This window comes from Vanessa cardui, chromosome 6, assembly GCF_905220365.1.
Source record: "Vanessa cardui chromosome 6, ilVanCard2.1, whole genome shotgun sequence".
Classification (NCBI taxonomy): domain Eukaryota; kingdom Metazoa; phylum Arthropoda; class Insecta; order Lepidoptera; family Nymphalidae; genus Vanessa; species Vanessa cardui.
This window is the reverse complement of record NC_061128.1, coordinates 5000405-5072493: the sequence shown is the minus strand read 5'-3', so window position 1 is coordinate 5072493 and position 72089 is coordinate 5000405. Positions and strand designations below refer to the sequence as shown.

Here is a 72089-nt window from a genome sequence, read left to right as displayed (position 1 = left end):
CAAATTTATAGAACATCTTATCAATATTAGTTTAATTAAGGTTTCTTATGGTTTAAAATTCATAATAATCTTTTATTTGTATCTGCGTCACCATCTTTCACAACATTGGTGTAATTATTGCACGCAAAGTAATGCTGCTTGGTTAGAGAAATGGTTATTAGTTGATACCTACTCAAGCAGACTTGTATATTGCCCTAGGCTACTACAGTCAAAATATAATATTATAACAATTTACTTGGTAGTAAGGTTTGTTGCATACTTTGCAAATACCACACACAGGTCACAAATTCTACCACTAAACGTAAATACTCAATATGTACTTATGATTGTTATGATATGTTTCGGTTAAAAGGGTAAGAGAGCCTGTAGGAAAAATGTACGTTCCCAAGGTTGGTGAAACATTTTCGATAAGGGATTATTAGGGATATAGGATATAAATATTTTTACAGTATTGTCCTGTATACCGTGGTGACTATTTACCAACGTTGGCCCATTTAATAAGCTAAGTACCAATTTAAAATAAACATGTAAATATTAATAATACTTGCATAAACCAACGAAAATAGAGAACGGTTCTGAATTTAATTGACGTGGAAGAAACTATCCACGGATCATTAGTCACAAATATCGATCGATTATTTGTATTGTAAATTATAAAACAAGATTCAACAAAAAGTGTCGGTGGGTAGGGTAATCATTATAGGAAACAAATTTAACACGTTCAACCGTCAAGGTCCATTTTGTACAATGATTGTAGTTCGAAATCAAAATATATTTGGCTTAGGGCCCATTGGACACGTTTAAAAAACCCATGGATAATAAACTAACCTAACTTTATTATGGACATGGACCTTTAAACCTTTCATATTAAGGATTACCTTTTAGATTCTGGTTACTTTCATTGGTTCCCTGGGAACAGAGGCTATTGGACAGCGATTCATGGAGGGAAATGTTGCTAGCATTCATGTAAACATGCCACGCGGTTATGATTTGCAATAAATATTTTTAAATCTTATTTGTATATATTTAAGGACTTGATCTAAATGTTTTCTCTGTGAAATAATAATTTAAAAAATATACTAGTTTCTAGTAATTGCTTTATATTTACGTATCTCGTTCATGACAAACAACTTTCAAAAGAAAATATACTGTAAAATAAAACTTTAAACTATGATTGACCGAATACGATCCAAATATGTTTCCATCATATTAAATGATAATTATATTATATGCTTGTAAATTAACTTCAACTCCTAAGATTGATTTTGAAAATATGTTCTTCGAAAGTCGATATTTGCAAAGTTTGAATCATATGTGAATATTAACACTGTTTGATTGAAAGTGGGGCACGAAATTTTTTTAGACGAATTCACACGGTTAGTGGACCAAAACGCAACCTTGGCGTCGTGTTAATTGAAATCAGTTCATAAGCAAATAGAGAAATCGACTAAATATGCCTTAAATTATTGTTTATTCGATCATTGTAAACGTAACGTACATAATGCTGAATTTTTGTTACATATGATAACAATATGCTATTGTAAAAAAATATGCTGTAATCTGTTTGTATAGTGTTATTTACATTACATATTCATTACATATGTACTTATGAAAATTATGATAACAGCAATACCATTTATAGATATGGTTCGAGAGAAGAATAATTCCTTATGATAACTAAATATTGTATAACATTTTATAGGTATGTGTTGGTTTATTTTTTAATATACAAAAAGGAAGTTAGACACATACACGTCATGCTGACTGGTCAACACATACGAGTGGACAGTTATATCTTTCAATTGAGTTTTCAGATAATATGGGGAATACTACTAAGATTCGTGCCTCATAATAAATACGCTCTCTATATTTATAATATAAATTTAGTTCTAGTATAAACTTAAAAACATTTTCGTCGAGAATCGTCTCGCTAAACCATTATTGCGAAACAGTCAACTGCATGAGGTTTCACTAAAAGAAAAAAAATTTGCACCAAGCTTATTATAATGTGTTGTAGTTTTAATTACGTATTTGCCTATATTCATTATTATCTAATATTATCTTCTAGACCATTTATATATAGACATTTCAAATCCGACATGTACTTCCTTGCCGTTCAATCGATTTTTAATAACGGGATGCTTTTAAACAACAACTGCTACGATTTAAGTAATGATCTCGAAGTAGTTTAATACATATGTAAATACACTAACGATGGATGCCTATTTATAATATTTTAGATTATACATGGAAGAATTTTAAATAAAATATCCGAGATGGCCCAGTGGTTAGAACGAACATAATTAATTAAACCATATAATAAAAAATGTAAACATTTATATAATAATCTAATTATTTAATAATTACTCACTTAATCTGTCACGTGCATCTTAACCGATGATTGTGGGTTCAAACCTAAATTTGTGTTTATAATTCATCTCATGCTAGGCGGTCAAGGAAGACATCGTGAGGAAAGCATGTGTCTAATTTCATTAAAATCCTGCCACAAGTGTATTCCACCTGAATTGGAACAGCGTGGTTGAATATGTTCCAAACCTTCCCCTCAAAGGGAGAAGAGGCTTTAGCCCAGCTGTGGGAAATGTAAAGGCTGTTGTTGTTGTTAAATAATTTCACTTATAAAAACCATTGAGTACCCTTACCTTGATTGACTTGCAATGTCAATCTTAACCGATAAAATAATTAACAGGAATTCCTTATGAATATAAGCACTTAGGATGTTTCAATATTCATTTAACCTCTATGTATAATAAAAATTATATGGAAAATCGTTATTTCTATGGAAATTTCTAAGGAAATAACGATTTTCGATTTTTTTTTAAACGGTTCTATACTCATTGAAGCCCCTATATAATATAAGAGCATTAAATGAGAAATTGAAGAAATAGAAACATTGATTTTTTTAGGAAATCAAAATTGAAATTTAATCTTACTATAAACTGTTCCTTTCGTACCTAGTTGAATATTTACAAAATGTCTTTATACCGCCATCTATGTAATCGCATGTAAACTATTAACGATTGATGCCTGACAATGCACCTTTCTCGCTAAACTTACTTACAAGTATTTCCATGAAAGTTAGTTATCATTTTCAATGTAACCTCTAGATGGCGCGATTAATAGAGAAAATGAAAATCCAATTTTGGGTGACCAGTATAAATTTACTTTTAATTCAATAAATCGCAATTTGATGATTGTAGAATAATTTATAATTCTAAATACCTTCAGAATTTTATAAATAAGTTAAAAACATTTCTTTTTTTGAACAAGGTGAAGTTTTATTTGATTTTTATAATAAATTATATAGTCACCATACTGTTAAGCTGGGATGGCCCAGTGGTTAGAACGCGTGCTTCTTAACCGATGATTGCGGGTTCAAACCCAGGCAAGCACCACTATACATATGTGCTTAATTTGTGTTTATAATTCATCTCGTGCTCGGCGGTGAAGGAAAACATCGTGAGGAAACCTGCATGTGTCTAATTTCATCGAAATTCTGCCACATGTGCATTCCACCAACCCGCATTGGAACAGCGTGGTGGAATATGTTCCAAACCCTCTCCTTAATGGAAGAGGAGGCCTTATCTCAGCAGTGGGAAATGTACAGGCTGTCTTTTACTTACTTTTATACTGTTAAAGTAACAAGTTTTAATGTAGGATTATTTTTATGCCTAAGCATAGAACAAACGATACCTATGTATAACAGAAGTTAACCATAGGTGGTCAACTCTACCTATAGATATAGCCAGGAACATAAGTCGGTGTGAATGCTATGTATGCGCCACTAAACGTAGAATGTAAAACGCTATTCCATTTTCCCAATGTATGTGTAGATAGGAATTATAGCTATTTAATACTAGTAGTATACCCATAAATGAAATCGACGCAAATAAAGATAGAAGCATAATTAATTTCTGATGATATTGGAGTACTAATAACGAGAGTACTTAAGGTTCTTCAGATACTTTTAATCTTAATAAGGAATTAAAAAAGTATTTTGTAGAAATTAACATTCTCCTTCTTGATTGATTTCCTATAACTATAAATCCTTGATGCTCAGTTTAACTCTCCGCTCAACTCATTTGCAATTTCCATATAATTATTAATTAATAATCACACCTCATAAATCGTAGAATTATTCCTAGAATAAGAGACAAATGACATATTATTAAAACAGAACAACGTAATGAATAATTGTAGATTGATCTTAACGAAATTTATAAAACAAAAAAGCATGAAGCATTAATACTAAATGATGCAATCTTAAAAACACTTTGCTTCATATACATAACTTATTTATTGAGAACTTTATAGGAAGTTTCGTTTCAACAAGAATAGCCACTTGTTTTATACCAAATAAGAAAAAGTATGCTATTTGGCTTGCTTTCCAGATTAAATACAGGGTCAATATCCGAAACGAAAACAAAAACAACTTAATAAAATTAAAATATAATACCTTATGTTTACTAAAATAAGTTATACGTAGAGTATTAAACTTGAAAATAGAGTTGACCGCCTTATTGCTTTCAGTACATAATTGTAGGTCTTTGAAATGTTAACAAGAGTTAATGTTTACATGTACGAGTAGCAGTATAAGTGAAAAGTTTTTATTTAATTACGTTGAACTTTTATATCGTATTGACTTATTCTACTTCAGATAATTAAAATTAGAAATTGCAATCTCGTAAGTATTTTCTTTCCAGAAATTTTCAAAAAGACATTAAAACATAAAATCGTTTTGTTGCTTTAGTAAAATACATACGAATGTATATATGTATATATAACTTAGTGATCAATCTATACTAATTGAATGAAGCTATAAAAAAGGAGTTCAATTTTACATATACACATAACTTATTTATATACAAAAAACAAAATTAGTGTTACATTGGTTCATAACAAACTATATATTTTAAATAGCATAGAATGCTATATTTATTTGTGGCACAGTAAAACTCAAAAATAAATACCATATAATAAATGCTACAAAAATGTGACCAAAACTGTTATGTAAAAATAGGTATCACGTACTTAGGTTGGTAATAGGTATTTACATTATCTTATCCTTAAAATTACGCTTTTTAAATATTGTATGAACCAATTCATATATAAAATTCTTAATTTAAATCATGATAAATATTTCAAATTGACTTATTTTAATAATGTTTTAGAGTTATTATTATCTCTACTTAGGTCAGATTACATAAATTATCTTCATTAATAAAATAAAAACTCGAGAGCTTTTACGTTTTAAAATGTCAAACTAAAAAAGTACACAGCTGATTTCAAAAATGTATGTATATTAGACGGAAAATATTATTAATAAAAAAATATATGTATATATGCACCTTAAATCTTTTACGATCTTTGAGCTTCAAGCGTCAAATAATCTGGCAACCCCCGGGGCAGAATTTATAAAACGTTTAGTGAATTAAATTTAATTATTCATAAAAAAAAAATATATTTTTAAATGGCACGATCTTTTTCAGATTCTCAGTACTAAGTAAAGTTGTCGAATACGTCTATCCGAACGTCTTTTATAATTCATGTAATTTAAATTGTTCAACATTTAAGACAGTCGGAATGTTGACACAAAAATAACTTAATTAGGCGTGACCTTTTCATTGTATTGACAGAGAGCACAATTACTTATAATTTTACATCACTCAATGCTGTGTTGAGATAAAAATTATTTCAATTATTACAACTCTTTAAAAATAAACTAGCTATATGTATTAACTTCACACTCGTTTATATTTCGTGGAATTTCCGTACAAATTGAACAGCAATTTGCATAAGTTATAAGTTATTTTAAACACTTCTCAAATAAATATTTTATTACATATTTATTTTATGAAATATTAACTATTCCTTACGTCGACAATACGCCACCTTTCTTGTGATATAAAATAAATATTGGGAATAACTAAGATGTTTTTGCTTTGTGATTGTAGTTACACTGGCGCACTTAACCTTCAAACCGGAACCCAACAACAATAAGTACTGTTATCTGGCGGTGGAAAATGTGATGAGTGGCTGGTACCTACACAGATGGCGTTGCACGAAGCCCTAATACCAAGTAAAATTAAAGATTAAAAAGTTGTACTTCGACTTATTGTTTAAATTACGATTTAAAAAGTGCATATAAGAGAGCATAGATTGTTAAAAAAATTTTAATTGATGTACTCTACCTAAATTGCTCTAAAGTTGTTACGTCTGTATTAAAGTCAAAGTGCTGTCAAATTATTAGCTAATGACAAAACATTCAATAGCGGTTAAATTTAATGAATTACAATCATAGAAAGCTGTAAATGTTAAGTGGAAAGAATAACAAATATTAAACGAATGCTTGCTGATGTTACGATCGCAGCATTACAGCGTTTGTATAAATGTGATAGCATGTTGTTATTTAAAATAATTTTAATTGAATAATTTAAAGTTTACTCGTGTCACTTTTGTGTATTGCATTTTATTTTAAGTTAAGTATCATTTGTAATTATGATTACTATTATAATTGCGAAGCTAATAAAAGAAGAATTTTCTGTGCGACAATGTGGCTTGCGGAAAAATACTAAAGCCTACAATTTACCGACACGACAGTACATTAAGTGAGTGACAAGCATCTAGATGATAAAGTTGTTCGGTATACGACTAATAATAACTATATTTATGTATATGTCATATTTATATAATACATAATTATGAACCGTCCAGTTTTGATAGAAGATTTTCCTATTTTATTTTAATAGGAATATGAAATGTTTTTAACTTCGGGCTATTATAACATTGTTTTACGTGTCGTGCAAAATACTTACAAAAATTAGATTCGATTTACAAATTTATAAACTGTTTTTTATTGTATAAAATAAAGAAAATATTTAAAAATAAAACATAACCAGTAGCAATACCGAAGACATAAAATTGCCAACCCTAGTGTAATAAAATGGGTATGTTATAAGAACTAGTCGTTTACACAAGATACCCAAGTGGAGACTTAAGTAACGTCTGAGCTTAACTAGCAAGATGACATAAGTAAGGATCTGGCTCATCGCTTGTATATGGTGTTCTAGGCAAGGATAGCTTCGTGCGTACGATAATATTGCTAAATACTAATGCAACGCACCTATTTAGTGTTAGGAAATCAGTTTACCCTTTTGAATTTGCCAGACATACTGGAAAGTAATTTATTGTATTTTACGTATGTATCTAAATGGTGTATCGCTTTTTGTTTCGTAATTGATTTTGTTTATAAACATGTCAGTGTCAGATAAACTTGTTCGATATTTAAAATAAATATACATGTAATGTTAGACTATGCTATATTATATTAGTATGATTTTTCTTTTGTTTTTTTTTTTCGTAAAACTTGACTTGACGTCACATCACAATCAGATAATAGTTATAATGACTTTTTTTCGTTTGCGTAAATCAAGGAAAAACTACTAAACGTATCGGTATGGCACCATGAGCAATCGAGACGAAATCGTCCGTAGATGGTTACTTGATATTCACTTTTTTGGATTCCTCTGATCCTTCCCCTTTTTTCAGATTTCTTAACACACAACTATTTAGCAGATATAGCAGATATAGCAATCTGACGACTTCCATACAATATGTAACTTTTATACGTGAAAAGCATTTAAAAAAATTGTCTGTGCGCGATTTAACCAGAGTCAAATACGGTTTAAATTTACATGTCTGTTTTATAGAGTTTGCCATGTTTAGTATTATTGCTTCACTGTTTAAGGACATAGCGTGCAAGTATTTGCCCTATAGCCTTCCTCAATAAAGAGACTATCTAAAGCAAACATATTTTTTCTAATCGGCTTCATAGTTTGAGATTACCATACAAACTATTGAATAGTTCGTTCAATAGTTTGTATGCCGATACAAATACAGATATAATGTCATGTATTAATATATAGGTAATAAAAATAAAAATTACAAATTGACAATTTTCAAAGTATGTGTTTTCTGTCCCAATGTGATCCCATACATTAAAGTTTTAATATTACAAAATCAAATTATGCAAATTTATTGACGTTAATTTTCAATCACATAATATAGCATTAGTTTTCCTGTAAGCGTGATACACGTCAAGCGTTATAAATAATAAATTGTGAACACTTCGAAGCTCCGTATTTACGAGATGTAACTCCTTCCAAGACATATCTTAGCTGAAATAATTTATGAGAATTTTATCTAAATATCATCTTAAAGGTTTATAACTTAATATATTAATATTCATTATGGATATACTGACATCAGTTACATACACATTTTTCGTTATCTTACTTTAGCAGAACATCCACAAAATAACATATATGTAGTATCGTAATTATTCTCCGTTTAAAACAAATTAATATATTTATCGATTAAATGCGATACTAATATTGAATGCGATAAATAAGACCAACAACAAAACGTCATACTCAAAAAGAGTTATATCATAAATTAAAAGAAAATTAATTTTACAAAAAAAAAAATAGTCGAATTATTTTTTAATTAAAACTGGATGTATAATCATGAGCAGTATGATAGTCTGCGTTCATGATTATATTACTGGTTACATAATTATTCAACTAAAGACGAATTTAAATTTTAAATACGAAAGTTAACTGTTAAGCCGTGTCTAATTAAATGAATATCCAGCAGTTATTGTGTGAATAAGTCACGCAACAGATGGTGTAGTTTTCGTTCCGTTCCATCAGCAATCCTTTTATGTTTGTCGTCTAATTATGCAATTTATGCAACGGCCAGACCTTGTGCTCTTTCGTATTGTGCGTGTTAACGATGCCTCTTATCTGAAAACACGTTTATGGTGATATTATCATATCTTAATACTAGTAGCTACCTCGCTGTCTAGTTTGGGCGATATCAGATTGGAATTTTAATTTTTTTTGTTTGTTTCTTATGTCCAGCATGAACGGTTACGCATCAGAGTTGCCTTAATAATATTAAACAAAACATTCCTTGGTAAATCTTACACTGTTTTAATTTTTACACTCTTTTTTTAAGCGATCTGTTTTGTTTTGTGTGTTCGGAAAAATATTAATGATTTTATTAGAAAATATGTCGTAGCATCGGTACAAAAAAAAGGAACCAACGGATTTCTTTCGCCGGTTCTTCTCGGTGTTTCCTTTTCCAAACCGGTGGTAATGTTTAATTTGACTATCGATAAGTAGCTGTAATGTTTCTATATCGAATAAAGGAATTTGAGTTTCAGTTTGGTACTTTTTAGTTTTTCTTATTGATCTTCTTATACTACTCATTCGAAATGATAATTATTTCACATGTAGAAGTATTTATTAACTGGTGACAGAAATTACTTTGGAAAAAACAATTTTTTGATTTTTTTTTTAATTTGATTCAGCAGGACAGATCGAGATTTAAAAATTCTATCACCAAGTTTGAGTTTTAAAAATATATGTACGTTTGTAATCTATGATAGATCAAGAGGTTATAAAGATACGACCCAAAGGGGCGGTTCAGTAACGCTTAACGCGGGAAACACGGTCATTGACTAAAGAACTACTATAAAAAAATATGCCTTGATATTTTTACTAGCTATATCCCATTAATTATTGTTTACATAAAAACTTATCATAAAATATGCATCTACAGGGAAACTTGTAAATCAGATTCCAAAAGTTAAAGGTTTTTTATAAGCCCGGAACGGGCATTTGGGCTATCCAATCATCACCAAAGCGTCACCAACGTTTGGAACTAAGATGTTATGTCCCTTGAGCCTGTAGTTACGCCAGCTAATTCTTCAAGTGTAACACACACCATACAAAGTATTCTTCTTCTACTTTCTCAGAAGCGTTCATAAGGCCTCACCAAGTGCAATCTCTTTAAAAAGGGGAATAAAATTATTTATAATGCTCTCATAATAATATTACGAATATACCTACTTAATCGATTTAAAACATTATTTTTAAGCAAACATATACAAAAAACCTGTATCATTTGCTTTAATACTCTTAAAACAAGATGACATTTTGCAATTATTTTTAACAATCGGATCTCTTTAAGGACATTTTTTTACGTACGTTACGACAGGAATACATATAACCAAATTAATTGATATTGTTTACTCACGAAAAAAATATCTACAAATATAATCGTATCGTAAATAAAATCTCACTTAACTAATGTTATGTCGACCTTATTTCTTCAGTAAAAACACTTTAAAAAACATAGTGTTCGGCGTCTAAAAGCCAACCAGCCCAGTGGTTAGTACTCGTATATTTTAAACGATGATTTCGGGTTCAAATCCAGTGAATTTTCATGCGCTTAATTCGTGTTTATAATTCATCCCGTGCCCAGCTGTAATAAGCTCCGAATCTTCTCCTCAATATAATACAGGAAATTGTCTGGATTTGAACCATAGACCTTTGCTGAAGAGTCACGTGTTAAACAACTGGGTCATCTTGCCTCTCTGATTGCGTCAGTTGAATGAAAGGATTAGCGTCATCGCTTTGGGAAAGGTCAAGATCACTTACACTTTTAGCGAAAGTGAATTGAGAGCTTCGAGAGATTAAATTTACGACATCAACTAACTTCCGATTTCAATCGTTTTAAAATACGAATATATCATAGTTATCGTAACTTCATTGATACAATGTAGTTTTTATTACTATTTTTAATGTATTAGTTTAATACAATTACAAAAAAGAGCGTAAGTTACACAAGAAATATATGTTTATGATATTAGTGTGAAAACTTAAAAAAATAGATTAAATGTATTTAAAAACACTTTCTTTACAAACTACTTTTTTATTTATATTTTTTTAATATTTGATTAAAATTTAGTACCTTATTTATTTATTTTTATATAAAAAAATATTATATTTAGAATAAATTCTAAAGGAAATATCATATGTTTAAATCGTATGAATGTCATAGAATCATAACTTATTTCAGTTCACAGCATTTATTACATATAATATTTATTATGGATAATATTTAACATCATGGTTTAAAGTATAAACCAATAAAATATTCATAATGCTCAAATGAATAATCGATTGCTAAATTACTTTATTTCAAATATGTATTTCGAAGAATGTCGAAACATCTAAACCGCTGAAAGGTTTTCTTAACGTCTTATTTAAAAATCATCATAAAGCAATTATACAAATGGTTAACACAGACAGTTATAATTAGTATTACAGTTTGAAAGAAGTGAACAAGATGTGCCAGGTCACCTATATAGATAAACAATTAAGAGATGACTGTACGTGAGAACATCTGAGATAAGCGCGCAATGTTTTCTAAGCAATTGTTAAAGCGTTAATAAGAACGTATCGCGAGTCTAATAGCGACGAATTAAAAGTTTTAATGTTTAGGTCATGTGTAGTTTCTTTCTTATATTTTTTTAACCGTATGGTGTTGTCACATTGGGAACAAATACATCCTATTAACTTTACAATTAAACACTTATATCCTGGATACTTTACAAACCTAATATTTACGATTAAAAAAAAATTGACCTACGAAATTATTTTGTTCAATATCAAAAAATCAAAATAAACTTTATCCAAGTAGGCTTTTATAAGCACTTTTGAATCGTCATTTTACAATTAAGTGAAGCTACCACCGGTTCGGAAAGTAGATTCTACCGAGAAGAACCGGCAAGAAACTCGGTAGTTACTCTTTTTTAACATTTAAAAAATACAACATCATGTTAATTAAATACAATTATTTAAATTAATGTATCGTGCTTGGAAGTCATCAGGTATTAACTCCGCGCTTTTTTATCATCTATAAAATCTTGTATCGAATAATATGCTTTTTCTACCAATGTATTTTTTTTACAAACGGTTTGAACTTTTCGTGCTGTTGGCCCTACTAGCCTTTACAGCCTTTGTTTGTATTTACAATCAGAGAGAGATTTCCACGCAGACCTGTACCTATAGACCCCGGGGTTTTCTATAATTTCTTTCTATTGTGCTATATAAAACAATTCACGAATCGTGCCATCGCGATTCAGAAATGTCACCTGACTAATAAACGCCATGTGATATTTGTAAGTGACAATAAATACGTAAATTATGTATACACATTGTTATTATAATTATATAAGCACCTAATTGTAAGTAGTTTTTGTTTCTATAACATTTGAACTGTCCCGATTCTTTATTATTTATTTTATGTTAAATATAGTCCGTAAGAGATAGCAATCAGGTCGCAATAGGTGGGTTCAAGTTTATTTGTAATTAACTTTAATTTTTTGTATGCTTCTCATATTCTTTTTTATTAATTTCTTTTATCTTTATTTAATATACCAAGTAGACCATACCCCACTACAGGCATTTACAGCACTAATTCTTATAATTATAATTATTTTTATAAATGCAATCAATCAATCAATCGCCTTAGTCAGGTTATAGATTGCGCTTGATAAATGATTAAGATTCAAGTAAAGTCTAAAAGAAACTACGCAAATCATATCAACAGTTACTTAGTTTAATCGACGAAATAGCTTCGATTATCTTATCTATGCATTTATAATTCTTTAATGAAGTTGATAAAATTTTAATCATACCTTTGGAAATTAAAGCAATATGGCATATTTTCTTTTAATTATTATGAAAACTGGAAAGGAATCCTGGCAACGATATTGTTATAACTTTAGTAATAAATAAAATAAATTAAAAGTAAATTAACACCTATACCATAAATACTCCTTGCTTGGCAATGGCTATCTCTCCATACAGATAAAAATGCCTATTTAAATACATTATATTGATTTGCGCTCTAGTAAAGAAAGTTACACATATCAAAATGTTCTATTTCATATATTCTAACCAAGATTGAGAAATACATAATTATTAATAGATATTCTGATTTTAAATATATAATTTAACCTTTGAAATTCTAGAGGCGATGATATAGTCACGAGGATTTATTTAAATTATTAATAAATAAATAACTAAAAAAAATTGCGTACTATGTTTTGGCTTTTACGAAATTCCTACAACACGTTTTATTCGGATAAAAAGTAATGTATGTACGCCTGTTAACAGTTAAGGCGTTCAAGTGTTAAATTAGGACGGACAAACATTCTCACTTTCATATTTATAATATTGGCGATTGCCAACGATAGCATTAATAATCTTAACAGATTATGTTATTGTTTTAGATCCCGATGACAAACGGGGTATGTTTTTACTTTATATATTTAGGTAGGAACGACCAAAAACATTATTTAATTTTCATTTCCTTTTGATCGATTTCATTAACGTCGGTTTTCCTAAAGGGTAACTAACCATTTACGCAAGAAATATTATCGTGAAATACGTGCAATCTGCACTCAAAAATACTCTCTCTTTAATCTTAACTTTATTCCAATGCTATGAGGAATCAATTTAAAGGGCCAAGATATATTCGATATAATGTGTCAATATCGTCAATTTCCACTCCAGGGAATGTTTTGCCATTGATAATTTATTGACAGTAAAAAAACTAAGTATAGCCTAGCAATTAGTTATTGATTATTGTGTTGAGATCTGTAGTTTGAATCTGTGAACTCGGAGTCTACAGCTGTATAAGCTAGGCCGGATCGATAAAATAATAAACGTAACTATACGAAATGATCTAAATCTGTCTTTTCTTGAGATACTTTTTAAAACAAGACAATCTTCTATTTTTGTTTTCCAAATTGTGTAGATTATCTTTTATTAAAGTTATTGCTAGATCGTCGAAACTTTACACTGTTTTTAAATAATTACTTTTTCCCATTTGCCCTTTGATGTTTCCAACTATATAAATAAATCTCTCTTTCATATTTCTTTCTTTGCAGCCTACGAGTGACACATATATTATTCATCGCACACACATGTGCACCTACATATTAAATGTCAAATTATTCTCAATCTAAAAATAAAAAAAAAATCTTATCAATTTACACTATTTGTGTAACAGCATAATATATATTAAAATTGTGGGTTCAGTAATTCACATCACCATAAAACGTTGTATCAGACGTGTAGCTTCAAACTAGGGCGCGGTGTCTTTATTACTGACAGTTGACAGTTTACTTACAGCCTCTCAAGCACAGCACTCAGATGACCTCTTGCACCCATTATAATAACACTTTGATCATAAAATTGGAAATGTAGCAGAACATATCGTAGAAGAGTAAGTTACTACATAATTAATATTGTAATATTATGAAATAACTTGTTGGATTTTATTTCACATATTTAGAAAAAATATGTATAATCGTTCTTTCTCGTGTCCGGTTCTAATTTGCTTTTAATGCTAGCTGAATGGCAAGTGACATTTTCTAGTACATCGATGTTAAGGTCACGTAAAAACAATTTCTTAACTAACAATTTAATTTTAAATGGTCAGCTGTCGATTGTTTTGGATGAGTAGAAAGCTAACATCGATTTGTATTGCGTCACAAGTCGAACGCATTCCTACAAGAGATATATTTGTACTTTAGCTCGTCACGTCGATATTTGTATTTAAGTGATCTAGGGTAATATAAACATATGTATGTTGTGTTCATAATCAGCAATTGCAATTAACTTAGTGCATGTAATATCAATGCCCTGAGGTTTTGATCTTTTGTCTTTTCAATAGTCACAATATTATGACGTAGTTTCGTTATTATAAATTTTTATATCGATTTCTTTCTTCATCGTCACCATTTAATTGAGTCTTTCCGTATTCGAAATATTTAACTGAAAAAATATTAATTTACAATTATAATTAAATATTAAACAGTGAATATGACTGATTATTTAAAATAATTTAATACCAATTTAGCAGTTGTTATTGCTATTAGAATAATATATTCTGAACAAATTTAAACATTATAAATATTTATAAAATATGACTCTATAGCCTCTTAGATATATATCTGTATTAATATAGGAATTCGTGAAAATGAAATTCGATTTTTATGGTATCGATTTCTTTTTAATCTTCATACACTTGATATTAGATAGTACGAAGTGAAGTACGCATATTGCTAACAAAGATTATTAGTATCATCATCAGGTATTATTAATTTTAACACCACCGTATAATTAAATAGTGTACACATTAATAAACTTAATTGCATAGCTATGTCGCATTTAGTGTATCTTATTATTCTTACGATTTGTAAGTATGTCAATATATTTTGTAGATTAAATACAATTAATATAAAACCCCCCCTTTCTGCTCCTTTAATTTTGCAAAACCTAAAACAGTACATAAAGTGACTTTCTCCGTAATAATACAATCCATAAAAGAAAAACAATTGCTACTAGGAAATCCAATTTAACATTGACATTCTCAATTAAAAAGAATTAATATCGATACAAATTATATGTCTATGAAAGAAACGTGAATCCAAAAAGGTTAATAATTAAATAACAAATCTTCAACTATTACGGTTGTTGAGTACACCGTAATAAGTTGTATTGACTTATGTCAGTATGGATGTTAAGCATATTTGTTCAACAGGAATCTCGTTGATGTCTTTAGATAAATATAATCCTACAAGGTCGAGTAATGTACAACGGTTAGTATGTTATGATGAACGGTCAGACTCAAGTAGGTACTCGCATTCCAGGGCCTATTGTGATTCTATAGTACTTTTAAAATATGTGTCGAAAACGTGAACCTTCAATTCGAAAATTTCCTAGGCATTGATGCTTAAAATGTGGAAAGAAATTCGCAAGCAACGAGTACCTTTTCTAGTAGTGAGTCGAGATGGCCCAGTGGTTAGAACGCGTGCATCTTAAACGATGATTGCGGGTTCAAACCCAGGCAAGCACCGCTGATTCATGTGCTTAAATTGTCTTTATAATTCATATCGTGCTCAGCGGTGAAGAAAAACAAGGTGAGGAAACCTGCATGTGACAAATTTCATAGAAATTCTGCCACATGTGTATTCTACCAACCCGCATTGGAACAGCGTGGTGGAATATGTTCCAAACCTTCTCCTCGTAGGGAGAGGAGGCCTTTAGCCCAGCAGTGGGAATTTACAGGCTGTTGTTGTTGTTGTTGAGTATCTTTTCTATCTTTTGTTTTTGACGTATATTGTGGTATTTCTCTACATATTATGATGTTGAACAATTTTGCGCTAGAAAATTTTCCGTTAAGATATATTTATAGAATTTTGCTTAATTAATTTCGACCTTGAAATGTTATTCTTGCTGCGCCTAAGGAATAGAAGATCGATTACCATATTTAATTTTGATTATTGATTTAATTAGATATTAACGCATACATATGTAAATTAGCAGACCTGAAAGAAATTAGGCTTTTCGCACTAAAAATAGAGCAATTAAAATATATTTATAGAATAATTATTCTAATTAATTAATTTCGACCTTGGAAAGATAATCTTATAACGCCAAAGGAAGTTTTAATTATTTTTAATATTCCTGTATGAGTAGTCTACTTTGCCCTAGGATATAGAGAATTGTTTACAAAAAAATAATATCAATATGCATGCTAACACATTTATATAATGACACGTCAATTTGTCACGAAAATGCGTCTGGAATATTAATATGTGACGTAAACCAACAATGTGCGTGCGCAACTTCGATATATGCAAAAAGAACTATTCTGTAAAAACGAACTCTCATCATATATTTCAATTTCAAATCATCTTTTTTTATCATTGAAAATTATCATACAAAGTCGATTTGTAAATCTAGACGTCTCAAATATGTCCTTAATAATCCTGACGACTGCTTTCGACAACATTCTCGGGTTTGACAGACCTGCAGAGACAACACTTAGAATACCCATTGTAAGAGGTATAAAGTCTAAAATCTCGAGAGGCTTTCTTAGTATGTCTCAGTCCGGCCCTCTAGCTATTCATAATAATCAATAGAATTTATCGTCGAGTTTACCTTTATGCCTAACTGAATAGCATTGCATCGAACATGAATATCCAATTGATTATTTATTTTGCAATTTTGCAAAAAACCTTGTCATCTTTAGACGCGGCTATTGGGAACTTTTAAATCGTCCATTAATATATTTATAGTTTTTAACCATTAAGACAGTGGTCTTGGCAATCAAACTGGATTCTGATGCAAATGTCAGTATCATTAGATACAGCTATATTTATCTCAGATCAGATAAAATTGTCGATTGCTGCAATGAAGGTGTTTAGATACATCTGTAAGATGATATTCATTTTTAATGTCAACAAAGCAATTGGTAAGAGTGTTTTTATTTATTTTATAAACATTAAGATTTCATAAGCTGCAAAAGTATGAAATGTAAATACAAAGAAAAACACCTACAATTATATTTTCATATATAGTAAATTACATAACTATTAAATACTCAAAATCAATTATTTTTTTCTGCATAAAATCAATGTACACCAATTCTGTCTTATATGATTTTTATTATAATTATCTTATCTTTGTCTAATGTTTAGCATAATAATACATTGTCTGTTTTAAACAAATTAATTTAAGTAAGTATGTAACTTCGCAAGTAAACGTAATATATGTTTTTGTTGATATCTTAGACAATAAGAAATTAAGGGAGAAATTTAAATCTTATATTAATTCATCGCGATAGACTTTCTCAGTTTTTTCATATGTTGTAGTAAACATATTCGTTCGGTACCATAACCGTATTATATTATATTTGTTTTTTGACAAATTCCAACGATAAGGAGGTAAATCTAGAAATAAACAACTTAACTTAACTTTAATAAGAAGTATTTAGTAAGTGTAATGAAAAATATTAAAAAGTATAATTTCAAAAAAAGAAATGAATTCGAATCCAACTAAATGTTTGTCCCTACGTAATCTAGGAACAGGAAATTTAATTAATTTTGAAAAAACGCAACTGATTGTATACCATCAATATAAAAATGATAAAAGTTTTGTTCCATTTTTGAAAAACATTCCATTTTTATTTTTAAATGCCATAAAAAATATTCTTAAACACTCATATCAATGACAACTACATATATTCAGTTTCGCATATTTCAGATATTGATATGGAGCGTTTCAAATTCCAAGCTTTAATTTTTTTATATTTCTGAAAGGTTTTCTTTGATATTTTATTATGATTATATTGAAAACAGAAGATGGTATCTCTTACAATAGTTTTAAGTCATTGTTTTCGCAATAAATGTCACTATTATCATGATTACAAAGGTTTCGTTAATGGAAGTGCCACTTTGGTATATTGTATTGCCTTAAGCGAATACAAACCGCACTGGCTATAGATACCAGAAATCGTTATATATGTATTTTGCTTGAAAATATATCTTATTTGGAAGGCAACTATTGTTTTTTGTTTGGAAGAACAAATGCATGATGTTTTATATTTAATCGTGTTCAGAAAGACAATCAAACACATAGTAGACAATTAATTTCTACTTAATATGGGGTTGAACTATATTGTACTGAAGTTGTACTTTGCACTGTTATGGTTTTGTTTTACCTAAAAAGCCAGAGTAACAACGGACCTGAGTGTTGCCTCGTAGTGACGTCACGCAAAGCCTATATCTATGAGCTGGCGCTCAAGCGTCGGGTAACAACTAGTAGTAAAAATGATAATTACTGTCAAATTAGCCATATAACAGGCCACTGTTGTTATGCAGAAAAAAGTAGCAAGTGTCCTTGTGTACAGAGAAACAGATAGACACAGGCACTTTCGTATTTATAATTTTAGTAAAGATAAATACAGTTGACATCAAACGTCATAATAAACTATGATTTATGACGTACAAAGAAATATTAGAAAATATTAATGAACATATTTGAAAACAGTTTACGCATTGATAATTTATTGAACGGTTTCTAGTTAAATAACAACGTCTGCATACAATTTATTACGCTTTATATTCGCACTAAATCAAGTGTACAGTGTTAAATTTCTTACAACATCGATATATTGCATTAATACAAAATACTAATATATTAAATCATTTGTTTTTTGCTTCAATTTTATTTTTACTGTGATTATATGTAACTAGTGTCCAAACACGATAATTAATTCCAGACAGACATGTCGTATGACAAACTCTAAGCATATGCCACTTCTAACATTTTTTATGGTCTGTGGTAATGTATAATGTAATGTTTTCGTGGAATACGCGTTCCGACTATGGAATTGTGAACGTGCGGCACGAGACAAACCGACTGTAATACAAATATAACTATAAATTATTTAAACAGACAATTGCAAAATGGAGATGACCTGTTACAAAATTTCTGTGCTGTACCATTATGAACTATTATCATATATCTTTTGACTTCATATTTTGAGAAAGCTATTGCAAAAATTCTTTAAATGACAGATAAAATTTGAAATAAGTGTAGCTTCTTTTCTGATTTAAGACATGATTCCAACATCTGCCGGCTACACGCAGATGAAAGATGGTTATTTTATTTATTTATTTGTGTATCTTAATACTTCAATATATCCTTTAATAATTTAGTAGTAAGATACTTCTTAATAAACTACATATATATAATAAAATTATAAGCATTAGAGAGTAACCTATGCATTCTTTTATCTTCAGATTTGAACTATTTTTAATTTTTAATATTTTTTTTACTTATATTACTTTTATGGCATTTTGTAGACATCACAAATTACTTCTCGATTTCAATAACTTATAACTTAGCAGGAAGAAAATAAAATACATATATTTAAAATTGTTTCTTTATTGTACATATTTACAAGCAAGATATTTGTAGTAACTATTTATCTATATACATACGTTATTCTCATAAAACTTGCAAAAATTATTGAAACACTAATTAAATCTTAAAAATAAAACAATCACATACACTAGCCCTTATTATTACAAGCGGAATTGAAATGATAAAATCATTTTCTTTTAAAAAAGTTGTACAAAATGTTGTAAGGCAAGATGTAACAATCATTTACGCTATGTGACTTCAAATAACACGTACAATAATAAAAATAAATTAGGGCCTGCGCAAACATAATACGCGACATTTTTACGACAAATTTGTCTTACAAACAATTATTGGATACTATTATAGGTCTTTAATTTTGGTTGCTTCAGTCAATTTCTGATTACTATAATCCATTTAAACTTACTCATAAACAAAGGAAATGCGAGTGAATATATTATTGAAGTGTCGATTGGTCTCTTTCTAGCATGAGTTAAATGACATTCAACAGATAAAGACAAATAGTCGCATAACCAACCAAACGATTGTTTTCTAAGTGTTATACTTCTGATTGATTTCCAAGACAAAAATGTATGAGTTTGAGGTGTGTTTGAACAATATGTCTTACGGAATTCTTTTCATTTCCTTGTTATTTCATTTCTTATATTCCTAATGACATTTTTTTCTATCTCGTATCTTTTGGGTAAACGACAAAATAATTCGTCATCTAATGACTGAACGAGGAACAATACTTTTTTATATAACCGCAATACATTACGATATATTATGAAGAAAGCAACGCTCTCAAATCAAACAAGATATTTTATATTGAAGAACTTAATGCTCATTCGAGTTATGGTTGAGTTGATAAATTTAAAAAAATAATTAGTAGTAACTTTGTTGATGTTATGAATGTTGACGATCAACTTGGTTGATTTTTACATTTTATTGATTTTCCACAAATAAAAATATTTATGTCTGTTGTATTTTAAATGCCACTTCTTTATACGGTAATGTTAATTACCTTTGGTCATGTAGGATATCATTGAAATACGAAATAAGTAAAAATTTACGATACAGAAAAAATATACGTCATGAAAGCCGCCTTTGATGTCAGCAATATTATTCTGCCAGGAACTCGCTCCTTATATCAATCGAAAATCGACTTTAAATGATATGCAATTTTATCTCTTGTATCTTATATCTATTAAAATTATTATTATTTTGCATTCATTATTTGAAAAATGACATATTGGGTATTGAGTGAGTTACGAGTTCGTTCTAACAGAATAATCCTACTGACAGTAACCATACATCAATGTGACAAAATATAATAGTACTGAATGTTCGTGTTTTAAAGGTAATATTAGTATTATTGCTGTAAATCAATCAGAACTTCAACGTTAAGAACAAAACGTTCATTTTATTTTCAAATAGGACAAATATTGTTTATGATTTGAATGTGTTGAGTACGAAATATATTATAACCTTTAAATAAAATCAATTTAACATTTACGTACACTATTAATAGAACGGAAAAATGTGACATTTGTAATAATAGTCTACTTAAAATAAAATGAATGTTTTAATGTATTAAAAGAATCTTGTTTATTTTTCAATTATATGATACCAATAAATATTCCGAGTAAATTGTAATGAGTGTTATAAAACGTTCGATATTTGAAATGAGCAGTGAATAATGTAAGGTATTATGTTTGCGCCATTCCAAAAATTAAATGTGTTAGAACTAACACACAAAAACAAATTAAATTATCGCTTGTTGATATATGTTTGTCAATGAAAAATAGCTTGGATACAATATTATCGTAGAGTTAAAGTGCACTCATTTGTAACATATATAATAACAACTTTGAATAATAAACGTTAATAATAAAAACAATACAATAACAGAAATATTTTGCATAAATTTTACATAAATATCGATAAACTTCTGGCACTTTTATCTAACACTAGCTAACTAAAACACCACAGATTAAATATTCTTGTCCGGACTTACAAACATTCCTTTTTCAATTCCTTAAATATAAAGGACCACATCAAACAAATTATGATCTTTTTAAGCGTTAAATACCAAAACAGACTCAATTAGTACAATTTTAGTAGATATTGTCTTTCGAAGGTAAGTAAAACCTTTCTAAGTGAACACATATTACATAATTATGTATATTTTTTACTGTTGTCATGTTTGTGTTTAGTAGAACTATTAATAGGCGTATTAATATTTGGAAACTTTAAGTATCATTTATTCAGATTTTTTATAGACACGATTGCTTGATATAAATTCTGATTTATGTAATTATTTCAAATATAATCAGGATATTATTGAATAATAAATACTGGCGTTAAAGTTATATGACAAGTTAAACATTTTATCGACGACAAATATAACTTAATAAGGTATTAACGTTTTCAAAGTTTCTGTTTTATTCCTTGCGAGTCAATATTAAAAATGCTATTACTGGTGTTCTCTCTGCATCAACCAATTCAAGTTACCTTCTGTGGTGTTTACATAATTTAAAATCTAAACATATAAACAACTAATTCATATTAATGCCTAGGTTGCACGTACGCCGGCCACACATAGATCGATCTCGCTGTGCCCTAAAAATAAAAAAATATATGAAACAATTTAATAAATTAGTCTTTCATTCTTTCGACCGAAACCTCGCAATAAAAAACTTGATAATTTAAAGTGACCTGCTAATTTTGGGATTCAACAAATTTATCTAGTAATCATTCCTCACGACTGTTTTTCTTTTCATTCGATGAATGAAATAATCATTCACTTACTTCTAATGTGTTTCTAAGATTTCTTTTCGTGGCTTCCTTTTCGTACTGCCAAAGCAGATCGGAACTGGATTCCTGGTTTGTTTCACTAATGACATTGGTTTCAATATCGTTATGTTTTGCGTCTTCTTTTCTCTTATCGTCCTTTCTGGCTTGTAAGTCATTGACATAAGCGGGAACGAAATAGCGGATTCCGACGCCGGGTATGCTTCTAGAGCTGAGTATTTGAGAAGGTGTCAGGTATTCGCGGATCGGCTGGGCTTTGATTGGTTGGTATGTCGGTTTGTATGCGTTGACGAAGCGCTGCGCGTTGTTTAGCGGTGGCTGAGTAGGTGCAGGTGAGTTGAAGATAACCTGTGTGTATCTTGGTTGAGGTATGAAGAGCTGAGGTTTCCTGCGAGCAATAATGTATTTATTAATATTAGACTTTTCATTATAATTAACATTTTAAACCTTCAAATACTACTACTGATTTACGGACAAATAATTTATATAAAATTATTATTTAAATTTCATTTCACATAATTATATGCACACTTTCATTTTTTTAAAGCTTGTTGGAATATTATGTTTTTTGATATCTGTGGCATTTTAAAAAGTATTTGGAATCATCGTATTTTCTAAAGACAAAGTGAAATAAAAAAAATTCGAGTGGTATCTACACCGGTTTTCATGGGTACGCCACTCTGAGGTCCCGGGTTCGATTCCCGGCCGAGTCGATGTAGATTACCATTAGTTTTCTATGTTGTCTAGGGTCTGGGTGTTTGTGGTACCGTCGTTACTTCTGATTTCCGTAACACAAGTGCGTCAGCTACTTACATTGGGATCAGAGTAATGTATGTGATGTTGTCTCATATATATATATAAAAAAATCATAAAGCCTTAAAAATATTTACCAATGGGCATTGGGGTCTGGTCCATCGTCTGATCTCTCTTCCCAGACCGGAGCTGGCGCCCGGTACGGCTGCGGCTTAGGCAGCGGCTCGGGCGCCGGAGGCTCAATGGGTCCATCCTTGGTGCCGTACTTCACCATGATTGATTGTACGCTTGAGGCGTACACCATCAGGCAAATCAGCACCTGTTAAAAAAATCGTTATGTTACAAACAAAAAATTATAATTGCATTCGTAAAATAAGGAAAATATATTTATTTTCCTTTATTAAGGAAGCTTGCGGCAAGCCTTATTGCAAAACACATTCAAAGGCCGGTCTTATTACTAAAGTACTGATCGCTTCCTCTATTTAAGAATAATAAAAGCGCTTATATATTACCTAACGAAAGTAATATTACTAGTATTGAAGTTCATCCCATACGCCAAAAAACTATATTACATGAATGAGTAAACTCAATACATACTTATTTAAATGCCTGACATGCATGAAATATATGTATAGTAGGTGCCACTGTTATCGGTTGGTAGTTTTATATATGTGGGTCTGTTCACTCACGATAACGTCTCCAGGCTAAAATATGGACGCGCATTAAATAAACAACAAATTTGTATTTTTAGGCTCTCTTTATTCTTACATTAGTCATCTCGTGTAAGTGTGAGTGTCACTCACACGACGATATTAATCTTACGTGAACGTCTAAGGTAGTGAACAAATATATACCAATTAAATTATTATGAATGTCATTCTGTCAAAATAAGACACGAATGGAGTATATATCAGTCGTAATCTAGCCTTATCTAATAGAATAATTAACCAAAAAAATTAGCGTAACCCACTAATTAATGTGATATGCAATTAGTGTTTTGCGTACGAAGTCATTACATTTCATGTGAAAACAATGTGTTTGTTCATTGATCCAAATGCAGGTAAGTCGAACGTCGTTAATTAGTAAAATAAATAAAGATCAGGTTAAAGAATATTTTATTTTTAAGGTAGCACTAGTTTTGACACATGATAATAATAGGTAATTATTATTTATACTTTTTATTTTTTTAATTTATAAACCTTTTTGTGCTTCATCGTTCAAGTAGGATGAAGAACCTATATTCGTTTTTTAAAATAATTATCATATCATATTGGCAGGAAGGTTTTAAGTAACAAATATATAAAGCAATGTTACAAATTAGTAATTACCGATTACCTTATCCAAATTTTTATTTATATTTTACACTATCAAATCAAATTCTATTTAAATAATTACGGTCACAGAGCCCATTTCAAAGAAAGGCTATCTAACCTCTGGAACTATAACACTACTGTGCACGAGTGTACATGCAAACAATAGTCAGTCTAATTCCGTACGGGAAAAATCAAATGGGATGGCAAATCTGATGAGTCTAGTAGCAGTTCAGATGCAGGAGACTACTTTACGTACTTTTAGATGCACGGGAGCTTACATACTCCGGGCTGCCACTGAGAAATTTTACCCTAGCCTAAGGTTTGAAACCAGGAGCTCGGGTTCTGTAGCATTATAAACTACTACTATTCATTACTACTACCATTAAAATTAAATGTACCATTCAATACCTGCTAAAATTCAAATTAAATGTTCCGTGAATTTCTACAAAATTATTTTAGACTTGTATAAGGCTATCGCTAGAATGATCATAAATTAATTTATAGTCAAGGAAAAAATCTAAATCTCACAGCCTTGGAGCCATTACGAATGCCGTCTTATCTTTTCTCACGCACCTCTTCCTATCTCTCTAAACAATTTTATTACAAATGGAAACATCCAATACAGAATCTAAGTAACTGGGTAACAAAACCACTAGTCTTGTGTCGAAATGTGGGCGGCACCTATTTAATGTATAAAGTACATTACTTTTATATAACGTTTTAAGATAATAGATTTTCAACGAAGTAAATTAAAAAATAAAACGAATTAAAACAGAAATAATAAAACATTCCAATTTCCATTTAAAATCTAATAAAACCTATTTTTTATGAAAGATTATTTCATTATACAATACGATACTAATATTATAGATGTGAAAGTAGCTCTGTGTGTCTGTGTGTCGCTCTTTCACGACTAAATCAATGAACGAAATTTGATTAAATTTTGCGTAAATCAAACTTGGACTCAACCTTGGACCAAGAAAGGACATAGGCTACTTCTATGCCTAAACTATGATAACTAACTCCTTAAACGCGAGTGAAGCCGCGGGCGACAACTATATATATTATTAATAATATATTAGACAACATCACATACATTACTCTGATCGTAATGTAAGTAGCTACAGCACTTGTATTTTGGAAATAAGAAGTAACGACTGTGCCACAAACACCCAGACCCAAGACAACATAGAAAACTAATGGTAATCTACATCGACTGGGCCGGAAATCGAACCCGGGACCTCAGATTTGCGTACCCATGAAAACCGGTGTACACACCACTCGACCATGGAGGTCGTCAAAGATAGTTAACTAGTATGATATACGATAGTTAACTAGTATGATAATAATAAGTAAAGAGTTAAGTTTATAAGATCCAGTGTGTTCTTTTTGTATGTTACGGTTTCACCATCAGACGAAAAAAAAACACTTATATGCAGTTGGACAATATTACAAAACACCATCCGCTGCAAATCTCTGATTATGTAAAGACAATAAAATCATATATGAAATATTCTACCTCACTCACAATTTATAGGTTAGCCAAAACGAAAAATCAGAAATAACATCAGACATGAAATCTCATTCAATCCAATTGAAAAGTATGTTGACAGCGTATAATTTTCAATGAATACCATCAACTTAAATATATGTAGTTACGAATAACTCATTAAATTATACTTGCGTATATTTATTATGTTACACATTTTAATGGGAATAAAAGTTCTTATTTATTACCTAAGAAAATCTACAATAGAACAATTTATCATATGGTAACCCGCATGATAAATAAATTCGCTTTATAAATTACTAACCCGTTATTACAATTACCATTGTTTTTGTTACATTAACACATCCATTCACAACCTTCTCGATTTTCCAACGTTTTACAAAAACCTACGCTTTATCGAAACATCTTGATGATTTTATTACATATCTCTTGTTGAATTAAATTTACAATAGTGCAATTGAATTGTTTTGAAATAAGTTATTTTAAGTGCACAATTGGTTTAATTAAAATTTATATGTGCTCAGTGCTTCATAAAAATAAGGACACTTTCAGATAAACAATATATTTAATATATTTTCTATATGTGTTTCTCCTCTACCTCAAGCTTGCCTGGAAGAGATCGCTGTTTTAGCGATAAGACCGCCTTTTGTGTATCTTTCTTAATCGTGACTAAAGCATTTATTTATTGATGTACAATAAAGAGTATATTGATTCTTTTTTATTTGATTATTATCGGGCAAGCATACGAGTATGTATTTTTAATTTATTTGCTCTGGTTACATACGCCAGAATCAATTAAAAATATATTTTTATTCGTACGATACGTTCTTAATAGCAAAAGCTTTTCCGCTTATTGAGTATTTTTGCAGCACACACATTTTCATGGGCACAAGCTGCAGTGCACATAGTTAAACTCTAGAATTACTAATGGTTCTTTAATATTATTCTACTAGACTACCACTATTACTAACCTAACCACTAGATCAATGTCTACAAATTTTATGTTATAATATGATGTCAGTCAAAAAAAAAGAGATTTTTCCCGTCACATAAATCTCAGTAGCAGCACAGTTTAGTACGTAAAACTATTTAATCTACGTCTAATTTTTCTTATGCGATATGGCTGACTGACAATAATTGTCTATGATCATATCAATTCCTTTCTCTTACATAAGTGAAAGAATTGTTGCTATTGTTAAGTAAGGAAAACATTTAAATAGCGTGAAAATAATTGTCGTAATATCTTACCTGAAACCTCAGTGTGGAAGTCATATTTTCTTTTCCTTAACTTGAAGCTACTTTCTAACTGAAATGTTTATCTGAAACAAATAAAACAAATATTATTATATATTTATACAAAACAATAATAATAATAATAAATAAATTAATACAGATACAAAGTCAATAAACCCGGAGAGTATCTATTGGATAATTCTTACAAAAAATTCCTCTCTAAAAACCATTTTAGAAATGATAAGGAATTGGTTTGAATTAATTCCAGAATTAACATCGAAATAGTAAAACTATGTTACATTACTAATAATATGTTAATTATCTAATTCATAGTAGTTACAAGAGATTGTAAAATGAGGAGCAGAAAGGTAAACCAGTAAGTAATCTTAGTCCATCACGATGTATCCGTAAATAGAGCTTGATATTTTATTACAATTAATGCTACGCGTGTCTAGGAGACTATCACCAATGGAAGTGGCATGGGTGATTGCAAAACTATGTTGTTTTACTTCGCATAGTCAAATGTAATGATATAACTTATAATTTAGATGCAAGTGAATTTACTTTTTTTAAATTTGTCTAATATAATACGATGATAATAAGATGGGCCAGTGCCTGAAAGCGAGTAACATAATCGATGATTGTGAGTTAAGTTCCACGGATTGAAATTTCAAATGCTTAACTGTGTGCACAAGTGAATCTCGTGTTGGGCGCTAAAACGCCGTGAGGAGATCTGCATTTTGCTTAATTTCAATTAAATTCTTCCACATGCAGGTATATGCACCTGCTTTAAAGAAACGTAATGAAATAACATCCAATACTTCTCCTAAAAGGGGTAAGGTCTTAGAACAGCAGCGGGCCATTCCCAGTCTAATGTTTTATAGACTTCCTACGAACTAATACATGGATTGTTTTTTTTATTATTATTGAATTTCTTTCTAATCTGTAAATCTATCAGTAAAGTACGTCTACACATGTATATACTTAAAAACAGAAACAATGTAATAAGTTTCAATGTAAATAAAATAAAATTTATCTAATGCCACTTCTAAAACGTTATATGTTCGTAAATGGGTCTAATGATAGTATCTTGTGTAGTGGACTGTTGTAATGTGTCATCGTGACGTAACTTTTCCGCATCGGCTCTTGATAATTTAACTAATGAGAACGAAATTAACCAATAATATGCTCTTATTGTCCAACAATATTAATTGTATTCCATGTATTCTCTTGCTGATTTAATTCTTTATTATATCCTTTTTGATAACCATCTAAAATTGCATAGTTGAGTTTATAAAAAGCATTTAATAAATTAAATTAATTTGCAAGTATGATTATTCCACCCTTTTGTAATATTTTAACATTATAATATAAATCTTTTGAAACACATGTGGGATGGATGTTCAAAGTTTAAAATAGATGTTACCATTAGATAATAATATAGAGTTTCATAAGTTATCTATGCCGACTATGTTGTTTGAAGGACATCGTATGTGTTAGCATATTATTATATTATACCAGTTCTGCAATCGCTTAGCGATCGATATAATTATAAGTTTGCAAGTACCATAAATACACGCATCATATAATTTACACAATTCATAGTATACAGAAGGCTTTATCGATGTTATAAATCAAATTAATGCTACAATTAATCAGTACTTGATTTATCATTATTTTATAATGGTAAATTATAGAGCAGTCCTAGAATTTAAATCCTAGGGAATCTTCGTCTGACTAAAGTTAGATTACCAGATCAAAGCTAGGAAGTCGACGGTTTTATACTCCCGGTAACCTATGGGTCATACGGATTTTCCTCCAAACAGTATGCCTTTCCACTGTGACAGTGAAGAATTAATGTGCATGGGTATAATACACACGTGTGCTTTCTAAAATTTTCTGCATAGCTGGCTAGTTGTCGAGATCTACTGATAGCCACTGTGAATAATTTGTTAACTCGTGTGCCTTCATAATATGATAATAAGTGTATTCTCTATTAGATGTACGATCAGAATAAGAAAACCTTTATCAAGTCTTAAACTCTTAGTACCTTATGATTCTAAACGCCAAATTATCGCGATATAATATGTCATTCTCGATCGGTTAAGCAAATTATCGCTCACACTGAGCACACGAAAATAGACCTTAAGGTGACAAACTTTTTCTTACCCCGACTGTACCTATACCTGAATAAGTTTTGCGTACTATACGCATATATATAGCTCTCTATATATATGCGAACATAGAGAGTAATATATAAAGCATTTTATTTACGATTAAACTTTATTACATACGCATCTTAACGGATGGTTCACATCTGCTACATAAATCAATAGTTCGAATAAGTTTAAATCAAATGTTTCTGTTTCTAAATGTTTTTATAATCAGTTGGTCATAATACATAATGTCATGCTATGTACTTTATGTAATTTATAATATTATTTGAAATTATATGTTTATTGTATGGAGATAAATTGTGAGATGGATATATAAATCTATCCTATTCGAGTTTAATGCAAGCTTACAAGACTGAAGGGTGACTGACACGTGTTTATGGGCGATATGCCTTTTACGCAGTTGACACTATTGAATTTAATTATAATATAATTATTTTATTGATAACTATCAACCGACCTTCTACGCATAAGCATTTAGGATCAGATATTTATAGAAACCTTACATATTACCACACATACAAATTAGCTCAACAAGATTAACTTTTTATTTTAGCAGACGATTTATTTAAATTAAAAATATAATAAATTAAAAAAAAGTAAACCAAAAAATTTCTAATAGAGGTTTTTAAATTAAGTATCATAAAAAAAAAATAATGAAAACTATTTCTCTTGATCATATTAGCGTATGATAATATAACTGTAACAAAAACAAGCCGCGAATTCCAGTCGGCAAAGTGTTCGAACGAATAAGGCAATATATTATATATCTTAAGACATTCCATCAAAGTAATTATACATATGACACACTTAAGCTGTATAAATTGAATAAGCCGTGAACTTAACTTTCAATACGCGAGTTTTATATTAACCGCGAAGTACCTTGACATTGGAGTCGAGATCGCCCAGTGGATAACACGTGGATCTTAACCGATGATTCTGAGTTCGATTCCTAGAAAGCACCAATGATTATAATGTATTTCAATTGTTCTAATATATCTAACACTTGAACTCGAAGAGAAATATTGAGACGAAATTTGTATGTGTCTAAACTTATAAAAACAACATTAACAGCCTGTAAGTTTCCCACTGCTGGGCTAAGTTTTAACTTGTAACTTTTTTCTTTGAGGATAAGTTTTAAAGTATATTCCAACAAGCTGCTTCAATGCAGGTTGGTGGTTAGACATAAGCTGGTTTCCTCACTATGTTTTACTTCACCGCGGAGCTCGAGATGAATGAGATGTTTTACAAATATTTTTTAAATGTTTTATATAAAAATCAGAATGCGATTATGTTGATACAGATAATATAACAGGTAAATTATATAACAGATAAGCTACATTAGTTTGCTTAAAACCTACTTGCTCTATCTCACATAGATAAACCTGTCTTTCCTCAGAGGTCAACCAGCCTACGTATAGTTTATTTTAAACAGTATTACCTACGGTTTAATTTAAGTAGTTATGTATGACATTTAATAAATGAATGTATGAAAATTAAAGGTAGACATTATTGGTTAATAAATAACAATTAAACTAATTAAAAGTTTAAGATATACGGTGTTAAAAACATTTGAATATAACTCTGAAATTCGAAATATTATTGAACTAAACTTTTTTGCGATGAAAGTAGTCAAATAGGCCATATGATGGTAAATGGTCACCACTACCACTACCACAGACGTTAGAAATATTAACACACTCATACATCACCAACACGCCATCAAGATTGGGAACAATGGTGTTAACATTCTTGTATTTATTAGTTAAGAAACCCTACAAGAATAGGACATATAGGAGCGGTAAAATATGATAAATTTGGAAAAGGTTATTCCAAGTATTAGTAAAACCTGTATAACAATTCTTATGATCGATCTTGAAACTCACCGTGAAATGTCAGAAACATGTGGCATTGACTATTAATGTATATATAAAGGATACGGGCATCAAAACAGCGAAACATCGAAAGTCGATGTTAACATTTCACAGTAGCACGAAGAGTGCTTACGTAATAGCTCGACGGCTGGAAAAATCCAATGTTTTGATTTATTTAAATACGCAGTTCTTACTAATAGCTTTGATACACAAAACATACTTATCATACATATTAACTATATTTTAAATATCGAATGTTTTTAATTTAAAACCAAAAGTGCATCTTGAAGAAGTGCAAATATAGATTGTCAAAGTTTTTTTTTTAATTATTAATATACGACATGTTTGTTTCTATTTTGAAAATATTTTTAAATACATAAATGTCAGATTCTTAAGTCATTTGAACGTAGAAAATTAATTAACAACAGTTTCACTCAATTGTAATCGCATATGATTGCAAATTAATTGAAACCATGAACTTAAATTGATTATTCCATTAAAATGTATTACGAACGCTTATTACCTAAGAAAATTTCGTGATCGGATTCTTAGTTTTATAAATTTTGAAACATTTGTGGTCATCGGTAATAAATGTTTTGAAAGAGTATTGTTTTAAAACGATCTTGTATAACTTTTTGGTAATTCATCAGTTTTGTGTTATAAAATAGGTCACTATTTTTTAAAGTAAAAGGTTGATTTTTCAGGCAAAGAACGAGAACATAATTTCTAAAAATAACATTTTTTACAAACATAAAACTCAGAATTGTTCAAGTAGGCTTATAATAATTATGTATCTTGAATTAGTATCCTAATTTTATTATACTTAGGAAATTCTATACCATTAAAGAAAAGAAATTGTAGAGAACTGCTAGGCATTTTTTATTCTTACTACTCATTAAATTATAATGCTAAATTAAATTATCAGCATACTAATATGTATTTCTAATTTTTGCGCACTATAAACGCGTTAATGACACATAACACAGAACAGTAGATTTCAAACTGATAATATTAGCACATATTTGCTGAGCGATTTAATCTTCGATGCCAGTCCTCAGTTGGAATGTGACACTTATGAATTAAGGTAGGGTCTGAGAACCGACGGCTTGTAAATAATTTAGTATATACCGCTTAACAAACGAGGAATTAATTCATCTCGTTCAAACGCATATTAGTTGTGTTAATAGGAGATCAAACGCACCTGATGGTCGCTTTTAATTTTATGTAGTTACCTCTTAATATTGGCATTGATAGAAGAATTAAACATTCTATAAGATCCTAATGTAAAAGTTTCATATTGATTTTATCCTGAACAAAGTTCTTTATTTTCCCTATTTTATTCCTATTATTGTTCAGGCAGGCAGATGAGCAAATAGGCCTCCTGATAGTTATCATTCAGCATCTTACATCAGCAATTCGACACTAACTTTTGGAACTAAAATGTTTTGGGTGTAGTAACACTGGCACACTCGCCCCCCCCCCCTTTGTGTTGTTTGTTCTTTTATTCAATTTTGGACTACATTTTGTTTTTCTTTATTTTTTGGCGGCAGATCATCGGATGGTGAAAATGTTGTCACCACCTCTTGCAGTGATTCACGATATCGTGATCGTAATATAAAGAAGCGTTGGTTTTTATGTGTGTGATTTTATAAATACCTTGAAGATAGAGGTTAGTCAAGAGGTAATGTAATTTTTAGTTTCTACTAATAGTCATTACATTTACATTATTAGTTTACTAGTAACAGATATGCTAGGTTTCCCACGGTAACAGTAAGGAATTAATCCAATGATGTTTTAGTAAACAGATATGTTATTAACGCGCAAAAAATTAGACTAGAAAACGTCCTAACTGTGACGTTTGCCTTTAGTCATTTTACGTAGTAATACGTTATAATACATCATAATTACGTAGTAATACGTTTTGCGTAATTAAAACATCTAGTTATCCCTTTTACTTATTGTTTTTATCAAGCTATCCTTTTTACTTTTAACGAAATGTAAAAATAAACTAAAATTAACGGTCCCCGATGCGGCACACTTTTTTCTGTTGTTTAGTATGGATATAACATATCTGTTTATTAGCATATCATTGAATTAACCTAATCACTATCGTGTTTTATTTAGCTTTAAATTACTTACAATTGTTTAAGAGGACCATTTCTACCTTAAGTTATTTCCGCAGAGCGCTATCAATTTCCACATCCCACGCAATGAAACCGCTATTAGGATGGAACTATACTAATGTTATAAAGATATTAAAAAAAAAATTGTGTATGTATTGTAGGAACGCTGTTCATGAGTGATGTAGGATAAATATTATTTTTATATTATAACACTTTGTCATTAATGAAGTCCCTATCTAGTTATTTACAAAGAAATATCGTGTCTATTAACTCCCTTTTATTAGCTCGTATTATATGCAAACGACTTTAATTAATTTTAAACAACGATTCAGTTTGTATGTCAATTAAAAACTTTTTATTACTATGACACTAAATTAATGGCATTCATAAAATAATTTTATTTGTTTTTGTGCATACGTTTAGGTTTATAATTAGCTATTAATAATTAACTTTATACTGTACTAAAATGTACGTAAATATTATAATGAAAATTATAGTATTTTAATATTTTCTTTAGTATAAATTAGTTTATACTCAAGAATATATCTATCCCAACAGGCCTCTATATTCTTACGTATGATATGTCTATGTGTTTATAAGTTCTTTTTTATAGTCGTAGTTATAATTTCAATATTATATTATGTGGATAACATAACGTATATAGCGAAAGTGTGTAGTTAGCATCATTAAAATAATTATACTTTTAAACAACTCTATGTAAGCGAGTAGCATCATTACTTACTTGATCTTTTGTTGGCCTTCCGGTATTTTAAATAATAAATTATAATGATTTAGAGTTCCTTAACTACAAGTGATATTTAGTATATATTTAGTATATATTAGAATAAGTAGGTACTATTGAGTACAGTATAATGGGTATTTTAATAGAACTTGCAGAGTTCTTTAATTTGAAAATAAACATTATTGGATATCCTATGTTGGTTGTTTCTTTTCTATAACAGAGAGAAAGCGTGGACAATATAAATACGTTCATATATACATATATATTTAAAAAATCAAAACAATTTGTTTCCAATTTTTATTTATACTACCACTTTATATTCGGATTTCAGAATTATATTGAAATATCTTCTATATAATGAAATATAACATTGCACATAAAAACATACTAACAGATGTCACAAGAGGTAGCATTTTGCTAACGTGTGGTTTTATGCAATTTCTATAATTTTACACTTTTTTATGAATTTTCTATATGTTACAGTAAATCAATTTTTCGCGGTTATTATTGTGGTTTGCGGGCATCTATTAATGTAGCAACTTGTGATAGACGTTTATTATATAACAAGTTTTGAAAATAGAACAAAACTAATTTAATTAATAACTTTTTTTTTCTTTATTCTTACAACCCCTTAATATTTTTATATCACAATGGAAAAAAATACGGTTCATACTAATCACTACTGTTACTCAAAAAGTTTGTATATAACTTTTTGGGTATTATATCTTCCTAATTTAAATTTTTGACTCACATTTTTTTTACCTTATTTTTTTTGCTTAGATATCATATAGAGAAATATTTTCTGATGTCTAAAATACAGATATTTATCTAGTTCAGACACACAGGTCCATTTGAACTTCATAAATTAAGTTTTATTTTAGTTAGTTATTTGTTAATAGTGATAAAAAAATAAGTATTAAAAATTATGACACGATAATATTATGACAAATCTATTTTTATTATTGGCAATAATATCATACGGAATAATAAAACGGGTGAAGCCGGCTAGCATTTGTTTTTTTCTTTTATTGGTTGCGTTCAAATGTCAATGGCTCTCAACTATAAATCAATAATACGTAATGTAATTAAATGACTTAATATGAATTAGAACTACCGAATAGAACAGTATAATAAATCATTGAAGCTTAAAAAGAAACAATAAGTCATTTTGAATATACAAATCATTATTAATAGTATAATGTTAATTACATTTTGAAATGAGAATTTGTTTTCGTGTATGTTAATATTCATAAACAAATTTTAAAGGGTGATTTCCCAAGATAACAGTCACATTTTGTTCCAGTATCTTAAAAGAAACAATAAATAAGTTTAAATAGTAGAAAATGAACGTGAAATCACTCAAAAAAATGATACGAGAATATTACCCAATAATGTAAAGGGCCCAATATAGTACCGCGCTCTCTTTTTGTCAAATAAAATAGCGCGCGCATTTCTAGCTTCGTGTACGAAATAACATCCACAGACTGCAAAAAAATAATATATAGCAAAAGATGAGTATTCATACTAAATTTTAAGGAATAATAATTTTGAAAAAATATAAGTTTGTAAGTAGGCGACGTATTATTTTAGTAATAGAAATTCTGTAAGAAAAAAACTCGAAGCTCATTAAAATATTGGAAAGTGAAATGCAGCATCAACATTTTTAATCATAATATTTAAAGGATCAACACATCAATACAACTTTGCCCAGTATCGTAAGTCTGGCTTAAATAATTCACTGATGTAGGTATCCGCAGCAGAGCCGTCTTTGTCCATTTTGAATATATCAATAAATGTGGAAAAAAATCGACATTGCATAAAGAAAATAAAAAAGGGTGTATGATATGAATTAAAACGTTGATTAATAGATTTCTACAACCGATCTCGATTGAACCGTTTATTCAATTTCACGAAATTGGTCATGCGTTAAAGGTAAATTACTTTTTTATTTGACAAGAAATAACTAACTGCTTATGGTAACTCGTTAATAAGAAACTATTACACGGTATTATCTGTAATGAACAGTTATTAAAGGCTCCAGCGGCGATACTTGAATTGAAATTCAATTTGTGTATATAAATAACGTACGCATATTGATCGGTGAATTTTTAGCTTGAGAAATATTCCATGAGTAATTTGTCACGTAGAATCTAATTTCGACAAATTCATTTTTGTAAGGAAATATATTAATTATGCTTCTAATGAAAATATACAATTGATTCTTGTCAAACTTTGAAATAATATAAAATATTTAATAAGATATTTGTGAATATAATTTGACATTTCAGGGATTTAATAATAGGCAATCTTTATTTTTTTTTTTATAAGAAAATAGTTTTACCATTAATATAATCATTTTTTTAGAGATAAAAGATTTACGTTTAGTAATAGATGACATTGATCTCATTACAATTATATTCCATGTTCGTGATGTCATTATGATCACAAGACGTTACTTAACAGAAGGTTCTAAGGTAATGAAGCAATGTGTATACAATAAGCAACCCGCATTGGAAGGGCATGATGGAGTAAGCGTCACTTCTACTCAAAAGAGTGACGAGCCCTTTATCTGCAGTGGGATATTATTTGGCTGCCGCTTTGACTGATCTAAATCAAGGAATAAATGAGTAAATCTCTATTAATTTACTCATTAAATGTGCTTTTTATAACGGTGTGATAATGAGTTGGGGTTTTGATATAGGTATCCTTTACTTTTAATTTTCTTAGTCTTACAAATGTAAGCAAGGCTAAGCTTGATCTCTCTCCTTGATAATATGTCAAATAACAATGAGATACATACATTATTCGTGAATGGAAATGCAAATTTTTCACACCCACTCAATCGATAGCATTACACAAGTCTTGGACTACCTACTATGCGTGCCCTTTCTTGTATCTAGTACATAAGGTTATACATAGGTTTTGCACAACGAATTTGTAAATCAGATTATTGTAATTATTAATTAATATTTAGTATGGTGGATTAATTACCGTTTGCAACATAGGTTGTGTAATTTAATTAAAGAAAAACCATGTATTATACATATATTCGTAGGTTACAATTTCCCCTGTTTCTTTTCCTGTATACGAACGTACTTGTATCATTTTAATTATTTTTTGGCTTCAATATATGTATTCTATACTTTGCGTTTCTGTCACTGGAGGAGTTTAGTTCGTGTTGGACTTAGACCTTAGTGCACTACCATCTGGGTACATACATCACATTTGGTTTAAAGAAGAGTAAGTGAGTAAATATGACTATGGGTACAAGGAACATATTCGTTCCTAAGGTTTATAGCATATGAATTAACGATGTAAAGATTTTCCGACAGTGCCAATATCTATGAGCAAGTGTGACCACTTAACATTTAGTGACCCATTTACCCGTCCGATTCAGCAACTGACACTTTTGCCATCATTTGACGTGGTCATAATACGTATATATAATTGTGTATATTATTTTTAAAATCTTTTTGTAATATAATAAATATATAAAATCTTTTTGTTATCAAGAGACTCTTACACCACTTGAGTGATCACCGTATTATATATTATTACGATTATCATCTTTTTTTTATTTATTACATATATTTATTTGTATATTGTGTACATTTTTCTAAAACGCTTTATAGACTCAATATTTATTACATTATAAATACAAATGAATCATTTTTAACGCAAATAAATTACATAAACAAACAGGTGAACGTATGCAACATTTTTCTAAGAAAATAATATAAAATTCAATGTTTATATTGTTCGTATTCAATGCACTCGCGTCTCGTTCATCTGACTTGCAAGTTTTGTACAGATGTCGTCGGCACGTGCGTGAATGTTTCTGACATAATACAATCAACGCACAAAAGGCGCCACAATGTAATAAAACGATTTCATACATCTCATTTTGTTTTTTTTAAGAACTATTTATAAATATATTTCTAATATAGATGTACACGTTAATAATTCAAATAAAGCTACGATGTTTTAAAAGTTTATACTGTATGAATACATATTATAATAGAAGATCTCTATAGTTTTAACTGACAAAAAAAAACACAAATGTGTAGGTAGTTTTCATTTCTAAAACATTAACGAGAACTCACGAATAAAGACATACTTATTACCAATTGAAAAAAACAAAATTTCTTTGTTATTTCTGTACAGTTTGGTAAAATACTTAATAATTTTTATTTAAAATAGTTTGTATTTTGCTTTACATAAAGGATTGTAACAGCTGGTCGGACAGTAAAATTATTTGACGTTTAAACCGATTACTAAGAAATAAGACTCTTAAGATCCTTTTCAATAATTAAAAAAAAAACAAAAATGTGTTTATAGTTAATTTATATACCTATTTATGTGCCTACAATTAAATCCAATTACTTTGACATCTTGTCGTTAAATAGATCCGTGAAGGTTAAAGGCGCAATTATGTTAAATCGCGGTCAAACCATCATTAGGTATCTTATATGAAGTCATCTCCAACATCTGCTATTAAGATTCGTAACGACGAAACAAAACACTTATTTCTAAAGATTTATATTTAAAAATAATTTAGCTTACGTTTTTAATTTTCAGCTAAATATAATTGCAATTAAAAACGTACTTATTGCCGGCGGTTAGAGGTTGGTCGTCTGTTATATCCTTCCTTTGAGTTGCATATTTAATATTATAAGTTACAAATACGTTCTGACGCTTCTTAATTTTCTATTCAATGAAAAAGTTTAACAAATTACAAACAATATAATGTCACTCAGCATTTAATATCTGAATTAATATCTACAACGATCATGATCAGTAAATGACATAATAAATTTCCCAACGCAAGGTTAGTTCGTCTACACAACGAGAATTAATACAAGACACGACTGAGGTTGATTTATTAAAACCGTGAGAGGGATCTCCTGCTAATGAAATAATATTTATTGAGTACTGTTACGCGATTTGTAGAACACTTCCTAAATAGTAATTCACCTGCAACTATAAATTTAAGATTACACTTTTGACTCAGCCATGTATATTATAAATTAACCTTATTTTGTCTTTATTCAATATCCATAAAATACTTACGTGCCGCGATGGCCCAGTGATCAGAGCGCGTACATCTTATCCGATGATGGCGGGTGCAAGCACCACTGAATTTGCTAAATTTGTGTTTATAATTCATCTCGAGCTCGGGACGAGACCTGTTTATGTCTAATTTTAACGGAATTCTTATATGTGAACCTACCTAACCGCGTTGGAAGAGTGTGGTAGAATATGCTCCTAATCTTCTAGAAAAAAATAACTTGGCGTTTTAAATAATTTATAGTCGTATCTATCATCATGATCGTTCATTTCTATAAAAACAAATACACAATAAATAAGCAAGAATTACTATTATGAAGAATTTTATATCAGTACTTAATTAAATTCAACAAATCAAAATTAAGAACGGCTACAACAAATCATCACCGCGACAGCTGTTGCGAATAATGACAGCAGCATTTACTAGTCAAAACGCTATAACGATTCTCTTTAAGATTAACAGACTTCCTGTCGTGGAGACAAAACGAGTTATAAAATTATACATCATAACTTAGAACTCTTTAATTTTATATTATATTCTTCTACACAGTAACACAATAACCATTGCTGATGATATTCAATTAGCAGCATAGCTTCAAGTAAAATAAAAAACAACTGTATTCCACAAATGTGGTTTTCTTATTTTCAGTATGACCTGGATTCGCTGGCTATTACAGGTGTAAAGTTATATACAATCTGATAGATATTGACGTACATACTATACATGTCTCTGTGGCTGTTATATAAATATATATTTATATTTGTATAGAATCTAAGAACAGCTCAAGATAAACGAGTAATGTATATCGACGGAGCGTTCATGTGCATCAAATAACGTCTTAAATTCCATACAAGGTTTTTATACATCAATGTGTTATCCATACAACGTTAAGGTTATATATGAAGCAGATTAACCGTAATTACTTAATAATTATAATTAATACAAAACAAAATTACTTATATAAAAAAATGTTTTTTTATTCATGTATTAAAACTCAGTGATAATGATTGAGTTAATGGTAGATCTATTCATCTTAATTTTAATACACCAAGTGATTCGCATTTGCAAGAAAATACAATATTTATCATGTAATTTACAAGTTATTTAGGTTCCACAGAAAGAATAACAATCTAACCGGTACAATTACACACGTAAATAAATATATATACAAGTATATAGGATAATACCAAGCCGTTTTACGTGAAAAGGTTGTTTTTACTTTTTTTGTAGTTTCTGAAAAATGGGAGTATCTAAATATCAATATTATGACTCGGCTCCGACATTATATCGCATGTGATAACATTTGAATAGAAGCTGTTTTATGGGTAAATTTATTCATGATGACAATATTATTCAAATCACTCAATTGAATTCAATTATTTGTTTGATGGATACAAGCTTGCAAACGATTTAAAGTGAATAATTACAACTCAAGTTAAGACGCGAAATCAAATTATATACAATATTATATTAAAGACTAGTTAGAGACAGCAGCTTCGCGTAGCCGCCTGTTGGTTGTCATGTGTTAGGCAGAAAAGTTGCCTATGTCCTTCCCTGGACTTCAAGTTTCATACCAAATTTCATAAAATTCGATTAATCTTTTTGTCGTGAAAGGCAGGCAGACAGACTTTCATAATATTGGTATAGATTATAACATTAAATTATAAGTCTAAAATTCATAAATGCAAAATATAAAATATTTTAGAAGAATAATGAATATTACAAATTGTCTTTCTTCAAGAAATACAATAAATTTCGAAAAAGCGTTAAGTTGATCATTAAGAGATTCTTCAAGAAAAGCAAATTACGTTCTTATTATATATAATTAACTCCAAAAACGCGGTCATGATCGCGCATCATTCATGGGTTAAGGTTAGCTCATTATGTCACGATGTAACTTAATGTGGTAATAATATGACTAAGGTTGATTGGTTCATAAAGGAGCATCGTGTTGTTATTATTTACTAAACATCGTATAATAAAGCTATAACAAGGCTGTGTCTGTGTGAATGTACACGGATATAGTTCGATAAAATTGCATTGTATTCTGCTGTCAATATATTTCCAACAGAAATCCGGAATTCAGAAATTGCTAGTATTACACTCTAGCGCGTCTTTTGTCTAATTGGAAAACTAGATTTGCCTTCTTTGCAAATCATATGGAGACAGAAATGTTTCTATAATTTACGTAAAAACCAATTTATTTCTATCATCGATCTTGTTGGTTCGTCGTCTTTATGTAGACAAACAAACGATGACCACCTAATGGTAAGTGCTCAACTCCAACCAAACAGCCGTCAATAAACTGTCAAAGATGAGAGATCTAAGATGTAACGTCATTTGTAATTAAACTGGCCTCTTAAACCGGAACAGCGATGCAAAGCATCGATACTGGCGATAGAACGTCTGATAATTACTTCGTCCAGAAATTACAGATAATCCATAAATAATGTTACATCAAATTAACCCATAACATGTCCAGAAGTTTTTGTGAAAACGACTTTATACTATATATTGAGTTGTATTCGTTATTCATAATGTAAGTTTCTACTGCACCACCACCACCGTCTTCAATACACATTATTCTTCTAACCCAAAGGTTGTCTGGAAGAAATGGCTTATAAGCCATAAGACTGCCTTTTGCTTGGCCAATTTTGTTTTAAAGAAAATATATTTTGTATCTTTATGTATATTTGGTGTGCAATAAAGTGTTAAATAAATAAATAAATATATAAACTACTAGTAGTCGCCTACGTCTTCGCTCGAGTTTTAGAGGGTTGACTGTCATGTGTCAGGTAAAATAAGCCTATATATGTTCGTCATTGGAGTTCAAGTTTGCTTCACACTAAATTGTATCAAATTCGGTTCTTTGCTTTGTCGTGAATGAGAGACACAGACAGACAGAATAACTTTCACATTTACAATATTAGTAGAGAAGTGTATGTAATGTTCACATATATAATCGTAAGATCGTTTTACAAGTTACATATAAATATATATTATGTTAAAACATCCACTCGCCGTGCACACACACCGTCTTCACCCGCGCCCAAATCATATATTTTATATTCCCGCGCTTTCCGCGATGTGTGTCACTCGAGAGGACAGATAAATAAATACACAGATAATATATAAATCCATATACAATATAAGTCAATATAAAGTACTAATATTTATTATATTATTACAGATCTGTGTACACTACAGTATAGATAAACATATGTATCAAAGATGCCTATTTAAATTCAGAGAAAAAAATCGGTGGTCACATATGACCCCACTTGCAGGTGAGGGTTAAGAAATTCTATACAATCGTATATTTAATGTTTATTAAAATATACATCATAACAACCGATAAATTTTTAAGCGATAATTATAAACATAATTGTTCAAGTGCAGTGCAAGTGCAGCTAATTACAGCAACCTCTAAAGAATATATTATATGTGAATAAAGTAAAAAATTATATCAACTATAATATTGTTTTCAAATCATATTCATATTGTAAAGAGGACAGTTGTATTTTATTTATTAGACATACGTAATTAACACACGAGCGGTAATTACGTATGTCTTTGCCTAATGTTTTCTATCCGTCTTAAACGCTTGGCCCTAAAAGTACATTTTAATTATTTCTTATGACAACGAGACGCGTCGTTTTCGGTTCCGTTTTTTAACATGAAAATAAGGTAGAGTTATAGGGATTGTTCTAGGCTCAAAAATTAATGATATTCATATCACATCACCTAGCCTCTCAACAACCCATATGCTGTTAAGAAACTAAGCCATCAGTGACATTAATCTCAGGAAGCCAGATCGCTTGGACTCTGTATGCACTAGGTATTAATAGTAGCAAGAGTCATGTTTTTTTTTTATAAATGAATATAATTTTATTTGAAATTTACAATCCAATTTAATTAATATAATAATTGTGAAAGATGACATTTATAGATATTTTTTCTCTTTTACGCAAAAGCAACTGAATGAATCTTACTTTCGGATGAAACTGTATAATAATATAGCTTATATATCAAAAATAACATAGGCTAGAATTTATAAAGATACTGTTTAAATAATACCTACCTGATAACCAACCACTAAAATTTAAAATTAGTCACATATGAAGTTGTCCCAGCTAGGAACATATTTATGAAACTTTGTTGTACGTTTATTATATTGCATATTTATATTGCATCCCACTCTTTGGATTGTCTTAAGCCTGTTGTCCGGTAGAGATTACTACTTCATATGATTATAATCTATAGTTAATAGCCTTGTGACATTATAAATTAGTGTGTCTGTGTGTGTGTGTTATTATATTACGATAATCGCTTTAGACTAAATGAATATGTACGAGTTTATATACAAGGTAGATATTATATCAAAATAACTATGTCTGCTTGTTTGTTCCGGCTAATCTCTAAAAAACCTGGACCGTTCTTGACGGGATTTTTATTTGCAAATAGCGTAGTTATTTAGCCTACAATAATAACTTTTTTGTTACATTCAAATACACATAGTCGTGGGCACAGGTAGTCTGCAATAAAGATCGTTTAACCCTAAATATGTATATGTAAATAAATGCGTGAAGTCGATATATACTAACTCAGAATGTTGCGAAAAGTCGACTACGACTTATAAAAATTACACGGTAAAGGCTTAATGACAAAGCAATAAGTTTTTTTAGTTCGATATTAATATTAAATAAATCCTTCTAACAATGTTAATAATCTTGAATTTAATAGGTTGTTTTACCAGATAAGTGTAAATACATTAATGAATGCTTTGCACGAAGGTGGGCTATACCTAAGAGAAGCTTATTAATATTTATATCAATCATAAGTTACATAAAAAAATATTTATAACAAAATGTTAATCCGTACCTTAGTGCCTTACTAGGTCAGATAGCGATACAAAATTTATCAATGTTTTTTAACCTTAGCAGGGTCTCTCGACTCTTTCCGCGTCGATTTTTTTAATGCTATTGGTTGGCGGACGAGCATATGGGTAATGGCGCTGTAAGAAACATTAACCTTTCCTTTTATAGCCAATGCGCCACCAACCTTGGAAACTAAGATGTTATATCCCTTATGCACAAGCACAAGTCACACTGGCTTACTCCGCTTTCAAACCGGAACACAACACAACCAAGCCCTGTTGTTTATCGGTAGAATGTCTGATGAGTGGCTTGCCTAAAGCTCTATCAAGTAAATTTGATTTTACTCTAGAGATTTTCGAGTAAATAACAGTATTATTTTTATAGCTATGCCATGAATATCTAAATCCTAATATACCTTTGTGTTATTTACGATCAATTCAACGCTCTAGATATGACGACGTAACAGATTGACAGACGGGTACAATCGTTCTAATAATATTAGTCTACAATACTAGTCTATGTTAACGTGCCTTGTCTATGGCAAAATAATAATACTTACATATTATTTTATTAAATAATCTTATTTTATTTTATTATTTAATTCATATGCGTTTTAATTCGCACAACAGTTTTAAATACATATGTGTTTGCGTATGTACATTTTTAAAAAAAACATAAGAAACCAATAAAAATCTAGACGTGAAATGATTGTGTTGAAGTAACGCCTTCCTTATTTTATTTGTATATATCTATCTGTGTCCGCAGTCTCGTACACAATTAAACTTAACAATAACTTTATTGTTGTTTATTAGCCTAAGTTACTCCTTATTCATCAGCTATCTACCAATGAAAGTACCATCAAAATCGGTCCAGCCGTTCCGGAGATTAGTCGATACAAACTGACACAGAGAGATAAAAATTGAAAAAAAAGTAGTCATATACAACGTGTATACACGGTATACATATATTTAGTAAAAATTGAATATTACAAACATACACTCCAATTTTATTATATATAGAGATAATATAGTGTAGATAATAAATGGACGAATACAAATATTTAGAACTTGTAAGTTATCAAAGATATTATGTGTCTCACAGTCACGACACACAAATGTAACTTATAGGTTAACATTGAGGAAGCTGTTACTTTGACAGTTTAGCGATAGATACTATTGTTCTCCGACCAGGACGAAAGTGAGCGACTATTACAGGTGTTCGTTTCCGTAACAATGAAATGTAACGAATATGATAAACTGTGTTAACTGATTGCGTAATTGCAATTGGCCAATAATTATAGATGAAAACGGTCGCGTTCAATATATTTGTTTCTTATTAAACGATAAATGTTACGCAAATTAATATGCCGATACAGTTACGTCTAAGAGAACTGTGTAATAATATTCAGTGTTAACCCTTGAAGATAATTATTTCAACGTAACTTCGGATTTACATAAGAATTTTTAGCATGAAGGTCTTCATTATATTTAAATAAAAATTAATAATACTGTTGAAAACATGACCACGTGGAATGGTGGCAAGAATTCCGCCGTTGTGTCGAGCCTCTCAGCAAAAATTGAACCACCCGTCCAATAAGACGAAGAAAATGGGCATAAAATGGAAAATGGAAAGATTTAATAATCTATGTATGTTTCAACTACCTACACAAATACTATATATTTACCTAAATATGTTCATACACATTTAATCGTGTGTGTGTAGCTCAGGTCTTAATTTGAAAAAGTTGTGGATCCTGTCAAATTTATCAAGAACTTATTTAATTGATTTTCCGATTAAAATGTCAATATTATCGAAAAGAAAAAAATTATCTACGTATAAAAAATATCAAATGCTTTTGTACCACGTAAATGGGTTTTCGTAAACAGAATAATTTAATTATGGTACTGGTATTCTTATTATAAAATATGCAAAACATTTTAAGCAACACTTCGCTTTAGAATAGAGTGATTAAAAATCACTTATGTCATTAAACGAACCTTCATAATCACGCATCATTATGTTAAATTAAACTTGTATAATTGTTACCAGTTTTTGCTTCAAGCGAGGTAGCGTTTTGTTTTGCTTGTATTATGCGGTAAATTAGTTGAAAAAACTAGGAAGTCGCGGCTTCGTGACGAACATCCTTTTGAAAACCCTTCTAGGAAAATAATTAATTGGTTTTTTATTTCCTTTATATTTTTCCTTCATACCTACATAAGTAGAGTATTATTAACAGTAACATTTATTGTTTGTCATTAGTCGGTATTTCTGATGTTATTTTTTTAAATTTAAGATAAGATTCAGATATTAATACTATCGGTATCGAGTACGAATTTGTCCTAAAAATAAAATTTTAACAAAAAGAAAAACCGACTTCAAACAAAACACTATTTTAAAACAAATGAATATGCACGAAAAAGTAATAAAAATAATTGCGTATTCAACTTATTTTTTAGAGTCTTCCTAAATTAAATGAAATGAAAAATATTAGACTACTTAAAAGTCGATTAACGATTATATCATGTAGTTATAGTTATTGGTATATTTGGAGCCGGTGTCAGCCACGGTGCCCTTGCCCCAACAATCAAAAGAAAGAAACGATACGAGCCCCTTGATTGATCCAGTATATTATTGTGTAAAAGGTAATTTGTAAAAAACATATTTGTTAAAGTATTCTCGTATTGTTTTTTTTGATAGATATACTGTAGGGTTTTATTGGCTGACACCGACTCCAAATATAACAATAATTATAACTACATGATATAATCGTTAATCGACTTTTAAGTAGTCTAATATTTTTCATTTCATTTAATTTAGGAAGACTCTAAAAAATATGTTGAATACGCAATTATTTTTATTACTTTTTCGTGCATATTCATTTGTTTTAAAATAGTGTTTTGTTTGAAGTCGGTTTTTCTTTTTGTTAAAATTTTATTTATTTTTTGATTTTAAGTGAAGCTGATGTTGACTAACTAATTTTTTTTTAATATGGATAGATTAAGCGTTCCGTTTATATGAGTCAGAAACTACTTCGAGGACAATTTCAAAGGAAACTTGCGAATAAAGCAAAAATAGACTTTCGAAAATGCGGATTTAATACGTCACGCGGCGTAAACTACAAGGATCCCTCGAAAGAGCTGTAATCGAACTCAGCAAAAAAACTTTGAAAAAGACCAACTATATTTCGTACATCATATGACATCACATCACATACACAAAATTTGATTAAAGATAGTAAGAAATTCTGCCCCATATCGCACCCTAACTGCGAGCCGTATAGGAGTTCCATCACTACATAGTATAAAACAAAGTCGCTTTCTCTGTCCCTATATCTTTAAATCTACGCAACGGATTTTGATACGGTTTTTTTTTAAAAGATAGTGTGATTCAAGGGGAAGGTTTGTGTATATAATACATGAACAATATAGTAAAGAAACACTGATAATTTTAGAAGTTTGCGATGTGATGTCGTAAATAAACAAATTCTGTAGTATATTTAGTATCAGTATTGCACCCGTGCGAAGCCGGGGTGGGTAGCTAGTTGATTATAATATTCGACTATGATAATTACATAAACATAACCACATTACGGAAGGTGACTCAAATATCCAAATAACCTATAAATAAAAGATTCGACCGAGTATCGCTAACGTGCTCCTCAGAATTGTTCCGTTCCCTTCCGTTCCGTTACTTTGTCATGGATCCTGTGCTCAGAACCTTACCAAACTTTCAACAAATTACCCTAGAAGTATATATTTTATAATAAAAAAAGAATTTTCAAAATTGGTTAACGTGATTTTCAGTTATTCACCTATTTGTCGCGCATATACATAAGGCAAATTTAAGACTTATGTCGTTTTCACATGGATACCATCATCGGAAAAAAAAATAAAAAAAATGGGACCCCACGGGAAGCACTACCTTTCAAACAAAAAAAAATTATCAAAATCGGTCCACCCAGTAAAAAGTTATGAGGTAACAAACATAGAAAAAAAAAAAAAAAAAAAAAAAAAAAAAAAAAAAAAATACAGACGAATTGATAACCTCCTCCTGTTGGAAGTCGGTTGAAAATTGTAAAAATTAAAAAAAAAAATTGTTTGTATTTGTTTATATTCCAAATACAAACGACATAATCGTTTGTATTTGGAATATTTTGTTTTTTATTTTGATATACTTTTATAAAAAATAACTATATATATACTTTTATAAATAAAAAAAACTGTCACCGTCATTCATAAAAACATTTTTTTTTAAATTTTTAGAAGTTTTAGAAACAAACAAAATATTCCAAATACAAACGATTATGTCGTTTGATATACTTTTATAAAAAAATAAATAAAAAAAAACTTCATTCAAATTTCAAATCATCTTCATTCACAGGCGTCACCGTCATTCATAGAAACATTTTTTTTTTAATTTTAGAACCGCTATAGTTTTATGGATTTATACTTAAATAAAAAAAATATATACAACCTCTTTCGTGGAATTCGATTAATGATTAACTATTGACTTTATACAGAGTTGTTGAATTTAAAATTCTTTTTTCTTTTATCATTTTAGCTAAGACGCTAGAATATAGAATGTGATGATTCACATTTGTTTTTAAAAAGATAATATAGAACTAATCTCTTTCAAAACAGTGGGTTAAATCGAATTAACCACAAAAGTATTGCCAACTATTATTAAATAACCACATACATAATTGTATAACCGCAATCGCCTTAATATTTTTGATATTCATCGCTAATCATATTGGAAAAATGTTTATGGTATGAATCGTTTACAATACAGCTCGTATTATATCAGAAGCCTTGCTGACGGTATTGACCGGGTTAATAAGCGACTCTCGAGGTCCCTTCCCAGACTGGCCTTAAGCCTGTAAGGAAGAGTCCGCACACACACATATGCGAAACTATTATGTACTAAGTAACCACGTTCAACTCATCTTACTCATCAGATGATTACTCAAGCTTTTAATACTACGATTGGATCGATTTTAGGTTCAAATTATACTTTTATAAATATAGCATATTGATTTATATTATGTAGCAGTGGGTTTTAACTACGTAGGTTTGCATAAAGCATCATTTTAAAATTCCTCCGAAAGTATTTTTTTTATATTCTATTAAAATAAGAAACTTTGGCACAGCGCAGTAGTTAAATTATTGATCCTTAACTACATTTTGCTTTTTTTAGTTTTTTGTAATTAATATATAATAATATAATTTCTTTTTTATCAAAGAATGCAAAATAACATGCCTTATAATTTAGCTATTTTCGGTTTTAATCGTGCGATTCGTAATTCAAATTTACAAAAATTTAAATAAAGAATATAAAAATAAAATCAAGCAATCAATATTAAACTGTATTAATATCTGTATGTTTTCGATCATAGCGCCTATGTCTAATAACTTAATTGAATACTACCGTCTAATTTATTATAGGTAAATGTTCTTTGAACATGCAAATTAAGAGCCGGTTATACGCATCAGTGCAGCGGTGGCGAGTCAAGGTCAACGTCTTGCATCACGAAATATTTATACGATAGAAAAAAATATCATTTAAGCATCATATATATACACATATAACATCGTTAAAATAATATGAATATTAATTGAATTTAAATTTAACAATAAATGAAATTTGGAAGAAGTTGTGCGGGTTCTGGGAATGATAATCCTGTCATTTGGGTGGGAGGTAATACCGGCCAATTAGATTATTGGCGATAATTAAGTTATGACTTACTAAGCAATGTAATAATAATATTGTGTATTATGAAGTTCTTGTCCTAAATTGATTCAATGATTATATGTTAAATTGTTATGACGTGAAACGCAAATTTTTACTTGCCTATAAGAACGTATTTCTATTTGTGAATATAATCATCCATTTTACCAGAATCGTTCACTGACGTCTGGTTTTCATCTTCCTCAGATTTACAAGATTAACATGTACCCTTAAATTTTCACTTACAAAACCGAACTTAACATGCCGATTTCGGGTGTCTCCGAATAAAATTAGCTTCATTATTTCAGTTACACAACTATTCGGTAATGGAGGTCATAAGTTACGTGAACTGTACACGATTGTTTGTTATTACCTAAAGCCAAAACACGACCGAGAAGCACGTGCAAAACCTAATTACAGCCTGCCGCTTCATCGCGCTTTACTCGCTTTAAATTATTCCGACGATACCCTTCCGATAAACGTATCTATAATAAACACTTAATAACGATTTACGCTCGCTTAATAACCGATTATAAGATTTAATGCTATCTATTCAAACGGGTCAAAAGTCGTAAATGCATTGAGTAATTCAATAATAGGCCCAGTTACACGTTTTGTAATAATTTACAGTCGCTAGGAAACTGTTTGTACTAAATTGCGTTACAGACCGCAGCTCATCCCAAACTTATCGTGACAATCTTGAGAACCGAGGCGGTTTGCGAAACCGCTAAATATATGAGTTTATAGCAATTTTCAGCGCCATTCGCACGGGCTGGTTTATAGCCATGATCATAAATCTTCGAAGAAAGCTGATTTTTTTTGTTGTGGAAACATCGTAGCCAAACGAAACATTACTTTTGTATTCAGCGAGAGTGTATCGGATTCAGCGCGCGTTCATCCGTCATTTTGTCATTACGCAATGCATTGACGTTAGCTGTTACGATCTTTTGACCTAAAATTGCAACTCTTTGTCTACAAATATAAGACTAATATATACCACATAGCGTTTTAAATAAAAAAATAACATTTATTTTTATGAAACAAATATATCATGACATGAAAAAATCCCGCAGTTTTAGTATTCAATAAAACGATAAAAGATAATAAAAACAAATTTTGAACAACTATAGGATTGTTTTTGAAAATTGAGGAAATGCTTAAGAAAATTCAAAGACCCGTAAAGTATGAAATTTGTACTATTAGCTATAGTACACAATGCTTACAGAATACATTACATTATCATTGCCATACTTATTTCATTCACGTAATATCATACTTATAAAAATATAAGTGGCGAATTTGAGTAATGTTTCTTATGTAATTTGCAAATATATAACAAAAACCCCTTAATGTTTGGTATTTATACTAAATCGTATTCAATTTGAGCAATTTTGCGTGTCTTCTTCCAATTAGCATATAATGGGTGCCCGCGCTCTGTGCAATACAAGAATTAGAACAAGTCGTTACATGGTTAAGTAATATAATGTTATCCACTTGTTACTATCGGAACGCTCCGTGTATAACGTGTCATGAGTTTTGAGGATGAATGGTCGCTCAAAACCAGAATGAAATAAAAATATAACTTGCATTTAATTATTATGAAAATTCTTGATATTCATATGCAATGTATTGGTAAGCAATATTAAGTTTCGATCCTTTATTACCTTATGATTCTGTGTCAAAATCATAAGGTAATAAAGGATTTCGTTTTTTTCTTCGCATATCAAATTACCGATGACCGAAAGAGATTGTTGTGTTCTACTATAAACAACTTTACGTTTCCTCGTTCCACTGTCATTATTCGCGGATTGAACTGAGTCCAACTTCAAGAAAAATAATAAAATATCAAACACTATTATAGTATTTCTAGCTATTCCAAATTCGTGATAAATAACAAGTCTGCGCTGTATTCATTGTTGTAATAACCATTTTTGGTGAGCAATAAATATGTTAGAACTACATAAATGAATCGACACATTTTTGATACATATAGGCACCGACTATAATACTGATAATACAAAAATAGGGTTGGTATAATACGTTACATTTTTTTAAAATAAATATTTAAACCTTTATTGTGTTTTCAATAATCGGGAAAGAAAACGTAAAGAAGTCAAGCAAAGGAGCTAGTTAGATCGTAACAAATTATATCTTTATACATATAATAAATTTAGATTGTCTATTCGTAACATTAAAGTAGCCGCTTTTTATTAAATCCATATGTATGTATACACCGAACATATACATTTTTTTACAGTTATTACTGTCTGCTTATTCCGGATAATCTCTGGATGGCTGGACCGATTTTGACGGGACTTTTACTGGCAGATAGCTAATTTAAGCTGCCGTAACTTCGTGTGCCTCCTACTAACAACTTGATATCACAAAATTCTAATACAGAATTTTGCAAAAGTTTTTGCAATAACAAACAATAACATTTTTGTCACATTCAAACGCGCACGAAATCGTGGGCTCAACTAGTATGTATATATTTAACGCATAGCTGTATTCAAGTTAAAAGGCATTAGCCTATTCTTATAATGTCAAAACGCTGCACGCCATTAGTTGAATGGATTTATGGTTTTTCTGTTATGTCACTAGCGTCTATTATTAAACCGTCTATCTTATTCATCGTCACAACCCATCAAAACGTACCTATTTAAATGTGTTATATTAAATTATATAATAAAAATGAACCTTTTTAATTATTATTGATTGTGCTGGCGTGAAAATATGCCTATGTTTTTTATTCTGTAATCGACTCATTAGGCTTTATTAAGTCAAGAAACAAACAGATGATCGTTGCATAATTGCGTGTATTCTTACATCCTGAATGCATTTGCAACACGATTCTGAGATTGCTATCTATTAAGGTTTTCCATGTAACATAGTCACGGAATACTTCTACATATTTCAACTATAACGTTGTAAATAAAGCTTAAACCTATTATAACCCTCTAGGAGAATGAAAGTGATGATAATCCTATCATAAAATATATTTACCAAATTTAGATTTTTAAATTTCGAACGAATTCTTTTTTGTGGTCTAAGAATAGAATGAAATATATATATATATATATATATATATATATATATATATATATATATATATATATATATATATATATACATCACTTTCATTCTCCTATATATATATATATATATATATATATATATATATATATATATATATTAATCTTTAAATTTGGAACGTACTTTTTTTGCTCTAAGAATAAAATGAAAAAAAAAATCTATTAAAATTGAGATTTTCAAATTTAAAAAAAAAAGAATTCGTTCGAAATTTAAGATATATATATATATATATATATATATATATATATATATATATATATGTATATATATATATATATATGTATATATATATATATATATATATATATATATATATTAATCTTTAAATTTGGAACGTACTTTTTTTGCTCTAAGAATAAAATAAAAAAAAAATCTATTAAAATTGAGATTTTCAAATTTCGAACGTATATTTTTGTGCTCTCAGAATTGATTTAATAATGAAAAATAACTGTGTTTAGTATTTGTTATATAATTACAAAATCTTAAAATCTCGAGGAGCTATAATTTACGGTGATTTTAATATTATAATAATATAAATTTATTAGTCTGTTTCTTTCTCAACCAGCTAAATGCAAACGAAGGAAATTTCGCGCACTTATTATACGGTGTGTTTACGGTATTTGCAACACAACTTTTGTTCAATTAATAATTGGGTTATTTGTAACGAATTTCATAAAAGGTATTTAGTCTATCAAGTATAGACTGTTGAATTTTCTATGAGTAAATAATATGTGAGTGAAAATGTTTATGTTTTGGTATTCATGTTTGCTAATTAAAAACAATAAAACTCTAGACTTTAATGGTGGGTGGATTCATAAGAAATTATCGTCAACCAAATCAACGATAATTTCTATAAACGTCATTATTGTTGAAGTTTTAATAGCTGTAACAACTGTAACGTGTTCGTAAACCTTTACATTTCGAATTACGACCACTTTGTATTTTTATATTAAGTGCTTAATTAAAACAATTTTATCATTAAGTTTAATTGTCTGTTGTCATAACAAATATCTTGACCAATTACAAAATAACATTCAAGAGATGATTTGTTTATTTTTCTTATAAAGTCACTCTTGAAGCTATTACATTAAAAAAGTAAAGTAACAGCCTGTAAATTTCTCCTCCTCTCCCATTAAAGAGACGGCTTGGAACATATTCCACCACGCTGTTCCAATGCGGGTTGGCAGAATTTCAATGAAATTAGACACACGCAGTTTTTTTCACGATATTTTCCTTCACCGCCGAGCACGAGATTAATTATAAAAACAAATTAAGCACACACATATATGTATATATGTAGTGGTGCTTGCCCGGGTTTGAACCCGAAATCATCGATTAAGATGCACATGTTCTAACCACTGGGCCATCTCGTCTCTATTACATTAAATTAATTATAATTATAATTAAATATTTAATATGCGATATTAGAATCTCGATGTTTCGTAAACTAGAATCTTTGCAATCGTGTTAGTATAATAACTGACCTTTACACCTGAGATTTTGAACGTGTTTATTTGATGTTGTTAATTTCGATGGTAATAAATGCAAATATAAAATAAAGAGATCAAAATTTGACCTCGAAACATTTTGAAAATACAATATAAAATGTTTGACGTTTGATATTGAACTGAAGGTCAATTTATACGATTTCCGATGTCATCTTCTCACGTCGATATCAATACGATAACATTTAGCTGTTTCGCAACGCTGTTTACTATCGCATGGGAAGACATGAAATTAGGTTGATGTTTGAGAATCAGATGAGGCAACACTCACTTGGAGGATATAAAGTGTTTAAGTTTAAATATACGCCGCTTGCTGCATCTCAAGCTGTTTATTGGAGTAATTTTAATATTCAGAAATCGACAAATGATTAGTTAATTATATTATTTATATTCATATGCGAATAACATAGGGTTGTCGATATTTTTTTTTATATAAAAATACTCTTCACGTTTCATTGACAAATTATATATTTCGTAATTTATTTCTGCTGATAGTAGAGAAAGCATTTTTCAATATAAATTCAAACTCAACTCAAATAACTGTATTCAATTCACATACACTTTCTTATTAATTGTCAAATTGAAAACTACCACCGGTTCTGAAAAAGGAACTGACCCTGACCTGAGAAGAACCGGCGAAAGAAACTCAAAGGATATAAAGAATATTTCCAATCCAAAGTTTTGGTTAATTTTTTAAGTTTAATTAATTTCGCTCGATTTCAATTTATATATATACACAATGCACGTTGCATATGTCATTCGATTGGTTGAACGAGGATATTCAACCAATGGTGATAAAGTTCATGTGTTGCAGTGCCATACTGACTAATTACAACAAATTGATAAAAACGTTTACCAAAACAGCTGTCAAATACTGTTGAACAACAAGTATAAGAATTCTATTTATATTTACAGTGAGAAATTTTGACAAAAATGTGTCAATACAAAGCATATAAGATTTTAAATTAGCATGGTTATTTATATTATTACAGTTATTTAATACGGGATAGACTTCAAGAAACCTCGGTTTCGTGAAGAAGACATGGCCTCCTGCTCGTTTGCCACCTATCACATAAAAAATATGTGATAGGTGGCAAACGAGCAGGAGGCTCACCTGGTGGAAAGTGACTACCACAGCCCATGGACATCTGCAGCACCAGGGGGCTAGCAGGTGCGCTACCGGCCTTTGAGGAAGGACGCTCTTTTCTTGAAGGTTTCCATGTCGTATCGGTTCGGAAAAACCGCCGGCGTAAGCTGGTTCCACAAAGTGGTTGTGCGAGGTAGAAAATGTCTTAGCAATCGCGCTGTTGTGGATTTTCGGACGTCGAGTTGGTGCGGGTGAAACTACGAATTTTGACGAGATGTCCGAAGGTGAAATTCAGCAGCCGGGATTAATCCGAAATTCAAAAAACATTCGTAGATAATGTTGAAATATCGAGCTCTACCGACTAAAAATAAGAAACATGGTAAAAATCCTGTATTAAATAATTGTCAAAATACAAAGCATTTTAGGCTGGCAACCCTAGATTCGCTAAGTCTATTTATTGAATAGAATTAGCGATTGCCTAAAAATATTATTTCTCGAAGAAAATTTATAATAGCGCCGCAATGTCAACAAAGCTTACAGAATTGGGTCATGGGCTTGATTAACATTACTATACTGGTGACTAGTCTTGACAAACGCAATAATATATTCATTTTATGATAAATGTAGTGAATCGTAAATTATTATATATCGTGATGTAATTGTTTAAAGTGATAAATATCTGTTATAGCACAAAAGCCATTTCCAGACGTTACTATACATACCAAGTAGTTTATTTTAATGATCAACAATCATACATAGTAAATAAAAAAATCATTTGTAAAAGATACATTGTTAAAGAAGGTCTATTATCCAATACAAATTATACGAATCATAAAAAACGTGCAATTAATACCCGCTGACTTCCAGACTTAAAAGTTGAAAAAGAGTAACTACTGAGTTTCTTTTTGGTTCTTCTCGGAAGAATCTACATTCCGAATCGGTGGTTAAAGGACGATTCTAAAGTGCATGTTAAATTATGAATAAAGTATATTTTGATTTGATTATAATATCAAATTTGTTAAGGTGCAAAAATAGTTTACAATTCACTTAAAATACTATTTATAATACGATACGGTGATCACAAATTACCGTGACAAGCTAGCGAAGTCACGTTTATATGTTAATATATAGTTAAGCGCTAAGTAACGAAAGTTTTCACTGCCAGGATAATGAGAGCAGACACATTCATTGGAACAGCTAGAGATTTAACAGACTATTATATAAGTGTCTCCGTATCTTCGGTTCGCTTCCTTATTCAATTCGAACATCAGAATACTGTTAGCGAGTAACATAATCTGCTTTCCTTAAACCAGATAACAGTGAAAGCTTTCCAATAAACGCTATAAAAGGCAAGTCAAAGACAGATTTGAAACGTGAGATACTTTCGGAACAATAGTCTCCTTAGAGATTACCATATCTGGATAAAGTATAACGTGGGAACGCACTAAGTATCCTTTAATAAAGTTATTAAATTTTACAGCATCACCATTGAACATTTATTTATTATTGACTAGATTGAAATCGCAGCTTAAACCGTTCCTATGTCATTTCCTAACATGTATGTAAAATTTCATGATCATTATTTGAATAGTTTACATGATAATGTGTAACAAACAAGCAAGTTATTAATGTTATATAAGAATATAAATTAATATAATAGTTCGAGTTGGCATATAATCTTCCAGTGTCAATAATTTAGAACACTCCCGGAAAGATTCAAAGCTGATACAACACAAATTGTTACAAATGGTTTAAATTACAGAGTCCAATCAACCAGCTATTATAGTCCTGAATACATTTACACATTGCTACGTTCCGATAGAACTGTAAACGGAAAACTTAGTATTATTGTACGAAAGTAGTTAGCCCAGTACGACTACAGATACAAGGAGCTTACAAGATAACAAATTGACATTGCAAACATTTGGTGTTCAATCAAACATTGGCGTGTATTACATAGTCTATGAGCGGAAGTAACTAAAAGTGATGTCACGCTATCACTAAAATTGTAACTCAACGAATTATATGAGCAACAATAGATATAAACTCATAATAGAACGAAAACGAAACGAGGTTAAAAAGATTCCTTTCCATTTTAGAAACAGAATGATACGACGTTTTATTATCTTCTTCAAATGGTTTTATATTATCTGTTAAGCAAATTTTAATAAGACGTTTATGTTTTTAATATATTCTGCCCTACAAAAAATAATAATATTAGGTTATCATTCGTCTACATACATACGTCTAAATAATAGTGTGCGAATATCGATACGAGCTTCTTAAATGAAGCGAACTGGCACACAACATGATTGATATGTGAGGTGACAGATTAAAAAAGGAAGTAGATAAAAGTACTCAACCAAATGCCACAAACAACCATTTAAATAAACATCACTGCCATGAACAATACCCATACAAAACGATTCTTTGAATAAAAATAGCAATTGTGCTGATTATTGGAAGTCAAATTATATATAAAATGTATATGTTTAACTCACGTTTTTAGGAAGCATGAAAAAGTAACCGAAGCCTTTGAGCTTCAAACCAAAGTTCATTTAAGTCATATGAAGAGAATAAGTTAAATGGTTAAACCGTGAAAGATCCAATGACTGACAGTCAGTCCCAAATATTAGTAGTATCGCCGGGATAAACTTATCAAACTGGATTTACTGATATAACATATAATAATAATAATACAGTAAATAATACAACTAGTACCTGGATCCATCTGATATCGATATGAACTGAAGTCGTTTAATTTAGATTGTTAATGTTACTAAAAGTGATGAATGGATAACGCCGGATAATGTTACCGAGCGAAGGTTGTTTTGTAATCGAATCCCCTTTCGGGTGTAACTTTACAAATTTGACACTAAACCTGCATCTGGTATTGACACGAGAATGATCAAAAAGGTCACGGGAAAAAATCGAACGTAACATTAATACGATATCATTTTCCTTTGGTGTATAATACTTATAATACAACGTAACGGTTCCGTGCCTTCAAAAATATATTTTTATATAATAAATATACTTTCATAAGAATTTTAAGTGATAAATACATTTCATTCGCTGTTTTAGAAAATAGAAAAGAAAATTAAAATTACAGTACGCGAAGTTTTGTTGATTCTACAGAAGACGGTAATTAGTTGTTACTCTTTAAAACGGACAGTTTGATACTTTTTAGTTTTTTTATCTTTTTATCTCCAAGGTAGCTAAAAAGCACGAGCTTGAATTCTAAATATATCTATATGAATATTCGTCAAGTAAAGTAGCTTACGAAAGTGATCATGTGGCGCCCGCTGAACAGACTGAGAGGGTACCGCTGGTTTTTTAGTGGGTATTCCGGTGTACAAGGGCGCATTAGATCAACAAAGACACGAGTCCCATGCTACTCACATGATGGAAACGGGAAATGCGTTTTTACAGTACAATTGTGTAAACATCTAATGACATCTACCTTATTTAATAAATAATCATTCGTAAAGGTTTGACACATACCAACACAGACCAATATAATAAATATATATAAGCAAAGAAACTCTGCCTGTCTATCTGTTCTTTGATGGTCAAAGTCACTGAATCGAATTTGGTAAAATTTGTTATGAAGTGGACTTGATCTTAATTATGAAGTGAGCTTGATTTGTTCTTTCGGTTTATAACCCAAAGAACAAATCCATAAAGAGGAAGAAACTGGGTTGACTACCAGTATTGAATAATTTTGTTCGTTACATATCATTTGTTTTATAATAACAAAGGCATTCGCAAAGAATATCCAAGAAAGTATGTTAGTTATTCTTTTGAATGTCCGTACAAATTTTCTAGGCAATTGTTCTAAGAAGAATTGTTACTTAATATTTGACGTTTCAAAAATACTTACATATGAAGTTTATTTTTAATTCATATCTTTAAATATTAATTAAACTTCGCAGTTCCAGGTTGTTTTATGTAATAAAAATTAACAGCGTGTTAACTTTCCTACTTCGACATGAGATGGCGTTTTTATATAACATCTTATTTACATACAAGTAATAATTATATACCGAGTGGATAGACAGACATTGATATATAATTGTGTACATTACTTTTATTTACTACTTCTTAATGTATATGACATTAAAATATTCTTATATAAAATGTTACAGATTAAGATATTATGTTTCATGACAACTTAATCTATTACCCAACATAAAATTTAATAGCAGATACAAATTTGAAAACATTCAATGTGCAATACAATTATTAAATATAAAAGTGTATTAATATAAAATACTATCGACATATTATAGTTTACAATAAGGTTAAAGAAAAGAGTTCTATTTTTAGGCTGTAAAAAAAACGATCACATTATGGATTACAAAAAGTTTCTATATTTTAAAGGTATGCATGTGTGGGTGGGTGAGTATATTGTATGCATTTGTGTGTAGTTATCGTGAAGGCAGACGAGCAAATGGCCTACGAGGTAGTGGTCACCTTCGCAAGTGCTTCTTACAACGTCAGCGCGCCGCCAATCACGATAAGAAACATGTTATGTCCCGTGTCTCTGTAATTACTATGACGAGACTATCATTCAAACCGGAAAATGATAATACTAAGTTATGTTTGATGATAGAATAACCGGCGATGTTAAACACCAACACCAATACCAATCACCCCAATGCCGGTAAATATCTTGACAGACTGTTAAAGCTGAGAACGTCCAAAAGTAGTGTCCTACTGTTGGCCGCTAACACACACTAGTTAAGTATTATGACATTTGGACAGTCTCAAGCGTAGCTGACACGCACACCACGATAATAGTGTGTGTTCCTTAGTAATGTGACACTCTATCTAGACGTATAAATTATCATAGCTTTTAACTATTATCATATGACGTATTAAGTTGTAAAACTACCCACATAAATGTGTTTTTAAATTTTGTTGAATAGATATATTTCTACAAAGTAGTCTATTATTATAGTAATGATTAGGTATCACACAAGTCTAGAATCATCCTCACTAAAAATGTTAAACATATTGGGGATTCTGATGTTAACTTAAAACATAGACAATGTTTAAGAATTACTATGAACTCTTTACTCTTTATCCTTCTTTGAGGATTTTTGACACATAAGTATATATTTATCAATGTATTTTTTAAAGAGTAAAGTGCTTGTGAATTTATTAAAAATTAATGTTGTAATTACTGCCTAACTTAAAAAACTTTTTTGCCATATAAATGTAATTTGTAATATTGTTGTTTGAAAAATACTATTTTTGTAACAAGATAAAATATATCTCGAATAATCTAAAATACAAATATTAATTTACATAATGTAAAAAAATAAAAACGACTGCCAAAATATAACGAGGCTTAATTTATATCCTCACGTAGAATACGTTCAAAATTAGTCAAATTACATTGAGTTTTTATTAAAGCATTACGTAATTTTTTCATGTGGCAATACATATTTTAATGAACTCACAGTTTCGTTTTAAAACTACACCAATTGTCTACTTCAACTATATATTTAATCATTTAAAAATGAAGTCAGTTAAGACTATTTAATTGTTAATACTTTTAATTTTTATCTCAGTAATAAATATTATTATCACGGATGTTAATTTATAATGCTAAAGGTTTGATATGATTCACTGAAGACGTGTTTTCACATCCTGGTCTATGACTAAAATCGGTCAACTCCATTTACCGTATCTAACCACGTCAAATAATAATTATAAATTATAGGTTTTAAGTGACACTCTAGTTTATAACATGCTAAATTGATTACTAGTGCTTTTAAATAACGGTCCCATGTTAAATATAAGTAATAACATACAATGAATAGTTTGAAATGTTAACATATTAACGAAAAATATTAATTGATATCGCATTAAACAGTTATGTGATTTTCAAATATTGTACAGTAACATAGTAAATAATATATAAGTAACCATAAATATATTTTACAATTTTTGAGTACGATTGAAAATTTTCGAATTAAATTTATTTATTTTGCAAGCTATATTATCGAACTTAATATTTTGAAAGTATACAAACAAAACCGTAAGAAAAATGTTGTTTCTTAAAAGTTAAAATTATTCGTTTAACATACAAAATCTTTAATCGCAAAATTTTCGTGTACGAAACTACCGGTTAATTTATGGGCCTTGAAATTTTATACCAAGTTTATGTTAATTAATTATTATGCATCAGTTTTGATTTACTAATTTCTTGTATATCAAAAGATCCGACGTTAGCACATCAGCGTTTACACTCAATATTATACACAACGAAACGAATATACGTCGAGTATGAAGTTGAATTTACTTTTCTTATATTATACATCAATTTAATTGTCGTTTTAGAGCTATTTTCGATAGAGACTTCCTAACTGCACGGGATATATTTTAGTCTAATAATTTGAGCGCGAATAACAGTGGACTCTCTTTTTTGTCACTCACAGTGCGATAAGAGTGAAATTTGCGAAAGCCGGAAATAGTTTAGATTTCAACAGCACCTGATAAAAGAATATCCCCTAAACCCGGGCTTGGGATATAGAACATCCATATTAATGGTCTAATTAGGTAGCCACTAGACTGAGGCACACATGACTGCAAAGTATATTTATGATACCATAAAATACTTCAAGATGCGAAATAAAGGTTTGATGTAAGTACAATAACAACAAAAATTACAGTGCAATTAAATTCAGAAGCCCTTTCTATAATATCGTAGATCTTTGTTCAAACAAATTACTTTATATTAACAGCATAATTTTGTTCTTTTGTGTAAGAAAACCTCTTAGTTTTTATTTAAATTTGTAATCAATATAGTAATAAAAGTTTATTTAACGTTAAAAATATTTATTCAACGTATTTTTTCTCTATAGAATTAAGCTATTTAATTAATATCTTATTCGAGATAAAAATAATTAAATAACATGAAGTAAATTTATTTCATTTTGTTTTATCCAATTTCGATTACATAATTAATATTTACAATTAATAAATTAACTTTTATATATATAATTGTATAAATGCTATAATTTATTCAAAGACTGATCATTTTTACAACCAATATACAAATTGAAATTAATTAATCCTTAGAAGCATACTGTTGATAGATTCATTGATTGATCTGAGTAGTTAATCATTGGATAAAATAACTGTTGTCAGATTTTGCAACTCCAATTAAAATCTTATGATAATTTAATCGAATAAAATACTACAATAATTATATTTACAAGGTCGGATGATGATCGGGAACGAATGTCCAAGATACGTATGCTTAGATTAAAAGGCGATCCATTAAATATAAGGAAACAGTTTTAACGTTTTATTTAAATGCATTACATTATTTATAAGCCACTGAATTGAATAATCAAATCGTCTTGCTGATTTTTTGTACATGAACATTTTAGAGTGTTGATATCATATTGAGATTGCAATCTAACATTAACAGCTTTTAGAATAACAATTAATTTATAAGTTTTTATTCGACGTAAGACTCGCCAATGTTTACGTGTCGGGTATTTACTTGCTGTGAAGCATAATTAAAGTCACGTTGTAAGTGTATTGCAGATTTGTGTTTATTTAGGAACTCATTTTTCCTCGTTTTGAAGATTTGAATGTCAACATTCACTGTTGATTATGTTATTAACGGTTCTTGACCTATATTGTGTACATGGTATATCTTAGTTCGTTCGCTGCCTAAGATTAAAGAGCAGATATAATCGTTTAAAAATCATTGATATATATTAATATTCAAATTAATTTAAATCTCCCAAATGTAGATAATTTTTAAACTGCTCATTGGCCGAAATGTTTTTTTTAATTTATCAATAACAAGTCATTTTTTAATTGAAAAGCAAGAAATGTGGCATAAAAATATTCAAATTCAAAGATTGATTTCCTTAGTCTTTTTGGAAATATTTACTTTTAAATAAACAATATATCTAGATCTCTGTTATTTAGCCGAGAGGTTGACTTAGTCAAAAATCTACATTTACAAAAGTAAAACATATAAACTAATAAAGAAAATATGAGTAACATCAAAGAAGCAAACCGTAACTCCTGCCTTGGCAATATTTATAATACGAACACTTATTATAAATTCATCAATTAATTAACATTGCCCTTGATTTTCTTTACAACCGTGTGTAATTTAAATTAAGAGAATATGTTAAAATGATTTATAATTTATGATAAAATAACACGCATTATCTGTCCTATCTGAATTGGAATTATTACGCTGTTGTGTAATTCTTAGAATAAAAGGGTGAGGTACCAAATTTTAAATGCCACAAAATGTAATAGTGGATAAAAATAATTTTTGAAATTTATATATTTAAGAATCTTTTATTATATGAAGGTTTGGAGTATATTCCACCAAGCTGCTCCAATACCAGCAAATACACCATGTGGCAGAATCTAATTTAAATTTCCCCAAAAATGGGAGAGGAAGCTTTAGCCTAACAGTATTAACAGGTTACTTTACTTTTTTTTATTTTAATATATTATGATAATTTATTTTCTTATATACTGACATATAAAGCGGAACAGGACTAATTTCCTTAATTGAACCTTATTATAATTTTATTCATTGCTCATATTTAATTTAAATGGCAGCAAAAGGTTACTTGACAACTAATTATAAGGGTCCATAGACGTTGGAATTTTAACAGCATTTTCCCATAAATATGTAATAAGTAGTTTATGTATTTAATTTGAAAAAAATATATAATTCATAAATAAATCAGTGCTTACGATTTTATTTTCAAAAATTCTTTCAAAGATTCAAATCTAGTAATTTTTTAGAATATATATATAGATTCTAATCTAGTAATATGACGATTCAGATAAGTGTCAACATTAATTATGAATATTTAAAATTCGATTTGATTTCATTTATTATGTAACACCAGGCTGTCATCCTGTACCTTACGTAAATAGGCTTTCCGATTTAAATAGCTATATCCAATTTACGTTTAATCAATGCCACCCTTATAGCCATCACAATAAAATACACGTTTTCTATCATATTATTTTATATTACGTTTCGAAACTAAAATAAATTGGCTTAAAAGAGTTATTTGTAAAATATATCTCTTGGAAATGTAACGTAAATAAAAAATGTCATAGCTATAAAAACAATTAAATAATCTATTATGATAATTTATTCAAATACTACAATAATTATTGTACTTGCAACAAGGTCGGGTGATGGTCGGGAATGTATATTATCATCTAGATACACGTGTGTTTTTACTTTTTAAACTAATTTCATGATTGGGAATAGTCTAATAGCGGTTTTAATTGACTATAATAAGTCACAAATTTGTAAAAACAAATTCGTCATTTGTGGCTTTTAATGCATATTTGGAGGATCTACTTCTAATATAGAAACTTTGTGACTTTCTGACATTGAATATTTTGGAAGAACTATTAATGTAAGCTTATTCGACTTTGTAAAAGGCGTCTCTATAAGATATGCAATGAATATTGAAACGAGTCAACTTGCTCTGCACTTGCTCTAACAAGATTGAAGGCAATGTAACGTACAATATATAATTATAATGTCACGATGCAATTTTTCCTACGTGTGTGACAAATGCCATAGCTTTAAATCTTTAGCTTCACTTCTTGCAAGGAGGTTCCTCGGTTTTTAATAGCGTAGCTTAAATTTGTCATAGTATAACATTATAGTGCAACGATGTATTTTAATACTTGATTTCGAATCTTAATATAATTTGTCATTTTTATTGGACGTATTATGGCTATTTGACAGTTACACAAAACCAAAAATTACGTTCTATTTTTAAAATTCAAATTATACATTTACAATTCAAATGTAACACTGAGATAACTCACATGTGTTCCAAATCCCGGTAGTATTTAGAGATGTTAGTTAGAAAATAATTACAGTAAAACGTAGAATCATATAAATATTTTTGTATAATTACACACGTTAGGTAAATAACAACGAGTTTGTTGCTAAACATTACGTGCATATAATTATAATCACATTTATATGAATTAAATTCAAATCACATAACATATATTATGCTTTATGTAATACATTGTTGGGGAAACATTATTTACATAGTAATTGTTTAATTGAATTTGCTTTAACTGCTACGATTATTATCTTTACTTTAAAAATATAAATTTAAGGAAACTCTTGCTATTTAGTAATATATAACAAAATTAATTTCAATGTCTTAATTAAACTCAAGAAATTAACTTATTTTATAAAAAAAATGTATTAAATGTTATAACTAGTGATATATTGTTATAACTCCATTATTGTTTGAAAGATAAATAAAAACAAGCTATTTGTAGTCTGAATTAGTTATGTATAGCTATTTTAATATATTGATCTATCAGCTTTTAGAAGCAATTGATTGAATTGTCAGTTACACAAAAAATATAATTAATATTCAGTATAACAACGTCAATTTTGTAACACATTGCTTTCGGAAATAAATATTCGTAATGGGCCACGACTGTGCATTACTTTATGCAGAGAAAGCTTATTATCTACTCATAATTCGGACTTGCGTAATGTTTTTATTCATTAACGTTTCAGACGGAAACATCTCTATTCATTACTTATTGCGTTAAGGCCTACGCTCTAGAAAAAAATATTAAATGTTTTACATAATTAATGATAAACATAAATTACGTATATATAAAGAAATGATTAAATAAACGTAACGCACCCCTCAGTCTCGATCGGTGTATGTTGCACGAACAAGTAATGTTATCCTCAAAGCACTCGTAATTTATCGAACACTAAAGTCACCAAACGCAGACGGCTAGCGGATGCGCCTTCCCCGACGCGCGGACATCAACTGTTCCTCCGCTCCGCACGCGTACCTTCAAGCGTCGTGATAACCGATAACTCCATGGATAAGCTTGCGATACAAAAAATATATATATTTGCGAAACATTGAAATACGACGCTCGAAACTATTCCTTTATAATCTTTCAACATCGATGACTTATTATGAATGGATGCTTCACGCTTCGGTGGATCTTCTCTGAACTCCGTGTGAATTGGATATTTCGCTTAGTAGAACGACCTCTCTACAAAAGACGTATTTATTATTCAAATATTGATGTATCATTAACTCTACATAATAACCTATGATTGTAAATAGCGTAACATTTCTTTTATTGTATTAAAACTAATTTGTGAACTATACTGCTATATTTAAACTAACATTTGGTAATCGCAATACACTTGAGGCATTATGTTAATGCTAATGTGTATTATATTAAATGTTAAACGTTAAGTAACATGTTTATATATAAGTCGAACAACAGAGAAACATAGTCATTAAATAATTAATTTGTTGAAAAGTGTCAATTCAATCAATTAACATTCATACTAAGTGATTTGAGAAAATAAAGCTTACAATACTTTTTTCATTTAGAATGAAAATTTAAATGAAGATTAAGAAAATGCATCAGGTGTTCCCTTTGTAATACAAATATATATACATTTGGGGATGAACTAAACTAAATTAAATTAAACCGGTTGTGTCAATATTTTGCACTGCTATGATTAGTAGTGAAAGGTACATGACCTTATGTAATTAAAGATACACGAGACGTAACATCGCTGGGAACTAACGGATTCCCCTCACATGGCCAATGCAACAACAACATATATTCACCAATTCTAATTATATTAATTGTATTATTTTAACACAAATTAAATAGAAATCTATTTTAATCGTAGAGCCCCTTATAAAAGTCATTTAAAAAGGATATTGTTATATAACAATTATATCTATATTCGATGAAAATGTAGACTGAGAAGTGTTCTTAAAATACCTAAGTTCAAAAAAATACTATTATGTATAAAACTTATACCAGAATATGCAACATATTTTGAAAAAGATTTTTATATATAATATACACATAAGTAGTTTCGCAGTTTGTTTCATTTGAAATTTAGACTATAAACGTAACAAGCTTTAATGTTATGTTTTATATGCTGTTATATACATATAAATAAAAATCTTGATAACACATACAATATCATACTACATAAAAAACACAAATGTATTCGTATTCCACTACATACTAGCACATTACAATTCTACCGACAAAAAGAGTTAGACGCTCTTTATCTCAAATATAGTTATGCGTATACTTTTACACTTATATTTCGACTACTATATAAAGTAAAAAAAAAGTAAAGTAACAGCCTGTAATTTTCCCACTGCTGAGATAAGGCCTCCTCTTCCATTAAGGAGAGGGTATGGAACATATTCCACCACGCTGTTCCAATGCGGGTTGGTGGAATGCACATGTGGCAGAATTTCCATGAAATTAGACACATGCAGGTTTCCTCACGATGTTTTCCTTCACCGCCGAGCACGAGATGAATTATAAACACAAATTAAGCACATATATATATATATAGCGGTGCTTGCCTGGGTTTGAACCCGCAATCATCGGTTAAGATGCACGTGTTCTCACCACTGGGCCATCTCAGCTTATGACTACTATATAAAATGAAACAAATTTATCTATAAACGATTAAAATTTCTAATATTTTTTTTAATCAAATACCAATAATTGAGATTCTTTAAGTATCTATAAGCGAATAAGGTAAAGATTGTAGACTTAACGTGGAATTATTTTGATACCTCCTAATAAATAATATAAGTACATTTTAAATTGATACACGTTTGACCATACCGAAGATTCAAAAATTTGAACATTGCACTTTTATGGTGTTGTCCACGATTTTAGACGTAAATTAACATTTCGTTTCGTATCCTGTGGGAAAGATGTTGCAATATACGAAAAATCATTCGATATCAAGTAATAAAATTTAATGTATTTACCAAAAAGCAATAAAACAGGGTGTCGTGAACTTCCAAGTATAGAATGGGGGCCAAGTTTTGGTTAAATTAATTTGATTGCTAATTATTGTAAATCAAATACAAGACGCCGAGATAGAGTGACGTACGATATTGAATAATTTGTAGATCAAGAATGATTCTTACAGAAATAAATGTATCTATTTTTTTAATGATTATATTAAAAAACATTTCAGTATTTTTCCCGCTATATTACTTAAAATCTGAACCGTTTTAAACACCAGACGGAATTGTCATTATTCTTAGAATATATCAACATAATTGGGTAAAATGTTCTAAACATTTTAAAATAAAAAATATTGATATATTTAAGTATTTTCCTCCTTCAAAAACATTTTGAAAAGGTAAATGTAAATTACATTTACATTTTTATGTACATTGAATATTCAGTTAAAATTAAAATTTAATTTGTTATTTAACAGCTTGTAATTTTACAATGTATGTTAATATTCTGTTGATATGAATGTAACCTAAAAAAATATTTTATAACTTTCCCATTAATAGATTCCATTATAGACAACTATGAAACAATTAAATCAAAATTCTAGAGAGTCTCATGGTTCTTGCACACTCTAATACGGCAAAATAGTAAAGTGAGAATATTTTGATTGATCAGTGCGATTCTGTAAGAATCAACATCGTATCGCATTCCTTAAATATTGACTTATGCTGATATATTCCGACATGTCACACTCGTGTTATGCTATGTTTCATATATGTTCTTACAGCCTCTAATGTATGAAAATCCAACCTGAGATTGTAGATTCAAAGCTTAGCATACACTATTTAGTTTTAATGTGCGTAATTCGTGTTTATAATTCACCTCTAGCTTGAGGGTCAACAACACTCATCACGACCCTGCTTCGCATGAAATTCTGCTAAATGAATATCCATTGTACCCTTAATGGAGTGGTTTGGTCTTTTTTACAGAGTGTAGAGACCAGAGCCCAACTGTGAATCATTCAAAACTATTTGGCTTTGTAGATAGATATGAGCTACATATTTTAAAATTGTTGTTAAAATATTTAAGAAAAATCAAAGATCAAAATATCATGAACAAACTTCGAATTTAGATCAAATACAGGTAAACAGTTGAATTCTAAAATTAAATACAAGTACTCTTTAAATGAAAGGGTATATTTAACATAAGTGGAATATTTTCTGTATACCGATACAATGTACGGGGGAATGCGGTCTTGATACACGTGCAGGTTAGATCGTTACTAGACCTGCACTTATAGATGCTTTATTAGCCTCAATAGTAGCCGAACCTTAATCAGGGAAGACGAATGTAATATACTCCAAACTGGTTTTGCTATTCACATAATGAACACTATAAATTATTATCCCGTAGAGAAAATATGAGCAAAGACCATGCAATACCTTATTTTGAATTATTATTTTGATTTGTTTTTAATTAAAAATTATGTTTGGGAAATAGTCGTTACTCTTTATCTTTTCTTATGTATTTTTTTTTATGATTGGGTATTATTTATTGTATATGAAATTATTTTGAAAATTATTTTTTATTATATTTGCTGTTTAAAAGAAGGAAAATCTTAAGTTTTTATTTATGTATTTATGGGGTATAAATTATTATTCAGGAAGAAGAAAATATACTTTTGCATATATTTAAATTCAATTCTTCCAGTTATTTGTAAACTACTCGTTTATTTGACCATATTATACTTAGCTTCTTTATATTTTATAGTTAAAAAAACGTACTTCGATAATTTATTCGATTTTTAAAAATAAAATCTATAAATTTTTAAAATTGGTTCATGGTAAAGCAAACATAGTTTTATAATATAAATATAACTGGTATGATATATCAATTTTATATTTTTAGAACATAATATTGTTTTTGAATGAAGTAACATTTTCTATCTTTATGAGATTTTAAGTAGCGAAGGGATAAACTTTATACAAAAAGAATACCGATTTAAGTACAGGAAGTTAACAGGAAGTCATAAATTTAAAGCTGAACTTTTTTGAACTTTATTTTATTAATAAGATGGCTTACGAACAGGTCGCAATAATTGCAGCAACCAAAATCTTTTAAAATAACGAATCAAAATTGCTTGTTGGAGATATACTGAATGAAACTTAATTTGATTTATTTAATATTTATAGATTTGACATGTTTAGAAAGAGTTTTTTACATTTTGCAATGGATTCTAGGTAAGTAATGCGTAATCATTAGTTTTTCTACCCCCCCAACATTAATAAATGTGCCAGTGTACATACCATTAAAATTATATACCATACCATTTATATGTGCAAAGGTATTCTTACGAGAAGGTGCAAGGTACCCTTCGTGTTTCTTCTCAAAAAAAAACAATTTTCAAGTGTACATTTTCGTGGAACGAGTATCTATACGCAATATCATAATGTATTAGCTCATAAGGAAATTATATGATCAAAAACGATTAATTATTTAAGCTGATCACCATGATCGCTAAAAGAGCGTTGTTTTCGAATACTGTTATTAATTGTGCAGATCGCCTTGCAGACTTATTTATTAAAAACAAGTCAAGTCCGAGAATAATTTTTAACGCTAAGTTTATATGTTTAATTAAAAAAGTATGTACAAAACATTATATCTTACTCAAACTACACGTATAAGACGTTGCCTCGTTTATTTCCAGTCTTATACTGTTAGTACTAATACAAAGTAACAAACAAAGTCACTTACCGCTGTCTGTTCCTATTAATGCTCAGATCTTTGAAATTACTCAATCAAATTTGGATGCGTTTTTTTTAATAGCTACGCTGATTCGAGGGGAAGGATTGTATGTATGATACATGCACAATGTATTAGAGAAACACTGATAATTTTAGAAGTTTTAAAGGGATGTCTTCAATTTTTCGCGCATATATGGCACATTGCAGCTGTGCGATGCTAGTTAGTACTAAAGACGCATCGGTGAGGATGGTATCGACATCATGATATGACTTTCCTTTGTTCTATTCTATAAATCGTAAAATAATAGACACTATGTAGATTTAGATGATTATAACCTACAAGTAAATGACGCAGTTTATAAATATTTTCACCGAGTATAATATCTGCGCTATTTGGAATACATTAAGGCATAATTCACAAAACTAACTGTCGAAAGCATATTGACGTATTCTCGAAAGCATATGATCGTATTCTTTATGAATGAAGTCACTTAAGAAAAAATGGCTGAATGAACAGACAGGTAAAAAAACAAAAAATTAAATTAGGGCGATTGCCATATCAATTTGTAGAGGTTTGCATAGTTTTGTGTGGAACCCTAAAAAAATAAAACCAGTACAAAATATTGTTTACATCGCGAAAAATAATCGTCATCAGTGATACGCCTTAAGAACTCGTTTTAAATCTTGCAATAAATATTTATGTTTGCTCATTTTAAGGTTCAGCATCTGTCGAATAAAATTATGTAAAGTTTTATTCAAAAAAAAAAGATAAAATATTCTTATTTTCTGCAATGTTGCAAGAGCCATAATATAAGTCATATCAAATCAATGCAATAAACTAAAAAACACTGAAAGTCTAATATATTTTTTCCTACATTTATTTATAGTTAATGAAATAAAAGTCAAACTTTCTAACAATATTTGAACTTTGAAACTAATGAAGTATCTATTAACCACGAGCTAATTTAGTAACAT

At 29.6% G+C, this 72089-nt stretch overlaps 1 protein-coding gene across 1 annotated transcript; it reads right to left on the bottom strand.

Annotated features, from left to right (window-relative positions):
• Nucleotides 1-19661: 19661 nt before the first annotated feature.
• Nucleotides 19662-66444, bottom strand: LOC124530231. The gene is made up of 5 exons (XM_047104283.1): nt 66252-66444; nt 27291-27361; nt 23357-23538; nt 22464-22854; nt 19662-22274 (listed from the first exon to the last, which is right to left on the bottom strand). The coding sequence occupies exons 2-5, from the start codon at nt 27312-27314 to the stop codon at nt 22221-22223; spliced, it is 651 nt and encodes a 216-aa protein (XP_046960239.1). The 5' UTR covers nt 27315-27361; nt 66252-66444; the 3' UTR covers nt 19662-22220.
• Between the last annotated feature and the right edge of the window lie 5645 nt (nt 66445-72089).

Excerpts from the sequence above, each read along its gene's own strand:
- LOC124530231 (XM_047104283.1), bottom strand. The coding sequence starts at position 27,314 with ATGACTTCCACACTGAGGTTTCAG. Across the intron at positions 23,539-27,290 it reads CTTCCACACTGAGGTTTCAG|GTGCTGATTTGCCTGATGGT; the intron begins GTAAGATATTAC and ends TTTTTTTAACAG. Across the intron at positions 22,275-22,463 it reads ATCTTAGAAACACATTAGAA|GGCACAGCGAGATCGATCTA; the intron begins GTAAGTGAATGA and ends TTTTATTTTTAG.